This window comes from Nilaparvata lugens, unplaced genomic scaffold (assembly GCF_014356525.2).
Source record: "Nilaparvata lugens isolate BPH unplaced genomic scaffold, ASM1435652v1 scaffold1955, whole genome shotgun sequence".
NCBI lineage: Eukaryota > Metazoa > Arthropoda > Insecta > Hemiptera > Delphacidae > Nilaparvata > Nilaparvata lugens.
This window is the reverse complement of record NW_024090268.1, coordinates 1,045-66,094: the sequence shown is the minus strand read 5'-3', so window position 1 is coordinate 66,094 and position 65,050 is coordinate 1,045. Positions and strand designations below refer to the sequence as shown.

The 65,050-nt window shown below is 34.0% G+C and overlaps 2 protein-coding genes and 1 long non-coding RNA gene across 3 annotated transcripts; 1 reads left to right on the top strand and 2 right to left on the bottom strand.

Annotated features, from left to right (window-relative positions):
* Window positions 1–8,444: 8,444 nt before the first annotated feature.
* On the top strand, window positions 8,445–15,790 carry LOC120355474 (enhancer of mRNA-decapping protein 3-like). The gene is made up of 4 exons (XM_039443891.1): window positions 8,445–8,803; window positions 10,802–11,076; window positions 14,499–14,644; window positions 15,628–15,790. Exons 1-4 carry the CDS (start codon window positions 8,640–8,642, stop codon window positions 15,688–15,690), a joined length of 648 nt encoding a protein of 215 aa, XP_039299825.1. The 5' UTR covers window positions 8,445–8,639; the 3' UTR covers window positions 15,691–15,790.
* A 21,298-nt stretch (window positions 15,791–37,088) lies between these two features.
* On the bottom strand, window positions 37,089–37,386 carry LOC120355473. The gene is made up of 2 exons (XR_005573528.1): window positions 37,247–37,386; window positions 37,089–37,158 (listed from the first exon to the last, which is right to left on the bottom strand). It is a non-coding gene; the product is annotated as an uncharacterized LOC120355473 (long non-coding RNA).
* An 11,023-nt stretch (window positions 37,387–48,409) lies between these two features.
* On the bottom strand, window positions 48,410–60,487 carry LOC120355472 (sodium/potassium/calcium exchanger Nckx30C-like). Its single transcript, XM_039443890.1, has 3 exons — window positions 60,372–60,487; window positions 57,819–57,955; window positions 48,410–54,621 (listed from the first exon to the last, which is right to left on the bottom strand). The coding sequence occupies exons 1-3, from the start codon at window positions 60,420–60,422 to the stop codon at window positions 54,381–54,383; spliced, it is 429 nt and encodes a 142-aa protein (XP_039299824.1). The 5' UTR covers window positions 60,423–60,487; the 3' UTR covers window positions 48,410–54,380.
* Between the last annotated feature and the right edge of the window lie 4,563 nt (window positions 60,488–65,050).

The following is a 65,050-nucleotide window of genomic DNA, read 5'->3' as shown; positions in this document are numbered from 1 at the left end:
TCTATTGCATATTGTGGTTACTTCCTCTATTGCCGGTTCAATTATATTTGTTATTTGTGTGGTCTTCTCAGATGGGATAAGTATTATTATTTTGTGGTGTCATCCGAAAATAAGATGCATTTTTTCTCACTCTGTCGTTCCTTTGGAAAATCATTTATGTACACCAGGAAGAGTAGAGGGCCCAGTATGGATCCCTGGGGTACACCTCTGGTCACTGGGCGAAGCGAAGATTTGTAGGTAGTGGTGAAGTTGTTGTTATGGTGGTCAATCTCTACATACAGTTAGATATGACTTCAAGATGTTTAGAGCAGTGTCCATAACCTCACACAGACTTTGCAACGTTCTGCTCAAACCACACAATGTAAGTGTCAGGGACTTACCATCCTTCAACACTGAATCAACTTTATCATCCACCCGACTCAATGTATCAACAGTTGACGAAAACCGATCTGCATATTTGAGAAAAGGTAGTTTCTTTCAATCACCCTTCTACAGATTGGAGTCATTGATAATTGGTCAGCAGCTGTTAAGGCTTTAATAATCACCCTTCTCGTACACAGGAGCGGTTCTTGAGGTCTTCAGAAAGTCAAAAAGCGTATTATGACAGAAAGTAAAACCAATATGATGTATTGAATAAAATTTAGAGTGTACATTTAGAATTACAGGTTTTAGAACTTATTTAATTATGTCTCATTGTCATTTAATAGCTCACAATTAAGCCACAGTTATACTGCGCTGAGATTATTTTGCGCGTTTAAGGAACGTCTCTTATGTTGCTCGTATAGTTTATAATGTATTAAAAGACAATGCATTTGTCTAATATTAAACAAAATCTGCGCAACTTAGACGCCAGTGGGCCCATAGTTGGGGTCTTGGAGGCTGAAAAAACATTTGAACATGGAAAAACAGAAACATGGTTGTTATCCAAGTAAGAAAATAAGGGTAAAAATATATAATAATTTTTGATAAAGTTGTCCATACAGTAGGCCTACCTAAGGTATTAAAACATAAAATTGTTACCTACTAGAAAGATTACGTGGTAGAAAGCACCCTTCTACATTTAATAAAACTTGTGACCAGTATATTGAAGCGGCTTTACCTTGTCTATCTGAAGCAGTAAAATAAATTTGTCATAGATTAATAGTAATTTGAATTTGAATAGAAAATCTGATTGTAAAAATAATAAGTTGAACTATTTGAACTGAACTGCATTATATACTTACAGAATATTGATAACAATGAAGCATAGATGTTTTAAACTACGTTAATTGAGTTAGGCGAACTAATCAATGACATCAACATCTAGTTACAGGCACAGTGGCACAGTAGAAAATAATTATTGTGGCTGCTTGAGGTTATGTCTGTTTATTTTGAAAATGCAGAAACAACGAAATCGAAAAGGCATCACTGCCACCTGAATTACAATTAAGCCCAGTATCGGCGCCCGCGTGGTCTCGCCTGAAGCCAGTCTCACTCGCCACGGCGAGGCAGTCTGCGTCCACCGATTCAAAATTCCCACAAATCCCTTAGCTATGACATGACATTTACACAACATCATTACAAAGGGTAACAGGTCATTTTAACAGCGAAATAACAAAATTGGCATAGACCAGCTGCTCATTCTTATTAATGGAGAATATCACCAAAGTGAAAAAAATATAAAAAAATGTGAAGGCCAGCATGTTACATTTCAAACTCTCCTTCTACAACAAACTTTTGACGTGACAACGTCTTATAAATTGGTTTGCCGGGAGACACTTCAAGAAACTGCGTTACGTTCCCACGTTATGCGCTCACAATGAGAGCGAGTGAGAGCGCTCGTTTCGGTTCACGGTCGTTCTGGAAAGAGCACGAATAGGAGCAGTGGCGAGCAATGCCGCACCAACCCAAGGCATTCACCTGAGAGAGAGTGAAACGGAGCAGTCAACCTGCGCAGGCGACGCAAGCAATCTCCTGCGACTGCGCCACTAATTCAAAATGTCAAGTCTGAGTGTCTCTCTCCTCTTAGGTGGGCGCGGGCTAACCATGCCCGAGTGGAAGGGACGCGGCCTCTCACTCACCCTCATGTGAGTTATTATTTCATCCTTTTCCTACTAATTAATGAATATTCACATTGAAATTAGTTTACACTTAAGAGCAATGTTATAATTCGGAAAAAGGCTGAAACAGGCACTTCGTTCTAGCGTGTTTCGGACGCTATTTTCCAACCGATAATCATGAAAATGGTACCAAATTGTTCAGAAAGATTTGGACATCTGGCGCCGTACCGCCAAATTCCAATTTTCCAACTATAAAATGACTTTAAAATTCGATGAACTTGGAGAAAATTTGGCAAGTTTGACGTTCAATAGGAAAAAATTGATAAGTGATATCAAAATTTGGCGGTACGGCGCCAGATGTCCAAATCTTTCTGAACAATTTGGTACCATTTTCATGATTATCGGTTGGAAAATAGCGTCCGAAACACGCTAGAACGAAGTACCTGCAAAGAACTCTGAATCGAGAAAGCTTCAATTCCCTACTAGCCTTTCGAAAAAGTGTGGTCGAACTCACTAACACAGTCCCAACTGCTATGATGTGAGTACACACACTCACACCGGAGAACCGGAAAACTGGTTTTCGGTTGTCAAGCAATTGATTGTTTTTGGTCAATGAGATATTGCCTGTCTTCTTGTCTGCGCTATTGTGTTTTATGTTATATACTATATTCATATAATTATGCTCTATTATTCTATATGCTTATACAGTAGTTTGACATCCATATTATTATTTATTCCCATTTCATTTCAATATCACATGAATTTGTACTATATTCTATTTGTACAGCTATTTTGGAGACATGGTTCATTCTTCTCTCATCGAATTCTTTATTATCCATGTTGGGCCATGCATGGCAATTCAAATTCAACCCAGAACTTTACATGAAACTACCCGGAAAAATTTAGTTTTGGAGAGATCAAGTTTTACATGTTTTTTTCTTATACTGTAATTAGAAAACAATTAGGATTCCTAAATTCTCGAGAAAAAGTAAGTTATTGGATAATATGAATGAATGATAGTTCATGCTTCAACGAAAATTTCTGCAATAAAAAAATACTTTTAGTATACTGCAAGATTTCCAAGATAAGCCAATTCTCTGTTCACTTTTTTTTAATTACATTTACTTTCTTTGAAGTGGTAATAGGGTACAAGTATTCAATTGGAAGAAAGGTGAAATGCAGAAACTAATGTACAGTATGACACTGTACATTGTCATTGTCCAGAGTGGTAACGTTGTTGGTGGGGGGGGGGTGATTGCGCAGACTGCGTCCTTGTCATTGTAGTGAGGGGGGTTTCCAATAGGGTCAATATTGTAACGACTGACGATCTTCTTGTTTGGAATGTTTTCTGAATCGTGCAGAATCACAAATACTTTGCTTCTGAATAAAATTATGCTTATAATGAATCATAACTTTTTTGGGTTTAGGCGCCTGCTGGCGCCTGCGCGGTAGATTCTATTATATTCATAATTGACCAGAAATGAATTCGATTGTTTATAAAATAGAAAAATAGACAGTTATCAACTGTCCATTGTTCAGTTGTTTACAGGCCGTTGTACATGGTGATCTGCACTTGTTTTGGTGAATCAGGAATTAGGTACTTCTCGTAATATTTGCTACCGTATAAGCCCAGTTCTGAATCGTGCTAATACAGTCACAAGTACTTTGCTTCTGAATAAAACAACTATGCTTATGAATCATTGTAGCGTTATAATATTTAGCGTTGTTGTATGATTTGAGTTTTTGTGCCCTGTTAATTATTTATTTATTAGATTACCACAAACAATATAATGATCGGGAAAGAAAAAACAGGTTATTGCCCAAAACTTTTTCAATTTCCTAATTCAGTTTCAAATTGTGCAAATATTATACATAGGTTATGTCCATTTTAATTTTCTACACCAATCACAATCTGAGAGTATAGATTAGAATAAAACAAACAATTTTAAATTTTGATAGATTGATAGTAAAACTTTTGTAAAAACTTTAAATTCACAAAATAAAGAATAAAACCACTTAAATTTTGAGCTCGAAAATATAACGTTTAACTTAGCTATATAACAGCTGTTTCATGTTATCATGGATAATAAAAACCAATTTGATTTATTATATTATTTGAATCATTTTTGTTTGTGATTTTCCCTGATAATATACATAAATACATTGAAATATTTGATCATGTACTCCAAACAATATTATTACTGGAAAAATTAATTCCTATCTAGAATCAAAATAAATATATTTGAATCTCAAGAATGAAGGATCATGATTTATATTTGTCTATGCATGAACCATTTTATTAACAGCCTTCAGCACTACTGTATCTATATAATACTGGTCGTCAGCTCGCTTCGCTCGCCATATCCGTTTAGCCAGACATTTAGTCTGTACCCCCGACTGGATCGTCGTAACATATGATAAAAATGCTCAAATGAAAAATGCAGGCGCGAAGCAAGCCTGATGATCTCATTCTTGGACAATCCAGTCGGGGGTCCAGGGGGCGGAGCCCCTGGCTAGACGATATGGCGAGCGAAGCGAGCCTGACGGCTAGTAGTAATAATATTCCTAGGAATAGCTCTGATTGAAGTAGCAGTACCCAATCATTTTTCCGCGTTAAATCAGGACCTCCTAATAGTATTTAGGAGACTGGATAAATTGGTATTTAGGAGGTCCTGGATAAATGCATTTCAATCTTAAACTTGGTGCCATCCTAACAAAGTCAACTCAACTTAATGCCAATCTGACAAAATTTTTAATTTAGTTACCAGAACAACTCTGTGGGTAGATGACACAAGTTGATAAGTCACATTTTTGAACATATTGAGTTATGCATATGGTTGTGTTCAGAAAAATTAGATCTATAGTCTAAGATGGTATCTATATAATAAGAGAGAGTAGGGTTGTGTTTGTTCGTATCAAAACTTGTCAACTTGTGGATTGCATACCGGAAAAACGGGAATGATTTATTTTTCCAAATTTTGCACATAGATTCTAAAAATATCAATCTCGTGCACCTGGAAGCCCAAATTTAAATTTTCCTTTTAGATTTTTCAGAATTAGCCTAATGTTTAAATTTCATTAATGATACATTAGATTTCATTAAAAAATCACCAAATCATATGATCGAAATTAAAAAAGGTACATCTGTTTCTATATTGCTTTCTACCTGAAAAACATAGTTTTGAAACTTCGTTTTCCTGATGCAATGTTTAGGCCTACACGTGGCATGGATTATTAATTTTCAGCTAGAACAATTTTTGAGACAAATGCTAAATAAACGTCCACAGTTTCATCAATGCTGTATCGGCAATATGAAAACGCATGCAGTTAATATGTCTTTCAATGGAGGTGTTGTTATTTACATAAATAAATTATATTCTTCCAGTTTTATTTAATTAAAATTTCAAAATTATTCGTGCCCTGATAGAATGACTGACTCACTGTACATAGGCCTTGAATTCTTCTAGATTTCATTACGTTAAGTTTTAAGAAAGACCCTTGCGAAGCACGGGTTCCCTACTAGTAACTAAATATGTTGTATCTCTTTAAATAGCTGAGATATAACCTTGCTCAAGCCTGAAAGAGCATTTTCTTCCAAACCCCAAGTTGACAAATATTGATAAGTACATATATCTCAACACTCTTCTACCGGTTTGTATTATAATCCAATTATCAAAAGATGACAAAATTTGATAAGTGTATGTACTGGTAGGCTATTATAAAATCTGAAAATCAATAACCTCTATTGAGAACTACATAACCCATACAACTTTGCAAACAGTTCAAGTTTGTTTAACTTGATCAATACTTGTAAATAATATCAATTAATTGTTAAAAATATATTCAAATTTCTAAATAATCGATTTTTAAGATATTTCCTATACTGTTACATTGTGATTTGAAACATTTGGCAGATGGCAAAACATGATATCTCTGACATCACTAGCAAAAATCCTCAATAGTTAATTTGAATAAATGTTTTATTCCTTGATATTTTATATTCAAATAGTCAATGACCAGCTGATTATATTAGTTTAAAATGGGTAAGAAAAAATATGATAGATAATTTTTGCAGCTATGCCAAACTTTCAAAATGCTCTCCTGAAAAGTTTACAAATCATGACTATCAGCTTGTGTCATCTACCCACAGAACTGTTTCGAAGAGGTACTCTCTCTAGATTATAGTTCTATATTAACATATGGTATGGACATTTCAATTATAATTTTAAGATATTGGAATAAGAATATACATGCTAAAAGTCGAACTTTAAACCCTTAAAACCACCCTTAGAGTTAAAATATCGCCAAAAGATTTCTTAGTGCGCCTCAAAAGGGCTAACTGAACATATCTACCAAATTTGAACGTTTTTGGTCCGGTAGATTTTTAGTTCTGCGAGTGAGTGAGAGAGTAAGTCAGTCAGTGAGTGAGTGCCATTTCGCTTTTATATATATAGATAGTGCACTCATATATTAATGAACTTGTATGTCGATTTAGAAGAATTAGTCAAATGAAGTGTGTTCTTTGATAACACTGTTGAAGCAATAGAATACAATCTATAGCCAGGCTACTCAAAAGCAGATCAGTCATGTTAGAACAGCCGCAGAATGAGTAGACAATGCAGTGTATAATTATAATAATAATAATGGACTTTTCTAGGAAGAGAAGACTGATGTGAGAGTGAGTGCGCGTGTCAATTGTGATAGTGTGCTACTGAAGTAATGAACTTCTTTCTCTAGAAAGAGAAGACTGATGTGTGAGAGAGCGCATCGATTGAGAGAGAGTAGAGCTATGAAGACCAATGTTTGTGAGCCAGCATGCTTTTTGACTCCGTTCTCCATCTCATCATTTAAATTTACCTAGTACTACAGTTTTTGAACAGCCTTCCTAGACATGCCCCTTAAAGTCGTTGTCACGTAAAACTTTCGCCCGTATACCAACTTTACAGGCAACCATGCAATTTTTTAAGTTTTTTTTTTTAAACAAGCATCATTATTGACCAAGCGTAGTGAGGTCTAAGATTCAAGTCGACGGTTTGGCATTTCTCTTAAATGTTTATATGGTGCGCATTTACGGCGAAACGCGGTAATAGATTTTCATGAAATTTGACAGGTATATTCCTTTTTTAATTGCGCGTCGACGTTTATACAAGGTTTTTGGAAATTTTGCATTTCAAGGATAATATAAAAGGAAAAAGGAGCCTCGTCCATACGCAAATATTAGAGTAGAAATCAGACTATAGAATTATTCATCATAAATCAGCTGACAAGTGATTACGCAGATGTGTGGAGAAGCCAGTCTATTGCTGTATTTCAATAAGGTCTATAGTTTCAATCAGGTACTTGTGGATGAGAATACTGTGTGAGGTCTACTGTTTACAGAACTACTAGTCAATTGATAGGTAAAATAAGATAAGTGACTCTTCTGGCCCTCGACTGGTGTCAGAATTTTCAGGTTGCACCAGAATGATTGCAGGTCATCTGACATGACTTAACATCCAACCATAGTGCTTGAGCCCGCTGCAAAGTAGATCTACGCTAATTCACGAAAAGCAACCCACGCCGTGGGATGTATTGTAAACCAGTGCTAGGCTTCTCCAGACATCTGTGTAATACATGCAATGAATAATCCACTTGTCAGCTGATTGGTTATGGATAATATTCTATAGCAATATTAGCAATGGTTTACAAAACATCCCACGGGGTGGGTTGTTTTTCATGGATTAACATGGGTCTACTTTGCGGTGGGCCTAATTCTTCTATTCTGCTTGATGTTATTCTAGGGCTTTTGGTTTACATAGCCAGCATTCAAGCACTCAATCCATTGATTGCTTAAACGATAATATACTATTTAATTCTTATGATCTTACAGTAGCCTACTTCATACTTCTCATCATATTCATACCTCATAGGTACCACAGATTTGGATTGACTTTGTCTGGAAGTGGACCTGACTTGGTCCTTGTCATTTAGAAGTTTACATAATAAGTTGTCATATGTATTAAGAACTGCATCCTGAAAATCCAGTGTCTAAAATAAATCTTTAGAGAAGGGGGGTGCAAAAACATCACTTACATTCTAATTCATATTGTTAGAATGAATTCAACTATTACTTTACCGGTACAAGGATTACAGCTAATTAGCCTACAGTATTATTAGGTGAGGAAAGTATCTCAATCAATAAGGCAATACTGGTAACCATTTACTGGATGAATGTCAAATGCATAGGATGTTTGAACAAAGAATGAATTTAATAATATTATTATGGTTTGACTCACCCGCATGCCTTGACTTTTGGACACACATTGCTATATAGAGCGAGCATGCTGCACGTTTTGGGCGATGATGCCGGAAGCTTTGTATTTTGCGTTCTACTTGTACAGAGGTTTAGCAGCTGGTTCAGCATTCAGCATCATCACTTCATCAATGAAATAGAAATTGACCTGTATTAATATTGTTTCTCACTTTTGACTTAAAGCACATTATCGTGCAAATGAGAACACAAACCTTTAGCATACTTTGTAATTTGTGTGGATTTTGGAAGTGTTAATCGAGTTTAGTGAATTTTATTAACGCATTGTAGTCGTAGTAAAACTTATCAAAATGGAACAGCAGTGGATTGGATGTACAGTTTCAGTGGATTGTGGACCTTTACATGGGACTTATCAAGGCGAAGTTAATAAAATAAACAAGGAACAGCAAATCTTAATTTTAAAGAAAGCATTTCTTAACGGTGCTCCTCATCCTGACGGCAATGTTACCATAATGTAAGTAGGCTAAGTTAATTCATATTATTTCAATCTATATACTCATAAACAGAGCCATATGATATAGGTAAATATCTGAAAATTAGCATGACTTTCTAATATTTGAGCTTACAAATCACTCAGGATCCCTAGAAACTACAAATAGATACGACCAAAACATTGAATATTGCAGACCAGACTTAGGCCCAAGTTATATCTGATGTCTTAGTTTGATTGCTACAACATACAAGCATTTAGCAGCTGGACGTAAACTCAGAATCATTATTGACTGAATTCAAAATCACTAAGATTCAATTGGTCCAATTACAAAGCCCCAAGCTTTGCTGGACTGTGATACTGCCGAAAGTTTGCGAATATTGTTTGTAATTACTTGACACGATTGATCCAGATAAACCTGGCATGATCACAACATTGGAGTTTGGATACTTTCTTTTCGAATAAAAAAGGAAGGATAGGCAAATGTGAGCATGTAGGTGTCTCCAAACAAACTCATTCCAGTTCAATACAGTACCTTGTATTGTCAAGTTATTAAAAACCTTTCTAAAGATACTGAATACTTGTATTATGTGTTTACTCTCATTTCTATTACAATAAGTTATAGAAAAGTTACCTAGGAAGAAAGGATTTTAGGTCAAGTTAGGCCTACATATTCTAGCCACATGCTTGACAGGCCTTAGAAGATAATATGCATCCAATGTTTCTCTATAGCCTACTCATGTTAATCACAGACTAGAATCCCGACTTAGTTGCTCAAGCTAGACAAAGATGCTGGACTTTTGTGCTGTCCAGACACGGATTCAGCTGTAGCATGAGAACACAGATGGCAGTGGCATGAAGCTTCAGGAGCAACTACAAACAGCAGCAGATTTATCATATGACAAGATCCTGAACCGTCTAAGAGCTGAGTGTGCCTGTACAAGAGAAACCTGCTCGACTTGGAGGCAGATGACGTGCTATACTTTGAATGTCCACACTGGCTAGCACCAGCATGCAAATCACAAGGCTTTTTCATTTTTAATGACAAAGCTGTTGAAACAGTGAGTTATGTTCATGTTAGATAGATATGCAGGTGAATGCCATTATGCTTACAAATTGAAACATTACAAGTGTTGTGGGCGAAGCATAAAGTGAAGTAAGTGTAAAGTAAAGTAAGCATATAGGCCTAGGCTCGTATCACCTGACACGAACGAACGAATATAACTTGATTAAATCATATTATAATAAAACATAATAATAAACCATTTTTAAAGGTTAAAACTTTTGAAGAACCTTCAGTCAAGCCGTAGAGATAAGATAGCATAAGATGACTTTGAAATGCTCTCGACGTCAATGTTCCTCGATGTAGGCTAAGTAAGGCTAAAAACTGTTATCCGAATATCGCTATTAAAATGTTTAATATGCTACCTCCATCTGTGCGTCATTTGAGTGACAGTGAGTTTAAGAGGAGACTCAAGTCCTGACTGCGTGCCAGACCATACTACTCCTTGAATGAATTTTTTCAGGAGTCTATAGTTGACATTTAGCGGCCATCACCGTGTTTAGCCATCTATGTCATTATGTTTTATTTTTTGACGTGACATTGTTGTCAAAAACTTTTGTGTGAAATTGTATATTGACGTGATGACCTACCAGTTCATCTGGCTGGTTAATGGTCCTACAAATGAAGATTGAAGATATCCTTTAGATGACCTTAACCATGTCTTGTGTGTAAAGGTCGTTAACTCGATCAAATTATTGTTGACTACTGTCTATTATTACTGTTTTGGCCTGGTGAGAGTATAAGGACGGTTAGAGTCTACCCGTCACACAGCTTTACAAAAAATAATTACTAGGACTATCTGCTTGAGTTGACAGTGAAATATGGAACATGAACGCCCTATAGGTTTCTATAGATTGCTATAGTTTCTCTATTGTAAAGATTAGGTGAGCTCTAATATAGTTTAAACAAGTAGAATATAAAATGTTATTTAAATCTATGAATGTTGCAATCTGTTCCAGGTGGGAGATGATTAAAAACTTATCAATTCTAAAAACTGCGGAAGAAAACAAAGAAACTAAACCAGCGACTAGCAGAGTACAAGTGAGAAAGCCTGTAGCGAAGAGGATGGACAGATCGGTGAGTGAAAATATTGTTGCTTCAAGATCGATGCCTAAAAATTGCGTCATGAACCGGATGACAATGCCACAGTCCTCTTCTTCACACAATTTGGGGGAATTGGCCACCAAAGCGACGGTCCCAACTGATTTTTCAGCCTCACAAAACTCGTATCAAGGTAATCCATCAATATTTATCATATTCAAAACCAATAAGCTAAACTCTTAGAATAAATACTAATATTGTTCACTTTTAAATGCTTAAATTACGACATAGCAGTCATTCATTATTAATGCTATGTCGTAATTCAAGTACGGTATTTGAAAAGTGATCATCAACAAGGAGATCGTAATGGAAAGTGAAATCGAAGAGTAATACTATTGTGTCAAACTCGATGCTCTCGGAAAGGAAAAATCGATAAATACTTCACGAGATCAGACACGCCCAAGTATTCCAAATATTTTCATAGGAACTGTTGAGCACAGCAACAAATTAAGAGAAACTTATTAGCTAACAAAACAATTTGAGTAAGAAAGGCTGGAGTGTAGTGTACTCCAGATGGTGTATTCCATGAGTAGACTAAAAGAAGTTTCTCTCTGTGAAGATGCCAGGCTTAGGGAGAGACCATATTGAGAGACGTCTTTGAAGCGTCTTTAGAGAGACGTCTATGAGGCGTCTTTAAAGAGAGGTCTTTGAGGCGTCTTTAGAGAGACGTCTTTGAGGCGTCTTTAGAGAGACGTCTTTGAAGCGTTTTTAAACGAGTCGGCAGGGTAGGAAGCTCTTCGATTGGCTGATTGGGTTAGCGTTCGGAATCAGATGATAATCAGCCAATCGGAGAGCTTCTTGCCCTGCAAACACGTCTGAAAACGCTCAATACTGTCTCGTTTTTACTCTTGATTAACACTAGACATTTTAGGCTATGTATCAGTGTTGATTGATTGATTGAGTACTTTATGTAGATAACAAATATACTGGCTTATACACTTATATACAATAGCTTACAATACAGCAAAATTATAGATAAATTTACATAATATAGATAAGAAAAATAACTATTGAACTGTATATGATATGAAAAAGCAATTGTAATATAAAACTATAGATATTATATTGTTATGCATCTACATAAATTGGCGGAGCTTTGGACATATCAATGTCCATTCTTTGGGAAGAATATTAAAAATATCCTCCCCACTAACTCTCTACCAAATGTTGAGAGTGTGGTTATGTCGAAACGCACGGCAATGTCGAACGCCCCCTACATGGCTGGGCTTTTACCTGAGGAATAGAGTTCCACCATAGAGAAACAATAGCGTAAGTAGATATCCCATGTTATAGGGCGTTTATGTCGCAACTTTTACTGTTATCTCAAGCCGATTACTGTCGATTATTGTTGATTTTTACTGTTTTGACCGGGTGAGAGTGTATGAACGGCACAATATGAGAGACTACCAGCATCATAAAGCTTCACAGGAAAGAACTACATGGACTCGAGATAACAGTAAAAGTTGCGACATAAACGCCCTATACCATGGGATATCTACTTATGCTATTGTTTCTCTATGGTTCCACACAAGGTGGGCTTAGCTTGCTAGGCTCATTTTTGGGCGTAAATGCATTCTGAAGTCCTTTAGGGAAAAAGAATGGATAAATCAATTTATGCGCTCATTTGTAATGCAGTTGATAGTTGTGCATAGTAGAGAGCGTATACTATTTTCGTATACTATTCTGTTCACCAAACACCAATGAAGTGGAGGTGGAATCAATACGAGTTTCAGAGGTGAGATTTCATAATATTCAAATGATACATGATTCGTGAATTTAGAACTGTGATGAACATTTCCATTTGTTTGAAACTCTTTTGAACTTTTGCTTCAACCATAAAAAATATAGCTTGAGGTTTTATGCTATCTTTTCTCCCTACTTCAACCTACCAACTAATGATATCGAAATAATGATATAGCCTAGAGATAATGATATAGAAATAAATATCAAGTTTCTATGTGAATAAAATGTTGATAAATTTTCGTCTAATACTTTCAATGTCAATGCATCCTGAACGCTAGAGCACGCTGCACACAGCGACAACAGTAACTTCCACTAAGCGTCCACAAGCTGTCAGGGGAACACGGAAATGGAAATGCCATATACATTAGAGCTCCGAACATTTCAATTTCCGCGCTCCCACGACAGCTAGCGGAAGTTTAATGGACTCCAGTCTGCAATGGCTGCCCCTTGTTTCAAGGTCGGAGCCACGCAAGGTGATTTAATCTTATTACCCATCCTCAAGCAATGACCTTATGTGGGTAACACCTTGAAAAAAAAATAAGTCCACATATTATGAGTTTTTACAAACTGTCAAGATAGTGTCTCAGCTGTTTTCCATGCATGAAATCAAGCCGGTAAACAGATGTTTGCAGAACAAATAAACATATGATTCTCATTACAGCATACTCTACTGTAATGAAACCATATGTTTTCTTTACAGTCGAGTATGTTTGCCAGTTCCGAAATAGGAACAGCAAAACGGCTGTTCAGCGCTCCTCTGTTTTCCCAAATTTTTGAATAACCAGATATAGAGTTACTGCTAATGTTTTTAATGTTTATGATATTCAGGGCTACTCTTCAAGCCTTGATAGTTTACAAGTCTTTCCAGGGATTTTTCAGTCATATGAGAATAATGATGGACCTTTTGTACGGTTTTGTATAATTCTGTTGCAATAATTGATTTGCTAATATATTATGATCATGTTCATGAATGAGGTATTTGTGATGCTTATGATTGAGAAAGAAACAAAACGTTGATTAGTTACACAATACTTGTTCCAGTGATCATGGATCAGAATTTCAGTGATCACGGCTCCATTGTTGTAATGTGTTTTCATGTATACATTTGACATTTTTAACGTGTTTCAACAATGAATAAAACGTCTTCAATTCTGCTGAGTATAATTGACCGAGCGAAGTGAGGTCAAAGATTCAAGTCGACGGTTTGACATTTCTCTTAATGTTTGAATGTTTATATGTTGCGCATTTACGGCGAAACGCGGTAATAGATTTTCATGAAATTTGACAGCTATGTTCCTTTTTAAATTGCGCGTCGACGTATATACAAGGTTTTTGGAAATTTTTGCATTTCAAGGATAATATAAAAGGAAAAAGGAGCCTCCTTCATACGCCAATATTGGAGTGAAAATCAGATTAGAATTATCCATCATAAATCAGCTGTCTAGTGGACTATAGTATACTACCCGTTCAAAAACATCAAACATCTTGAAAATGTATCTTTCCATCAACGTTGTAGACAATTGCAGCCAGACCTGATAACAGCGCTCACACTCACATTCCGGGACGACACGTCACGGTACGATATAGGACAGAAAGCTCTATGTTTATTCAGGATTTTTCTAGACATTTTAAATTGATAAATTATTTATTAATTTTTGAGAAAACATGGCAACAGGTCAATGTAACTTGAGTGCGAGGTTTACTGTTCACAGAACTACTAGTAGAATAAAATTAAAGATCTTGTCCTAATTGGGAAAATAATTTAACATGACGATTGTTTAAATGGTGATTGAAATAATTGATTGTTTTCAGCCGGTACAACACCAAATAAAAAGGACCGACCTCGACAAAATAGTAGATGGGTTGATAAGAACGAAGCGTGTTTTGGCGAGCCCGTAGATAATATAATGCACAAAGAATTCGATTTCGAGAAAAATTTGGCTCTATTCAACAAAAAGGTGAGTGGAAGATGTTTTAGTGATGTGAAAAAATTGAATTGTCATAACCGAAATAGGTGTTCCAATACCGTTTTTATAATAACCATAGATAATCTGATGTCACAGTTTAAAATGTGAAATGTTCTATGACTAAGTCAATTCAATTTATTCGCAACACACAAAAGTACAATGAGGAATAAAACAACAATATAGTATAGGTAATAGAAAAATATACAGTAACAATAATAGTCCAGTCACTATATACATTGGTGTTTGCAATATGTTAGTTATGTTTTTTTTAAATATATTATTTAGATACACGAGAGAAGTCCAAAACCAATTTCTTTATGCTAGATAAAGAGTGGCCCAAAACCTCGTATTTTCTGTTCATTTTCCAGTTTTTTTCGCCAAATCCAGTACTCGGACAGAAAAAATTGCTCTCGTCTTTTTTTGGATTAAAAACTTCTGAACACCTGACAAAAAGCTCCTTGTATTGTGAAAAACATCTAATTTCTAGCTTCAACCATCATCACCAACTAAATTGTCGTCACACTGATATTTCGCACAATTATGTAAGTTAATGAGATTATTTCCTATGAGAATCACCCGTTATATGCACTTCATTACAGTATTTTCTTGAGGAGAGGCGCGCACCTCAAGGATCAAAATTTAAAACACTCATAACTTTTGACTCGGATTTTACCTCAGATTTGCTAGAGCTATGACCTTCCACTTTTGCTTTCGGAAGTGCTTAGTGAACAATCATTCTCATATTGTTTATTTTGCTGTGTGGTGCGTTCGCACCATGGGCAAAAATGTTTTTCCGGCTATCAATCTTTTCTAGTCCTCGGCCTACGGCCTCGGACTTGAAAACCGATTTCGAGCCGGAAAAGTCTCATTTTCGGCCCTAGGTGCGAAATATACTATTATAGTTCATATGATGACTTAGTAGATTGTAATTCATGTGGATCACTCATAGTTTTATTTTAATATTCTCATTTCAGGCAGTGTATGACGAAATAAATGCGCAAAAGCCAGACTTGGTAAGCAAACTGACAAGCCAGTGAATTATAGGCATAAAAAAACGAGAAGTACTTGAAGTCAAATCCCATGACTGATGGATAAATTTCTGTTCCTCTGCATGTGGCCAAAAAAGAGATGTAACTGGTGAGTAATTGTTTTATCATAGTCTTCTAAAGGTGCGTACAGACTTATGTGCCACGAGCACGCGCATTTCACTTTTCATCAGCTGATTCTATGCTTATTATATCTGTATCTGCATCTTACTAGGGGTATTCACAATGTTGGAGTTAGCTGGCTAAGTCGAGCTATTCGTTAACTCCTGCTATTTGCTAAGTCTGTGTTAACTCAATGCTATAGTGGTACGTTAGAAAAAATTAACAGACGAGATAGCTGGGGCCTGTTTCACAAAGGTACAAGTATTGTTACCAACCATGGTTACGGACAAGTACTTGTAGTTACAAGTTTACAAGTACTCACGTTTCACAAAAAATTATGATCTACAAGTTTACAATTTTGCAAGTCTACAAGTGCTCCAATAGTGAACATAACCTTTTTGGATAATAATTTATGCTTTAAAAAGGTTACTTGTACTATTGAATAATTACTTTGAAATTTTTCCAAAGCAATATAATGTTTTTTGTCCAGTCCACTTCATTGATTGCTGAATTTGTAACCTACACAGTATCTACTATGTAATATATATTATATGTACTATAGATAATGTATACTCTATATACTGTGTATATATCTATAGTACATATAACCTATGAGGTAAAACATTAATGACTGACTATTTTGGAGATTTATTAAATTTAATTTTCCAACGCATATATTTCCAAAATAGAGGACCGGGTTCAAATCCCGGCCCGGGCAAGATATTAATCTCGGGCCACTCCCGTGTTTCGGATGGACACGTTAAGCCGTCGGTCCCGGCTGCCTAAAAAGCAGTCGTTAGGTCATGTCAGAGGCCCTGAAATTGATCACCTGCGACCTGAAAACTCTGACACCAGACCAGAGCCAGCCAGGTTACTCGATATTATTATTTCCAAAATAATGAATTATAGAGGGATATAGGACATTTTTGAATATTAGAAATAATCATTGAATATTTTAAATAATTTTAACTTGTAAAACCTTTACATAGCTTCCCACTTCGGTAAAGATTTCATAGTTACGAACAAGTGATTTTTACAAAAATTGTTGGCTACAATGAAAATCTTTGTGAAACAGGCAAAATCTCTTGTTCGTAACAAGCAAATCACTTGTAAACTTGTAGAAATTCATTGTAACTACAAGTTTACAATATTTTTCTTTTGTGAAACGCTTGTAATTAGCTGTTCTCCAAAACCATGGTTGGCAACAAGACTTGTAACCTACTTGTACCTTTGAGAAACAGGCCCCAGATAGGGCAGGTTTGATTCCGCTAACTCAAGCTAACTCTGTTAAAACGGCGGCCATGTTTTTTTGGTCATATTTGGTAGCAAAAGTGAGGTTATAAACTTTGAGTTACACAAATTATCCTCTTGGAACGCTATTGCAGTTAGCTTATAGCAGTTGGTTTTAGATGGGGCGTTCACAATCCAGAGTTAGGGAATAGCACTTTAGCTGGCTAAAAAAAAAAAACAGTTGTGCTTAGTGAGAGAAGTTGTGTGTATTTTTGGGTTAAAAATTTTATAAAATAGCTTGATTAATTCAATATGAAGTGATAATTAAGTGTTATATTTAAATATAGTTTGGTGTTTTAATTTCTATAAATTCAAAATGTTTAGCTTGTATATATTTTTTGACGAAAATTGAACTTGAACGTTTTAAAGTAGAAACATAACCTATTTTTTGGACATTTAATTAATTTATCAAAATTTGGGAATGGAATAGATTTGGGCCAAGCCTGTTGTTCCTTCATAATCATATTTATGTGATTTGTGATTCTGTCCACGAATAAATAAATAAAACAACATTGTGAATATCCCTACTGTTTCTTTACAAATAAATATCTAATAAGCTTAGCATCAACTGATAAAAGAAGTCAAGTGTGTACGCACCTTAAAATGCATTTGATTGAGTTTGACGAATTTAATTCAACCTTAAATCTGTTAAGTTGCTATAAAGCAATTGAATTGCAAATTTCCATCCAAACTCAACTTGAGAATTAATGAGCTATTTTTAAATCTCCATTACCTTTTATAAAATCAGTAGATTATCATCCTCTTATCTTATTGTATTCATACTCTAATGGTTCTAAAAGTACAAAAAAACTATTTTTCAATGTTAATCACTCTATTGTGAGGTCCACTCTATAATGACAGTATTTGATTAAAATTAATGTTGCTATCCTTGTCTATCTTTCGACAAAGCAGATAGCGCTATCCTTTTCTAGCTCTGCAACGTCTCCAGATCGTTTTTCAATGTAGACATATAAGTGACAAAATATTCAATATCAATAATAAAAATTCATTATTGAATCATTAAAAATTATATTTTTATGACGAAAAAATATAATTGATTATTTTTAACATCAGCTATATTCTAGAGAAGGCAAGGCAGAGAATCGGCAACGCTGATCTCCTATCTTTTTCTCTGCCATTATAACGTGAATCTCACTATAGTATATAATTAACAATCCACTTTATAGTGAGGTCCACGTTATAATGGCAGTGAAGAAAGATAGGAGAATTTTTGCCAAGTCTCTCCATTTTGCCACTGAGTGTACACAGCTGTTACTCAATTCATCTTATTAAATCTGATCTATTAATAATTATCATTTCCTTAATTAGATAATCAATTTAATGTCAAATTAATCAAAGAATTTTTTTCCAATTTTTAATTTGATTTGAAAATTTGCTCTCATAACTAAGATCAGATTTTTTTATACAAACCTGAAATGGCGGCTAATTTAAAAAGCTGTGATACACCAATCTGAATTTCAAAACAACAGAAATTAAGTTATTTGGTAGGTATTCTATTCAAATTTCTTTTAAAAATAATAGAAAAATAGAAATCCTATTTAAAATAAGTAATTTCAATGGAAATAATTGTGAAATAACCTTTCATTATACCGGCACGAGTAGGTCTAACCTATACGTGTAGGCTAACTGAAGCATGGATGAAGTCTAGTATGGTCAGTTATCAACTTTTAAAATGTCATCTTAGGTATTTTAATTTGTGTTTCTCATACGGTAATGTCTAAAAATTATTTAATTGTTTCAGAAATACATTTTAAATCAATTATACGACTAGTGTACTCGAGTATTTCGATAGAATGAAGAAAAAAATGGCGACTGATAATGTATTGTTTACTTTTGTACAGTCACTGTCAAAAGTAAAAATAAAATATTCTGGCAAACAGACAACATTGCAAAGCTAGAGAGAGAGATAGCGCTATCTGTTTTGTTGTATGATAGAAAAGGACAGCAACAGTATTGTCAATCGTACACTGCCATTATAACATGGACCTCAATATAGTAATCAGTTAAAAACTAATTTTAATAATGTTTGATTTCCAAGTCATGTAAAGTTGTCCCTTTACTTATTTACTGTGTAAGGATTCAAGCACTTCATGAATGTGCTTGAGAATGTCAGTGCTTGATTTTATTTCTTGAAAAAAAAGTGGTTTTTTACTTTCAGACTCCGGTGTTGTTGTTCCGTGCATCACAAGTGATCTTCGACGCGCCATTTTCGATTTTTCTGAAGATTATGGCTACACATTCAAAAGACAATGCGAAATCATGGGACGTGCTCCACTGAACTGATTATACAACTTTTGGGAGGAGCGCGCAGGTAATTTCAATTTCAATAAAAAAAAATTAAGAGCACAATAATTCCACTGTAGGCTACACATATTGCAATAAAATATATATTGTATTGAAAAAATGAATATCACTGATTTTGTTTCTATTATACTCTGTAATCGACTTGACTGTAATTGACAAAATCGACTAGTTTTTAAAAACAAAAGTTCTTGGATGGCTCAGAGGTCTTATACCGGACTATCTAGAGACCTTATTCAATGTGGTTTCATAGTTAAAATACTCTGATAATGGTGGTTATGCATTGGGAAAATGAGCCGGATTTCGAAAGTGAGCATGGTTAGTGTGAATGTGTGAGTGATTGGTTGCTAATTTTCCTTTCTTTCTTTTTTTTCTATTTTTCTACTTCATAAATTAATAAATTATCAGATATTCATGCTCGCAGACGTAGAGTTTTGTACTCTCAGCAAGCAGTATTTTTCTATCCAAATTCACAAATTAGTCCGGATTTAGCATGTTCGAATTCTTGTCTGAAGTTATTGTTTAATAAATTAGACTTTTATGTACTCAATATAACTTGATACTCTAATATTGTTAAGCTCTATGATTTTTTTTCTCATAAATTGTAAATATTGTGAATTGGATTGAATAAAATTTGAATTTATCAAAGATTGTTTCGAGTAAAGGCATGAAGAAAATGTAGCATAACAAGATATCCATCCCATGGTATAGGGCGTTAGGTTACAAATTTCCACTGTTAACTCAAACCGATAGTCCTAGTAGTTCTTTTCTCGTGAAGCCATGTGACTGGTAATCTCTTATACTGTGCTGCTCTTACAATCTTACCTCAACAACACAGTAATAGTCAACAATAGTCGACAGTAATCGGCTTGAGTTGACTTGAAATTTGGAACATAAACGACCTAATATCGGGGACCGAGCTTCGCTCTGGAGTACAAAAGCATAAAAAATTATTACGAAAGAAGAAATTATAAGAAATGTATATCATACAGAAATGCTCTATCTAATCACAGTGAATTGAGATTGATTCCCAGAGGAATGCAAAAATTCCCCTCACAAAGGCCCGGTTGCACAAAAGCCGGTTAAATTTTAATCCTGATTAATTTCATGTGAACCAAATCAGAGAAGACCATTTCAAAAATAATGGATCTACTGGAATTAATTAGGTTTGAAAATAACCCGGCTTTTTTGCAACCGGCACTAAGTACCTGATTGAATGATTACCTGATGAAGATTAAGCAGGGAACGTTTCTTTTGTATGCATGCGCGAGTGAAACGGATTGCATGAAACAAGTTTCATGAAAGAGGGCGTCACGAAATGCGTTTCTCCGGTGTGCATCCCGCCTAACTCGCTCACTCACTTCCATCATCAACAGACGATGAAATAATTATCATCTGTTTTTCCAAGGATGAATAATAATCCTTTTAATGCCTTTCAACGAGTTTTCCCAGGGATGAGACCTAGTGCAATCGAATTTTTATATTATAAACCTATATGTTCTGAATTTTGTGAGAATCGTTTTCGAGATCCGGTGAAATACAAATATATAAAAATCTAAACATAAACAGAAATTGCTCGTTTAATAGTATAGGATACCATGGGATATCTTATGCAATTTTTTCTCTATGCTAATGTACTCCAGATGGCGTATTCCATAAATAGACTGAAGGTCTCACCCGGCCAAAACGGTAATAACCGATAGTAGTGGACAGCACGGTATTTAGATGAAAGCGGTAGAGGTTACGAAATGTGTGCGCAGTGGCCAGCCAGTTAGATTGCGTCATCGCCACCAACCGAGGTTTACAACATCTATTGGAAATTTATGAAACTTATTTGTTAAAAACTGATGATTGGAAATGAAATGACGTCAGCGACACCGGAAATTTAGCACAAACATGCGCGAGACACCTACCGTCTTCTTCTATTTACCGTGGTGGACAGTAATCGGCTTGAGATAACAAAAAATCGGCTTGAAATTTGGAGCATAAACGACCTATACCATGATACTATATTTAGATATCTTCTTACGCTATATTTTCTTCATGATAAATGTCAACCTCCTGAATAGTGACGTCATGCTCGCTCTTTTGGAAGGCTCTCAGTCTCGGTTTGTCTAGACCTCAGTTAAGTTCTATTTTAACCATTTCTTGACGTATTTATGAGATGAGTGTATGCATTGGTCTATCTGAAAGCAACAGGAACTTGACGAACTGAAAGCTGGACCAACCGAAGTTGCCTACACGGGCTGATTCTTGAACAACCTGGATCTTGATGAGATGGATGTCGCCCACTCTTTTCATAGATTCGTGGTATCCTAGTACATCCATCGTCATTCATAAAGCGTTTTTGATAAAACAGTAGATATGATTGGATGGTTGTGATTAAATGAAATTATCGTAATAAAACGACTAATTTGCCAATTGATTCATTATTATACAAGATTAGTGATTGCTACTCATTTCGCAAGTGTTGGAGAAAGATAATTAATTATTATCAAACGAAAATCCCATTTAAATGCTGTAAATCACCCCGAAGACTTCTGCTACTGCAAATATTGACAACAGGGTAAACAGCTAGATGGAATTCACCCTGTTGTCAATATTTGCAGTAGCAGAAGACTTCGGGGTTGATTTACAACATTTGATTGGGATTTTCGGTTGTTAATAATTATTAACTAGCATTTGAACAAATGCAACTTCCAATTTATTATTATTATATTTTTGTTGTGTGAAGCCACAAATTCTGAGCAGTGCTGAAGTGGCATACAACATGTCATTTTTAGAATGGAGTCACATGAATGCTCTAAAACACTCCTCAATGGTATAAGGACAAGCCTCTACCAGTGTCCTAATTATCTTTGATACCAATTACCTTTGATATGACAGCTGTTGTTTTAGGAGTACGTTTGAGTTTCTTTTCGCGTTTTAAAATGTTCAATTATTAATACAGTATTTTCAGTTATTAGTGATGATTTAGTGAAGTATTATTATTTAATTTGGTTTTCAACTTTCCTAAATTCTAAATTCCTAGTTTATAAATATTTTGGACTCAAAATTGGACAAAAAACGTAACGTCCAAACCTATTTTTGGACAATTTCTATCTAAATTTGGGAAAGGAACAGTTTTGGGCTTTAAGCCTGTTGTTCCTTCCCCAATCATTCATAGTTGAGAATGATTGTATCTATTAATGTCTGTCTGTCTGTAGTTTTCTGCTCGTAAGCAGGTCCTTCTATATGGCAGCAGCTCTCCACTCTCTTCTATTCTCTGCCAGTCGCTTCGTTGCATAGTAGCTCATCCCTCCTTGATGTCGTCCAACATTTGTATCTTCTTCTCCTCTTCCTCTTCTTCCCTGAATGGTCCCCTCCATGGCTGGCATCCACCAACAAGCATTGCCGTCTCATCCAATGTCCCAGCCATCTCCTCTTTCTTCCCTTTATCACATCCAGCAGACTCCTTCTTTCCCCAACCCTCCTCAACACCTCCTCGTTTGTAACTTTATCCCTCCAACTGATTCCTTCCATCCTTCTCCATATCCACATTTCCAATGCCTCAAGCCTCCTCTTATTCTCCTTTCTCAGCGTCCAAGTTTCTGCACCATACAGTGCCACACTCCAAACATAGCACTTTATTAGCCTTTTATTAATGTATAAATAAATAAATAAATATTTCCATCTGTAGAGAGATTATTATTTCTGAAGTCCATATTCGCACTGAGGAAGAAACCTATTCTAAATAATTGATAGCATTAAAACTGCATAAAAGTAGCCTATTTTTAATAATATTGATAGCATTAAAATGTGTTTTTGTTTAAATATATGAGTGTGTGATCGTATTAAATGCGTATATGTGCATGTGCATGCTTGGTTATGCATGACCAAGATTAGCGTGCAGATGAGAAATCTGGAAAGAACAATGGGAACGCTCACACTGAACGCTTGCACTTGCTGGTTGCGTTCAGTGTGGTCAGCTACATGTAAGTCACAACGAATTTCAATGACACTTTTCAAAATTATTGTTCTTCGGCTCATGCATGATTCGACGTGCATTTTGCACTTATATGCATTCAATGTGATCATACCCTTATGTTCATAAATAATGTTGTATTAGGCCGGTTGCAGACGAACCACTATCGCATGTGGGAGTTGGGAGCGACTATTTCCATAGCCACCTCTAATACAAGGCCGCGGCCTACGATATTGCAACGTCGCAGTGTAGGCCTAGAATCTAATCATGATTGGTGAAAAAGATTCTAAAAAATACCAGCTGATCTTTTTCACCAATCATGTATTAGATTCTAGGCCTACACTGCGACGTTGCAATATCGTAGGCCGCGGCCTTGTATTAGAGGTGGCTATGCTATTTCCCATCTGTGGTACCACAAACGCAGCGCATATGGAATGCATTGGCAGGCATGGCAGTGGCACTGATACTTCCACATGGCGTTGCGCGCTGTAGTGTGCGATTATTTTCCTTGCGATTGTGGTACCACTGGTTTGAGCACTACGCTTCCCCAAAGACCTTAAAGACCCACAATGCCTATGCCTTCCCAATGATAGCTCTTACTTGAAATTGAAGCCCGCCATTGGGGTATTTTAGCACGAGATATTATATCTATATATTTGTAATACTATAGATTACAAAGGCATTTGTTTGTAATAATCTTATAGGTTGCCCCCTCAATGGCCGATTTCAATTCCAAGTACGACACTAGCGCTGCATGTGAGTCTATGCATCTTCAAGGTCTTTGCACTTCCCCTAGCTTCTGTACCACAATCGCAGTCGCTGTGACTTTGAAAACAGCTGTATGATAAAAACATCTGATAAAAACACCCGAGTATGATACAAACATCTGATAAAAACACCCGAGTATGATACAAACATCTGATAAAAACACCCGAGTATGATACAAACATCTGATAAAAACACCCGAGTATGATACAAACATCTGATAAAAACACCCGAGTATGATACAAACATCTGATAAAAACACCCGAGTATGATACAAACATCTGATAAAAACACCCGAGTATGATACAAACATCTGATAAAAACACCCGAGTATGATACAAACATCTGATAAAAACACCCGAGTATGATACAAACATCTGATAAAAACACCCGAGTATGATACAAACATCTGATAAAAACACCCGAGTATGATACAACATCTGATAAAAACACCCGAGTATGATACAAACATCTGATAAAAACACCCGAGTATGATACAAACATCTGATAAAAACACCCGAGTATGATACAAACATCTGAAAACTGATGCACTAATGCGCGTTTTCTCGAATGTAGTGTGAAAGTCTCTCTGCGTTAGTAGTATTGTTCAGTGGTATGTCGGTCACACATCCCACATGCGATAGTGGTTCGTCTGCAACCGGCTTGACCTTTGATTGACCTTTTTGAACTTCAAGTCGACATATATACATGATTTTTTTTTGAAATTTTGCATCTTAAAGATAATACAAAAGCAAAAGGAGTCTCTTTCGAACGCCAAAATTACTGTAAAAATCAGACTTTGAAACTACTAGTTATTTCAAGTTTGTTGCAAGCTCACCTGAAAAGATTGATGTAGAACAGCCGACTGAGTCGGTTGACTTTCATGTCGACTAGGCCACAGTACAGAGAATCGGCTGTGAACACAACTATGTAGGCCACAAACCAAACGCAAGCGCCCACTTTTGTCAACTGCAACATTTTTACACATAAACAACATAAATTCAATATTCAAACTACCACATATTCTATAATAATAATAAAGGAAAGAACTGGATTATACACCTTTGAACAACTCAACTTGACTTGAAATTTTGCATAAAACAGCAAATTTTTATGGTGTAATGTACTACATAAGAATACATTTTATTCAACTTTTATTTGAATTTAGTTTACACAGCTTACATAATTCTTTTCAGAATTAAATTCTCTACAATTTTTATTGCGAAAAAATATTTGTTTACTGGTCATTAAAGAAAGTTATTGGGCATCAAACGTAGAAGTCTGTGTTTTTCTACTTAAATTTTTTGCATATTTCAACTTTTTTCTCAAAAACTACTCACACTACAGCTTCCAGACTAGTTTTATTCAATTTTTCAGATATTTTTCCATATGAATCCAGCATAAGTTTTTCAAAAACTAGTCCCCAAACAATTCAGCATCGGTGTATTTCACCAGAGGAACTGAATTCCGGGCGAAATCTTTCACTCTGTATAGCTCGCTAATGAAGCGTTTATGGATATATGTTTATATGAACTTTTTTTCTTATTTTTACCTCTACTATCACGTATCAAAATATTTTACCATAATTATGAATCACCCTGTATAACAACAAAATGATGAGTTAATTATCACATTTCAATCAAAACATAGACATCAATAATGATGACTGTATTGTAATAGTGGCATTATAATAATTGGTCACGTAGAAAATATTGATTTCCTAAACCAGCAATGACAGCTGAATTGCTGTAATCAACTTGGTTGAATCTCGAAAATTATAATATTTAGAATTTAGAGAATTGAAAAGTGAGAATTTAGTTTCAGCGCATGTCAAGACAATAGACGAAATTGACTGTTTCGAGCGCCATAGTGTAAGATGCAACTTGGAAAGCAGTAGGCCTACTAGGTATATTACTGTTTACTATGATGAAGAGAGTAAGCCGTGCCGTGCCGCGTCGGCTGCTTCCCCTTCCACAGCGTCAAATCGAATCGCAAATACATAACAATACACATCAATGGATTTGACATCAAATTGCCGACATTAATAATTTGGCTCATTTTTCTTTAAAATCATTTGCTTCAAAGTTAATCGGAGAAAACAAAAAAATCAAATCGAAAAACCCCTAAATTTTATCATAAATATTATTTAATCAAGGAAACTGTTTGTTTTATTGAGATGATGAATACGACTAATATTGTAGTCAATAATGTAACGAATGGAATGACATCCCAGTCAGCAGTAAGGCTTGATTCAAGGCTTGAATTAGAAGCAGCCTTCACTTGTCAATCAAGGCTGAAGTTGAATCCAGCTGGAAACGATGTTGCTTGACATTCAACTCGAAGTCCCCTTGAATTTCCATACTAGAATCGAAAGCAGCATACCCTTGTTTTTCAAGGCTAACAAACTTGGTTGGAATCGAAATTTAATATGGCATGCTATGTATTCGTTCGAATTTAGCTTTTATTGCATGGGTCAAACAAGTCTTGACTTTGCCTTGAATTTCCCTTGTCAGTCAAAGCTAACAGTTTTGATTAGAATCGATCTTGAATATGGCTCGAAAGGTATTCGTTCGATTTCAGCTTTTATTGCATGAGTCAAACAAGTCTTGACTCTGCCTTGAATAACCCTTGTCAGTTAAAGCAATACCTACTATATTACTTCAGGCCCCACAACTAATTAATGACGTCATAACATGTAGATTGATTCTTCCTAGATCGTAGTAGATTCTACTAGCTTATCAATGTAACTTTTGTTACTGTAAACTCTAAGGTTCAACTTTAAGAAATTTATATTGATTTTAAATTGGTAATCAATAATTTTGATGTAAAGTGGACTGTATTGAATAGAAAAGAAACAAGTGATATCTCTACAGAAACAAGTACATGCAATGAATATATAAAAGAACAACTCACCGAAAATCTGCAGAGTACCTAATGTAATATTTATATTATTGAGCTTACAACTCCCAGGTAAGGTATTCAGGTGTCCCCGAGGTAGGAGATGAATCAAGGATGGTGAAAAGGCAAGCTTAATTGTCATCTACTGTTGGTAAATTCGGCTTCCATCATATAACGTTGCACATATATTTCTGACGAGATATTTACAATGTCTTTAAAGACTATAGATCGGTGAACTTTCCAATCGAAAAATAATAGTTTAAAACTTTCAACTAAAGGGAGTTTGGCAAACACTCTTCCAAACGTAGGTTTATGGTGTACGATTTAACATTAACGAAAAAATAATAATTTGAAGAACGATTTTCTTCTGGGAATGATCGACGAATAATAATTATCAAATCCCGACTCGAGGCAAGCTATTACGAAGCGAGACTGAACTGAAAAGACAGCCTACCGGCTAGTGAGCGCGACGCACTCAAGTGAAAGAAATACGAACTGAACGAGGAGCGCGCGTCCAATTCAAAAACGAAAAATGAAAACTAGAGCTGGCTCCAACATCCCCCCCGGCTGAAAAGCTATTTTCAGACAAGGCTAGAGAACAAAGAAACGAAAAAACAATGAATAAACGACGAAAGAAATAAAAATAAAACAAAACGAGAATAAAACAAAAAATGCAAAAGGAAAATTATTGAGTAGGCAACGGATACAACTTTGTAGCCGGCCTTTTGAAGCGACCATTGGCGCACCGCACCATAGCCACTCGAACGACACCGTCAGCACCGGGAAATACTTCCTCAATCACCCCCAGAGGCCATTTCAACGGTGCGACATTTGGTTGATCCACTAGGACGATTGTACCAACCGTGAGAGGGGTGGAATCCTTACACCATTTCACACGGGTTTGTAATTCATGTAAGTATTCTTTGCGCCAACGACTCCAGAAAGACTGAACCATTTGATTGACTAATTCAAACCGATCCAATCGATTCATTGGACGATCTTCCACATTTAACATAGGAAGGTACTTAAGAGGTGTCAAAGTGAGAAAATGAGCCGGTGTGAGGGCGAGGGGTTCACTCGGATCCGCGCTCATTTGACATAACGGGCGTGAGTTAAGTACAGCCTCAATTTGAACTAAGACAGTGTTCAATTCTTCGTAAGTCAACAACTGGTTACCAATAACTCGAAACAGGTGTGACTTTACTGATTTTATATTCGCCTCCCAAAGACCGCCGAAGTGAGGTGAACCTGGCGGGATGAAATTCCACTCAATGCTATGATCAGCAAGTTCATTCTGGAGCAGGTTTTGATATTCCTTGGAGTTCAGCATCCGTGACAATTTTATTAGCTCATCATAGGCGCCGACGAAGTTGGTACCATTATCGGAATACATGACCTTACAAGGACCTCGTCGAGCAAGGAAACGGCGAAAAGCTGATAAGAACATTTGGGTCGATAAGTCCGAAACTAATTCAATGTGAACGGCTTTAGTTGCCATACAGACAAAAAGACAAATGTACGATTTAAATATGAAAGGATTCCGACGCCTGGCCATGGTGATTCGAATGGGTCCACCATAATCAACTCCACATTGGACGAATGGTTTAGACGACAGAGTTCTACAGGCTGGCAGATTGCCCATTTTCGGCGGTGTAAGAGTGGGACGATAGTGAAAACACTTGTTACATTTTCGTACATGACTCCTTATAAGGACACGGGCTGATAAAATCCAATATTTTTGTCTCAAAATAGACGCCAATAAATGAGGTCCAGCGTGACAGTGCTTTTCATGAAAATAATCAAAAGCGTGACCAATGGATCATTTTTCGGTAATATAATCGGATGACAGCTGTCATAATTCAACTCAGAATTTTGTAAACGTCCACCCACACGAATAATATCATGATCAAGAAAGGGTGACAGTTGTTGAAGATGAGAAGTACATTCTTTCCCAGCTTTCAATTCCAGTAATTCTTTCGAAAAATGAATTTTTTGTACGACTTTACACAAATGTTTTTCTGCCAAATCGAAATCTAATTCATGAGGTTTAGGCAATAGACGAAGTACTTTCAATATTAACACCATGATACGCAATAGACGTTGGTAGTTGGAACAACGAGCAATTAAAAGATGAATCGAATTAATAGATGAATTTTCCGACTGTACTACAGTGACAATTGAGTGAACCTTGACCTCAGGTAGACACTCTATAGGTTCCAGATCGACCTTGACGGGCCAATCACTCTCTTCTAACATTAGCCAAGAGGGGCCAGACCACCACAAATCATGATTAATTATTTCAGAAGGGGATAAACCTCTCGAAATGGGATCAGCTGGTTTGAATTTCCTGCCACGTGTAACCAGTCGTTGATAGGACAGTCTTGAATTTTCGTAACTCGATTAGCGACGAAAGATTGCCATCTAGATGGACAGCCCCTGATCCAATGTAAGACAACAGTTGAATCCGATAATGCAACAACGCGAGTCACGTGACAACGAAGGCTCAAAACAGAGACAACAACCTGTATTAATTCAGCGAGCAAGAGCGCCGCGCATAATTCAAGCCTAGGTATGGATAAAGTCTTAGATGGCGCGACTTTTGATTTAGCGCACAACAATGTGATAGTTGCAGGTTGCATATCCATTTGAGATTTTATGTAGATCACACCACCATAACCTAAAGTCGATGCATCACAGAAACCAATGACAGTAATTTTCGAATCATTCATCACTCCTAAATGACGTGGTATGAAGAGATTGGACAATAAAGGGAACTCCTTCTGACATGTCTCCCATTGAAGCGCAATAGAGGGAGGTACTGAATCGTCCCAATCAAGACCAGCATTCCATAATTGTTTAATTAAACATTTAAGAAACAAAGTTAGGGGTGACAAGAGTCCCAAAGGATCGAAAATGCGTGCTACTACCGATAAAATGTGACGTTTGGTAGGAACAGACTGATTAGGATTCACTGAAAAACAAAACGAATCACTACCAGGTTGCCATTTCAAACCTAGGACAGCCAACAAATTTCCCATCTCGAAATCTTTAGACAAGGCCGATTTTTCATCTTCCGAGAAATCATTCATCAATTCAGGTGAATTGGAACTCCATTTAGTAAGTTCGAATCCGCCTCTCTCGAACAATTCTTTAGCCTGACTACAAAGACGATTTGCTTCACCTAAAGAAGACACACTTGTCACCAAATCATCCATAAACATGTCACTCGGAATACGAGCTTTAGCATCAGGGAAATTTTCACCTTCTTCTTGAACAAGTTGATGGACAGTTCTGAGAGCTAGAAACGGTGACTCACTCAGACCAAATACGACAGTTTTTAATTCAAAAATTTGTATGGGATCATTGGACGAAAATCTCCATAACAAACGCTGAAATTTGCGACACGATTCATCGACAAGAATCTGTCTATACATCTGCTTTATATCAGCAGTTACAGCGATAGAAAATAACCGAAAATTGACTAACAGAACGAAAATATCCGTTTGCAACTTGGGGCCGATATGAAGTATATCATTCAATGATACTCCAGTAGTAGTTTTCGCGCCTGCGTCAAAGACAATACGCAAAGGCGTTGATTGACTCTGAGTTTTGATTACAGCATGATGAGGTATAAAATAACCACTTTTATCACTCTGATTTTTTATCAATTCCATGTGTCCTTGTTTGAGATAATCCAAGAGGACATCGTGATACACTAAACGCATGTTTGGATCACGTGCCAGTCGTTTCTCCAAACTGATGAGTCGACGTTCTGACATAGCATAAGAATCACCAAGACAATCAGGGGATTTTGAAAACGATAATGAGACAACGAATCTACCCGAATTTTCACGACGAACGGACGATGCAAAATCCTTCTCGCATTCCAACTCATCAGCAGTGAGTTGTTTTCCTACATCTGGAACGCTTTCCACTTCCCAAAATTTTCGAACTAACTTATCCAACGGTGATGTTAGACAAGTCATCAAACACGTTGAATTTTCTGAAGATTGAGTTAAAATAGGGGCTCTACCCATCAAAATATAACCGAAAACACTTTCCAAGGCCATCAAATAATTCGAATCAATTTCCACACGACCATTTCGGAAAATATGGGGCACTAATTCAGCTCCTATAATAGCGTCAATTTCGCTGGGAATGTGATAACTTTCATCAGCAAGTCGAAGACCAAACAAATTTGATAATTTAGAATTATCAATTTTACTAGTGGGAAGCTGTTCCATGATTTTTTCGACAACTAATGGTTCAATGGAAAATTTAACACTAGAATCGAGTCGAGATTGAAGCGTGACAAAAGTACGACCAAAAACTGATTGCGAATTTCCGCCAAAACCATTCACAATTAATTGGAAAGGAGAAATCGATAGTTGCAATTTACGACAAAGTTTACGAGTAATGAAATGACTTTGACTAGCTGAATCAACTAAAACTCTTATTTTGTGCAATCTACCTCTCTTATCAGGTACCTCGACTTGAGCAGTTGATAGTAGAACACTATACGGTGCCGACTTCGAATCGATAGAACAACAGGTAATAGTATTATTTTCTACCTTTTTCGCATCCGAATTTGATGACGAATTTGAAGCATTTCCGAAATGTAAAAGCGAATTATGCTTCTGACTACATTCCTCGCAGTTGGAAGAAGTACAATCTTTACTACGATGGGCTGGCGAGAAACATTTCAAACAGCAACCCTTCTCCTTAACAAAACGAAAACGGTCCCAAGGTGATAACTGACGAAAAAGACGACAATTGATCAATTTATGATTTGTCATCGAACATTTCAGACATTCTGATATTTTTACCGGTGATTTGGTCACTTGCGAATTCGATTGAACAACCAACACTTTGGATTTTGGTATTGGTTTCACTACTGGCTTGCATTGTTTAGACGATTCGTCATGCGGTAACGATTTAATCTGCCTTTCGATGAATGAAACAAAATCAGTATATGTGGGATCATCCTTAGTATGAACTGAAGCTTCAAATGCCTTTCGAGAAACAGGATCTAAAATTTTCAACGCTTGGAACAGAAATATTGCATCAGATACATCTTCACCTCGTAGGCGTTTTAAAGCAGTAATTGAACCACAGAACTGATCGACTATAGAAACTAAACCTGCACGAGACTCAGATTTTAGACAATTGAATTCGAAAATTTGTTTCAAGTACACATTTGAGAGTGAGCGGGGGTCATTGAACCGCTTAATTAATGCATCCCAAATAATTTCATAATTATTAGCAATAGGTGGTAGATGACGTGAAATATTAGCCGCTTCTCCAGATAGTTTGGACACCAGATATTGGACCTTTTGTTGATTTGGAATCGATTTGTTGTCATGAATCATGCATTTAAACATTTCGTAGAATACCGCCCATTTTGATTGATCTCCGTCGAACACAGGAATTTCAATTTTCGGTAAAATATTAGACGAATCCTTATTGGAAGATACAGGTTGAGCCGGGGTAGAAACACTAGGTACAACCTGACTGCGTTTTTTCAATTCACTAGCAATTGCTTCCATATGTTCGAACATTTCCATATGTGAACTACTAAATTTGGGTACAAATTCCGGGTCTTTTTCCATTTCAAGCTCCTGTATTTCCATTTCAACAGCTTCATAATCCTGAACAGTTTTAAGAGTGGAACTATAGAGAATTAGAAATTGTTTAGCACTAGCTTCTTCTTTTAAAGCCTTTTTCGACAAATCGAAAGTACGTTGAATACGATAGAAATATTGCTCAAGTTTAGCTCGTTTGAGCTTTAACTTCTTTTCACTCATGATTGGATATTGGAAAGGTCTTAATGATTTTCATTTACTAATTTTCGAATAAAATTACGAATGCAACAATGAACGATTTTCATTGATGATTCAAGCAAGCAAAATGATAATGTTAGTACAAATTGAACAGAGAAAGCTCAATAGACGAAGCAAGCTAAGCGATAACGTTATCAGCATTGCAAAGTAACGGTTCCGATCGGACAATAGAGATAAGAGTGAACCAACTTGATCGGCTCAATTCATAATGTACAAACAGGTTTGAACCCTAGCATGCACAAACGATTTACAATAAAATTGGATAAGTGCTTGCCAAATATTTGAATAAAAAATAGCCAATAAAATCCGGCCCGGAGGACCAATGTAAACTCTAAGGTTCAACTTTAAGAAATTTATATTGATTTTAAATTGGTAATCAATAATTTTGATGTAAAGTGGACTGTATTGAATAGAAAAGAAACAAGTGATATCTCTACAGAAACAAGTACATGCAATGAATATATAAAAGAACAACTCACCGAAAATCTGCAGAGTACCTAATGTAATATTTATATTATTGAGCTTACAACTCCCAGGTAAGGTATTCAGGTGTCCCCGAGGTAGGAGATGAATCAAGGATGGTGAAAAGGCAAGCTTAATTGTCATCTACTGTTGGTAAATTCGGCTTCCATCATATAACGTTGCACATATATTTCTGACGAGATATTTACAATGTCTTTAAAGACTATAGATCGGTGAACTTTCCAATCGAAAAATAATAGTTTAAAACTTTCAACTAAAGGGAGTTTGGCAAACACTCTTCCAAACGTAGGTTTATGGTGTACGATTTAACATTAACGAAAAAATAATAATTTGAAGAACGATTTTCTTCTGGGAATGATCGACGAATAATAATTATCAATTCCCGACTCGAGGCAAGCTATTACAAAGCGAGACTGGGCTGAAAAAGACAGCCTACCGGCTAGTGAGCGCGACGCACTCAAGTGAAAGAAATACGAACTGAACGAGGAGCGCGCGTCCAATTCAAAAACGAAAAATGAAAACTAGATTTTATAACTCTTATTTATAATATACGGATATATTTCGTTATATATCTATTAAATAAATGTATGTATCTTGGTTTAAGTGCTTAGCTTATACTTATATTCATTTTTTGTAAAGCTTTTTTGTATTTTGTTTTTGGCAAATAAATTCATTCATTCAATAATTCTTAAATCTTTTTATTGGAAAAATCATATATATCAATATTATCTACATTATTTTATTTGATCCGTAGCTTAAAGTGACTGCAAGTATTCCCAATGGTGATACAAGCTCGAAATAACTCATCAAAATTTCTGACGGACATTCTGAGGTAGTTAAAAAATTTATCTTCATCCCCAATCAATGATGTATATAATGGTACTAAATTCCCTTTGAAATGCTCTTTGGGCGACAATCGGGTGAACTTGATATCTACGTCTTTTAATCTATCGTTTACGAAGATAATAGGCTGCAATTAAACAATCTGTAAAGGCGTCTATTTTGTGAGTCAGAAAAAACTGTTGTATGGATGCGTATGGTCAGGATGGTACATACGCACTGACGGTCGGTCGAGCTCTGTACCGGCCTAAGGCTATGATTGGAAAGAGGAAGAAACTTCCAATAAGATTCATATCATATGTTCCTTTTTTGAAGTTTTTGAACTTTTTATAAGCACTCAAAAATTGAAAACGTACATTCACCGAGTTCAAAGCCAAATTCCAAACAGTTTGAACGCTCATAAATAGTTCAAATTCGTCTAACAAACAAATTATATGAATCTTATTGGAAATTTCTTCCTCTTTCCATTATATCCTTAGAATTAGATTTCGATGATGGTTTTGTAGCTATTGACGTTTTTCATAAATATAGAGAAATCTATTCATCTCGAAAATAAAGGTCGATATAAAAAAAACTTTACTGGATATTTTCCGTTGCAAATTTAAAGTAGAATTGTCTTTTTTCCTTGGAACTACTCGTGAATATAAATAGAAATAGAAATCCAAGTACCCTTTATCCCTTTTTAAAATTGTTTAGTCACAACATGTTTTGGATATATGATGCCATTATCAAGTGATGGGAAAATAAATAAAATGACATTAAATAAATGCTATTGCAAGCTTCTCAAGAAGTATTTATTAAAGTAATTTTATTCATTTCCCAATCACTTGATAATGGCATCATATATCCAAAACATGTGACTGAACAATTTCAAAAAGGGTACTTAGATTTATATTTTTATTTATATTAATGTAGAATCTATGGTTTTCGGCTGTTACACCTTCTGTGGGACACTGTATATTATGTGTAATTCATTCAGCACATGAGTGCTGTAGCTAGTTGTGATTATGTAGGAAAGTTTGAACGTTTTTGGATACTAGCTATCAATTATATTAAACGAGCAATTTCTGTATTTTTATATCTGGTTACTTATCTGGTTATTTATATTTATTTATATCTGGTTATTTGTGTTCAACGGATCTCGAAAACGGCTCTAACGATTTTCACGAAATTTGCAACATAGTAGGTTTATGATATTAAGATTTGATTGCACTAGGTCTCATCCTTGGGAAAACTCGCTGAACGACATTAAAAGGATAATTCATCCTTGGCTGAAACAGCTGTGGATAGTAAAAAGTGAGTGAGCGAGTATGTGAAAAATCAAAATATCGCATCCCCGAAATTAATAAGATGACATAAAGCCAGCTGTGAAATATGAACACGATCATTTTAGAGAATTGTGTTCTGTTTATCAATAAACTAGTAGTTCTGTGAACAGTAGACCTCACGCAGTATTCTCATCCACAAGTACCTGATTGAAACTATAGACCTTATGGAAATACAGCAATAGACTGGCTTCTCCACACATCTATCAATCACTTGTCGCCGATGACACAATCACGTGTCACTTGATGTAATCACTTGTCAGCCGATTTATGATGATAATTCTATAGTCTGATTTTTACTCTAATATTGGCGTATGAAGGAGGTCCTTTTCCTTTATATTATCCTTGAAATGCAAAATTTCCAAAAACCTTGTATATACGTCGACGCGAATTTAAAAAGGATCATACCTGTCAAATTTCATGGAAATCTATTATTATGCGCAACAAAAAAACATTTAAACATTCAAACATTTAACACATTAAGAGAAATGCCAAACCGTCGACTTCAATCTTAGACCTCACTTCGCTCGGTCAATAAAAATAACGAGCGAAGCTCGGTGCCCCGATATTTCCTATATAGAATGTATAACTAATTTCATTTATGTATATTCGTATTGTGATCTGTAATATAGGCCACTGAGAACTGCCATCAGGATCAGTTGACCTGTTAATATGTGTTGATACTGTATCATATGTGGATATTTCTAGTTATTAAAAATATCCTGCCGAAGGTTTCACTTGCAGTACAGTTTGTTTGTACGTATTCATTTTTGTAAATAATTGAAAGCAATTTGTTAACAGACTTGCCTACGGGAGCAGTGGACCTAGTGGTTGTGGCGTTGGCGAGCGATGCATCCTGTCAGATCGACGCCTCCATCAAGTCATGGATTGTGGAATGCAGGGCGTCGCTGCTGGCGATCGACCCGCCGGCGTCGGGCACACCGGGCGTCCCGGTCAAGTTGTCGGTCATTCCTCCTCTGCCGCTGGCTCACTGCGATGACAACGGGCGTCTCTACATGGTCAACCTGGCCATTCCAGAGAAGGTCTACTCACAGGTCGGCGTCAACTATAAGTCACCGTTCGGACCCAAGTTTGTCATTCCGCTACATAGTAACTGATGTCGTTCCGCTGCATATGAAATGATACAACAATTTTTCTACGAGTCATGCCGTTGCGTATCAACTGATACAACAGTTTTTCTACGAGTCATACCGTTGCATATTAACTGATACAAAAGTTTTTCGACGAGTCATCTTGTGTATTGAGTGATACAACAGTTTTTCTAAGAGTCAAACCGTTGCATATTAACTGATGCAACAGTTTTTCTATGATGCAGCATATGAATTGTTGTAATATTTCTGCATGTAAACTCACAGTTTTTCTAAGACACTTTTCACATTTCTCACACTTTTCACTCACACTTTTCTGTTGCATATTAACTGATACAACAGTTTATCTACGAATCATCCCGTTGCATATTATTAACTGATAGAACTGTTTTTTATGATGCAGCATATGAATTGTTGTAATATTTCTGCATGTAAACTCACAGTTTTTCTAAGAGTCAACCCGTTGCATATTAACTGATACAACACTTTTTCTATGATGCAGCATATGAACTGTTGTCATTCTGCTTCATATTAACTGATACAACAGTTTTTTTCTAAGAGTCATTACGTTGCGTATCAACTGATACAACTGTTTTTCTGAGAATCAACCCGTTGCATATTAACTGATACAACAGTTTTCCTACGATTCAGCTTAGTTTTTTTATGATGCAGCACATGAACCGTTGTATCATAAACTATGAAGCAGCATTAAAAGCTGCGTACAGACTTGAGCGCCTCGAACACACGCTCATTCCACTTTTCATCAACTGATCATATCTTTATTTGCACAGAAACAGTAAGGTACAGATATAATAAGCGCTCAAGTTTGTACGCCGCTTATACTGTTGTTATCTCGCTGGATATTAACTGACACAACAATTTTTCTATGACTCGTTGGAATCGAAAACTTACAAACTTTAACCATAGAGAGAAGATAACATAAGAAGATATCCTATGGTATAGGACGTCTGTGTTTCAAATTTCACTATTAACTCAAGCCGATAGTCTTGGTACTTCAAGCCGATAGTCCTAGTATTTATTTTTTATGAATCTTTGTTGGTAGTCCTAGTAGTTCTTCTTCGTGAAGACATGTGACGCTGGTGGTTTCACATACTGTGCCGTTCTTACACTCCCACCGGCCGAAACAGTAATAATTGACAGTTGTCAAAAGTAATCGGCTTGAGTTGGGAAATTGGCTTGAAATTTAGATGAACAACCTATACCATGGGATATCCTATGCTACATTTTCTCTATGCTGGAATAGACGACGTACAACTCTACTGGAATCGATACATCGAAACGAAAACTTGTGGCTATTACATCGTTTGAACCTTAGACCAGTTATAGAATAGACACGGCCTATCGTATATTCATATTGAAAGTCGATGAAGCCAACATCTACTGCCATATATCCAAATCGTGACGTCAGCATCAGATAGAAAACTTTTCTGTAGAGTTTGTTTACATTGTTCTCCATAGCAGATTGTGTCTATTTCAGCGGGAGTGCAGCTGGAGTTTACCATTTTTATGAATAATAATTTACATCCTTCTGAAATAGACACAATCTGAAAGTTTTCTATCCGATGATGACGTCACGATTTGGAGATATGGCAGTAGATGTTGGCTTCAGAGGCTAGACTTCCCAGCGTGTCTATTCTATAACTGGTCTAAGGTTTGAACCAACACACCAATTTGGGCAGCATTACAGATATTAACTGAACTATGAATCTCATTTTGAATTTGTCGATCAATCTTTTCTTGACTGTTCTCAATTTTCTTTCATATTCCTCTATGTTTGAGAGGTTGTACTTTTTAGCTGTTTGTCTTTGTAATAGCAACTTTCATTTTATTTATTATTATTTTATCATACAATCAAAAAACATTTATCCGATAGCAGGTTGGAATTTTGCAAAATTCAAATGATATGATATGAAATGGTAGCAACTGAAGCTGGATTTGCACACAACAGTGACAGTGATATGAATATATAATTCTAATGAGTTCTAATTGGACTGTAACCACTCAGCCCAACCAAGTAGTATGAATAATACCATTTTAACTTATGGGAATTATATTTCACTGTTAACTCTCAATGTTGTATGCGAATCCAGCTTAATTGAACACCCATAGATTTTGGACAACCGATATAAAATCGGCCTTCCAAATCGAACAGTTCACATTGTGTTTCACTATTGTGTCACTGGTGTAATACAGGCCTGAATTATTGCAATTTGCTAGACTACAGCAATAAGCTTGGCTCCTGATCGCAAGTGAAGAAGTCATATTTTTTTATTTTTCTTTAAAAATGTATTTATATATTTTTTGAAAATTTGAATTCAATCAATCCTGATCTGGGATGAAATTAGAGTATTTTAATATTGACACCAGATGCGATAACAACGTACGATAATATTTTTGAAGAGCGAATACATATGCCAAAGATGATAAAAGAAAGGAAAGGAATTAAAATTAGCCGATAGTACAGGAAGTTTATACATTATGTTTGGAATTATTGGAATCATGTTACAGTAAATTCATTCAAGATATCAACTGAGCCTATGTGATCATTAAATCGAAGAAAATATTGGAAAACTAAAGTGGATAATATTAGAGGCCAAAGATATAATATAAATACAAAACGGGGTTCACTTTCTTGTAGGTCTTAGTTGTTTGGAATGTATTGTAAACTGAGGAACTACCTGACACAATGACTGAATGTAGAATGTGATTGACTGTATTTTAAAATGGACTGTATTTTAAAATGTTACAATTTAATTTGTTCTCTTCTGACGCAGGAGAAAAGACGAAGAAGAATTCTGAATGCAATAATTAGAGCTAAATTCATGTGATATATTTTTCTATGTACTTATTTTTTATCTGTGTGCGAAATGTAATGTTATAATGGAATTATTGATGGGTATAACGCAATACTAAATTTATTTATACGTATTGATTGTTGATTCAATCGATTTCGATATTTTTGTGAATAGTTGAAATACTAGCTTTTAGTAAAATTCTCTTGTGATCATAATATTGTTTCTTGTTGCGTAAATTATCAATAGTTTTAAGAAATTTATGATTGTGTATTTATCGAGGTATGGTCAAATTTATTTATTGCGTCCAACTTCATATTTTAAACCAATGAATAGATGTTACATGAGCCCGAATGTGCCTAAATAACTATAATTCAATTTAACATTCCTCTGTTTTTTATTTGTACGCCCAATTATTATTGGAGTCTATTATGGATTGTCTATAGCCCAGACTTCACAAGGTATCATAATGATCTCAATCAAATAGAGTGCACTCATCATTGTTACAATTTTTTCCTTGTTTTATTCATTCACTCTCCAATTTTAACCATTTTTCTGTTTTTAAAAATATTACTTGTATGCATTGCTTTTAAATTTTGTTCAACTGTATTCTTGGAGAAATTAAATATGATTTATGTAGACTAATAAGAACATGATTCATGAATAATATAATATAATTATGGTTCACTATTTTATTAAAATTGGGCATATTGTACAATTCTCTTGAGATATTAATTAGACCTTCCTAGCAGATGATTTATCCAATTGAAGCTACCAATCTTTGAACTCTCTGATTTTGAATTAATTTAAGATGCGTTGAGAATTTGTGTTTCCTGTGATTCCCCTGATATTATGGTATGCTGTTGCCACATTGTTATTTCACATTATATTTGTAATTTATTATGATTTTGGTTGGATCACTAACTACTTAGGTGAATTATGTGAATGCTTTCAGTAATTTGTTTGAATTAAATCACAGATTTTGAACGTATGTAATGTCTGTTTATTGACTTTTGATCCAATAGGGAATAATTAGCCTACAGCTATTTCAATCTGAAGTTCTATTCGATTCATATCAATAAGCATGAAATGTTTTACTCATTTCTTCTGTAGTTACTGATTCAAGAAATTGGAGGTCCACTCTGTCTCTTAAATGCTATATTATCATGAAGAGAGGACCGCTCATTCCTGGTGACAACACACTACCCGGCTCACTCTTCTAGTAAATGAATTTATTTGTATTTGGAAATATACGATAGAGTTGAGTAATTTTGATGATTAGAGATATTTTTACTTTCCTTGCCCTTTTACCATAGGTAAGGAAGTATTGCTTTCCGAAAAAATTAAGGTACTCCAATTTCTAAATTCTTCTATACGTTTCAAGGTCCCCTGAGTCCAAAAAATTGGTTTTGGGTATTGGTCTGTATGTGTGTGTGTGTGTGTGTGGTGTTGTGTGTGGTATGAGTGCATGTGCGTCTGTGTACACGATATCTCAACTCCCAATTAACGGAATGACTTGAAATTGGAACTTAAGGTCCTTACATATAAGGATCCCACACGAACAATTTCGATCTAATGCAATTCAAGATGGCGGCTAAAATGGCGAAAATGTTGTCAAAAACAGGGTTTTTCACGATTTCCTCGAAAACGGCTCCAACGATTTTGATTAAAGATACACCTAAAAGCTCGATAAGCTCTATCAACTGCCACAAGTCCCATATCTGTAAAAATCCAGGAGCTCCGCCCTATCTATGCAACTTTGATTTTAGATTCCCAATTATCAGGCTTCAGATACAATTTAGACTGAAAATTCTGAGTGGAAAAGATTGAGCATGAAAACTCTACAATTAATGTTCAGTAACATTTTCACCTACAATTTTAAATAATCTCGAAATTCGAGAAAATTATTTCAAACTGTTGGCGATTGTTGATTCTATTAAATCATTCACTATGAAGAGATAACAGGCTTCGTGTGTCTCCAGCGTTATTGTCCTGTCACCAGCTGGCTCAGATCTTTGAATAGCAGACTTGAGATGCGCGGGAACACTAGAGTCAGGTGATCAATTTTCATAACGGCAAGGAAAGTTGTGTGAGTGCGCCACACCAGATTTTTTATTTTATTTATCGATTTGTGGATATAATTACAATTATATGAATATGATTGGGAATGAAGAACAGGCTTGGCTCAAAACTATTCTTATATATTATTTTTTATGCATGCTAAAACTTCAATCGTTTAATACATTCTTTATTGCCTCAAAAGGCGGGTAATTCTATTTTTTTCGCTATTCTTTTTGTTGATCCGATGTTCAAAAATATTTTGGTTTGGAAAAGCCTCTTCGCCAATGGAGTTTATTCATCTGAAAATGCATTTCTTATGTAGGCCTACTCATAGACATAAAAATCTTGACAATATTGTTATCGATGAAATTCAATGTTTGTATCTTGCCTGGTAATGTATCTTATTTATTTTTCTATCAGGAGGAATTAGCAGTTTTTAATCATGACCTAACAATAATAATTGAATAATGACATTTTATGTCTGGAGAAAGTGGAAGAAGTTTGATCGGAGAAAAGTTCCTATTATGGTATTCTGAAATAGAGATGAGTGAGGAGAGAAACAACTGAAGAAATCTAAAAAGGAGAAGAAAAAGAACTTTTATTATAATACCTCATGTACAAATGAATACAGGTATGTACCGTATAAATTTTAATCAGATATTTAATGCTCAATAGTCTATCTTCTATTACTTCTTTATGTCTTTCATAATGGTAGCAGTAATTTAATTTTATTTTCTGAATGGAAGGAGGAAAATAATACGTAGAGCGTGACAGTAATAGATTTATTATTTTCAAAATAATGAATAATTTTTTGCTGGAGCTAAGTTCTTCTACTTCAATATAAAATACCTGATTAAACGTATGAACTCCAAACTCAACTTCGGTACCTCATAATCTATTCGTTTTAATGTTATCATTCAATTTGAAATCAACTAACATTGCATGAATCTTCCAGCTTCCCACAATTCTGATACCATAGTGCTTATTTCATGAAACTTCAACAATATCACTAGTGTGTAACAGATTTAACATGTTGTTGGATTTTTGAAGAGCCTGTTGAAATTATAGTTTATTATATTCTCCAAAATATAATGTACTTGAACAACAAATCAACTAATCAAATAGACTATATTCAAACAAAAATGTCATCAACAAATTATTTACATTTAAAATCATCAACAAAATGTAAATAACCGTTTTAAAATAGCTAATCAGGCATGGCCCCATACATACTATACGGTACGATAGGTCTACTTTACGTATTGTCATATAACTAAATACAATCTGTCTTTCCAATTTAAACTTGTCATTTGAAAACAGATTAATTTTCATCGTGTATTAGTTGATCCTGTTAACTCCTAATTTATTTTTTCTATTTTGATATGAACTATACATTTGAATGCGTTGATAAAGTATCATAATAAATTATTCTCATCAATCGATTTCTCTAAAATAGTTTCATTTTACAGCTACATTTCCAACCTACAACGTTGTATACACCCCCTTATTTAAAAACTAATTTCTGCAATAGAAAATTTGAACGAAACATAGGATTAATTTTTAAGTATTCATAAGCTACTTAGGATGTATGAATACTCAGAGTTGAAGTGTATTTGTATTTCTGCGGGAAAACCTGTACAACGTATCCGATAACTTGGTAGGCTATATTTGACAAATTTGAAGTTTGATCAACTCACATCCGTGAATCATCTTTAATTCAGTGAAACATATCCAATTGCTGTATCTCTTATCAATCACAGTCAGGGGAAAGGTATGTGAGTATCGTCAGTTTTATTTAACTGAACTGTATCTCTGAAGCTTGCAGCTTGATCAGCATGTCTTCTGCTATTATAAACCAATTGATTCTAGTTAGCACACACGTCTATTTTTGGACGTTCGATTTTTGCCGTCCTTATTATATAAGTTTTGATCATAACTTGGCAATGTGCAGAGTTCTGTTCAATCTGACAAAATAATGAGAGCAAAAAATCGGACGTCCAAAAATCGATATATCTGGACGCTACTCAGCCAATCATAGCCAACCATAAGATGTGATAATACATTTTCAACTAACTTGCTGGACAATAACTAAATTATTCGAATTTGGACTGACTTTCTCGATTCTCAGGAGATATCTCTTTGCTTCAATCATGATTCTGGTGAAATTCTAACAGAGGATAAACCCTTCCATAACTGATCAAAATATTTACTGAATATTTTAATTTGATACGTGCATGAGTCGTTTGAAAGCTCAATCCAAGGATCATATCTCTGTAGCTATCCAAAAGCCACTTACAGATTTCTACATTTCAGTAGGCTATTCAGCGGCATCGAAAGTTTTGGAAAATTTATTAAAATAACACAGATTATTATTTCAACATTTTTTTTAAAACACTATCAAATCGAAATTTGAAATTAATCATTACTAAAGCATAACAATAGACTAGAACTATAAATTCAGATACGTGAGACAATTAACTTTTAAAACATTTTTTAAAATACAATCATACTTCATTTTAAGTCTAATGTTCGTTAAAGCTTTACTATGATGATAAATAGCTCATCCAACTATATTATATATTATCATCAATATTGTATATTATTATCGTATTAATTTCAAACCAAACTATATGATAGGAAAGGTTAATTAAACTTTTCTATGTTTATTTCTTGATGACAGAGCGCTCTCTGCGCAGCTCTTTTTCCATTTATACATACATCATACTTATAACTAGATGAAGCTTTCGTAATATTAAACTGTAGAAGAAGCATAGAAACACTATGGTATTCCTCCATCATTAAGATATCACAACAATAACTCAAGTAGCAAATGAGCATAGCTTACAAACACAAATATGATTCTAGTTATTGAAGTGTTCTGAAATAAATATTTTAGAAATAATATGAGTAAACAAATGCCTGGAACCATAATAATGTAATGTATGTATGAATTTATGAATAAACTCCTCTGGATGTGTCGTCCAACATCCAGAGAAATTATTATTATTATACCGTAAATAGTTTGCTGATTGCCCTCCAATTTGTTGGGCTACCTGGCATTGAGAGTATTCTGATTTGATATAAATTATTGTCTCTGGAATCTTCAATTGAAGAAACAGCTTCAAACAATTCCTGTTGTGATTATATAAGACTAATTTGATTTTTCTAAATATGTAGTCACAAAAAGCAGGGAATAGATTTAACATTTGTTCAGAGAGGAATTTAAATGAAACTTTGAATAGGAATTACGTATCCCTTTAGAATATCTGGGAAATCCTGGTGGAGAATAAGGAATTGTTACTTACAGTGAGAATAATTATACCTTACTGTAATACCGTATTCCTTCAGAATATCTAGGAATTCCTTGGTATAACAGTAAGGAATATTGTTCTTTATTGTAGGCAAACCTTCCACAGTTGAAATAATAGCACCCTGTGATATTACATTTTTCTCAACAAAAAATCGAATCTTCGATTCAATATTCAAGAATAACGATAAGACTTGGTAGCACGGCAACCATATCACCAAACAGGCCTACTGTTAAAAATTTAGTTGTGTATGTGCTGTTGACGTACGAAAAGGTTCAACAGAAAGATTACATTTTTCACGTGTAAGAAACCAATTCTCTTATTAGTCTAGTCTTCAATTTTCAAACTCCTTTACTTCAATTTCATTAAATGGAGTTTCCAGTGCTTTTTTGTTCAGGCAAACTATTCCGCTTTCAAATTCAAAGTGACTCGAAGCAAAAAATTAATCTTCTATGTAAAAAAAATGTTGCCTACTTTCTGCGTGTAAATGACAAAACTATTCGATTATGGTTATTTTGTAAGGATTCAAATATTCCTACATTGTTTTTAATAATTCAGTATTGTTTAATCTAATTGGGAGGAAGATACGTAATGATGAAGAAATACCAGATAATTTTATTGAGTATAAAGCAAACTATTAGTTTAGTGTAAGACAAACAAATATATATTTGGCTCAAACTATCATATATTAAGAGATGAATGAGAGTATCATTATGATCAGCTAGGTTGATTAATTATCTTAAAGATAAAAAGTTTCTAAGCTTCAAGTGAAGAGCAGATATACCATATTTTATTAGTATTTGAAAAAATAGCAGTACTGTATTGTAGTATGTTCGTACATTATTAGCTTACGTTTACCTACTTACAACAGTAAGGTACTATAGTAAAAGCAAAAATTTCGTCTGGTAAAAAGCTTTGCTCATCAGTTATGAAAATTCATCGAGAACTGTTACCCTACCGGATTCTGAGGAAATTCTTTCATGAGGAATGCAATCAACTCCAAAGTATCATTTCCATTATAATTTCAGACTCTGAGGAATTGTGAATATTTGGATTAATTACTTTCAATATAATAAGTAGCTTGAGATTGAAGCCCAAATAGAAGCTAGCAAGGTTTATATCAAAGTTATACCCCAAGTCGAAAAATCAACATGACAGCATTCTAAAGAAGGACATCCGATGTTTGTGGCGATATGACGTTACGATTCGTTGGTTTAATCCTCATGCTTATGAAAAAAAACAGTATAAGATTTATTACAGAAGTACCCAATCAAGGAGTATTCTTGAACTGAATCCCTTCAAGTTTATTCTCTAACTGACTAGCCGGATTGAAACACAGGAATCGGGTTGTATTATAGCATATAATTTGTGTATGGATGAATTTGTGTATATCCTCATCTATATTAAGGTCTGTAAAGATATACGCGCCGCGAACATGAGCAATTCACTTTTAATCAGTTGATGCCAAGCTTTTTATATCTGTATCTTACCGTTTCTGTAAAAATACAGATATAGTCAGCTGATTGAAAGTGAATTGCTCATGTTCGCGGCGCGTATATCTGTACGCACCTTAATGATCTCCCAACTTGTTGAATCAGGATGAATTCTTGGCTACATCAATGTTTGTTCTGGAATTCAGTTTGTTTCATTTATGAGGACTACTTTTTGCTTATTTTGAAAATGAACTTTTGCAAAATTATGAAAAAACTGTAGCTTACTTACTGACGAATCTTTTGCTCATTTGTTGTGAAATTTTGAATATTGAAAGAGGTAAATGTAGGAGAACCTATTTTTTGCAAGTTGAATGAAAACAAGTCTTCACCTAATTTATATTGAAATTTGATGAGCGAAACTTTCTCACAGGTGAAACTACTTTTTTAAATTAATTTATATATTCAACATTATTCATAACAATGATATAACAAGTTATCAACAGGTCTAGATTAAATAACTAATTTCATTCTCAAATTATATTAAAAATAATAATTCTATAGTTTATATATAGATTTAGTGTTGTAAGTTATTATCTTATTTGAGAGAAAGAAAGAAAGAAGTTTTATAATAGTAGATGAGTATAGACTTAGATTACAGTTGTGCACTTTCAATGCTCCATTTGAAAATCAAAAGTAAGGACTCTAGCCTTCATACAATCAATCACAGACGCCGCAATGTAGTACTAGCATGAATTATAAGGTTTTTACTCATTATTTACGCGTTTTCAATTGCATCAGTTGCGTTCCAGAGAACAATTCTACTATTTAGAAAGTTTAACTCTGTTTAGAAGAGAACAAGAAAATACTTCATAGGAAATGAAGCACCTCCTAACTGACATTTTAAACCAATCGACTAACTTATGATCTGTGCACCATTTGAAAATACTATTTTGAAACTAAATTAATATTCTAATAAGCAAGTTAATAGAAGATTCATTCCAAAAATTTATTACAATCTACACATTATACTATTCAGTCAATAAGTGCAACATTTGATCAAAATAAAATCACATTCATAGATAGTAAATTCACCGATCCACTTTATAGTGTTTTAGAAGCATTATAGACTATATCTAAAGAGTATCTACTTTGATAAATTATACATAACTGAATAGTAAACTTATTCAAAACATAACGATCGAGTAGTTTTTTTTTCATTAGAGGTTACAGTCTCCTAGATAAGAATTATTTTGAATGGTTTATTTTATGGAGTCATTCATGCTGTTTGGATTCTATTGCACGGTATTGAATATTGTGGCTGCTTTGTGGAAAATAATTGTTGAGTGTTTTTGAAAAGTTTTATTTTAATTAACTCAGGGACTTGTAAGTGGAAAATTGCTTAAAATATAATATTGAATTTAAGAATTGTCATTAAAATACATGGAAATCATTGTATATTGAATTTACCTATACAGTAATATATATATGCATATAATGATAGGGCAACAAAAAAATTAGAAACATACAGTGAGATATGAATTTAATAATTCAGAGGTACTCATGAGATAGCCTTTCATGAAGTCAGATATCGTCAATTAAAAATCTATTCTAAAACATGACACATATCATAATTATATTATCAATTTATAGCGTTAAGGACCAATACAACAAGAAAATTGCCAGGTTCAGAAATAAATATTTGCATACCAATGTTGTATTCTGGTAGCCTAGATGAATGATAAATATAGATCAGGGAAGAGAAACTATTTTTTCTTTGTCTGATATTGAAGCTCTTTTACATAAGAGCTATAGATATTTGATTTGTTTCTTCACTTCTAAATTATTAGGAACCAATGAGAACAATAGAAGAGATAAATTATCCTCAAACTATTAACCACAAAGCCAGCCTTTTAAACACTGTTAAATTGTATGTTTTTTTAAAGAAGAGATAATATAGAGGAAACCTTTTGAAGAGGGGAAGAGTATAAGATGACCGAGCAAATAGAGTCTGAAGAGAGAGAGAGAGAGAGAGAGAAAGAGAGAGATAACTTTTCATGATTAATTTATAATGCCACATTGGCCACGATTCGGTAAATTGTTGTAACATTCCTTACAACTTGAAATGATTAGAAGTGACTCAGCTGGCTATGTTATCATACAAATTATAGGAGAACAGATAGGCATGGTATTAAAAGATGATCGGTAATAATTCTAGGCACTTTTAGCTTTAATAAATACTGCCAATTTTTCAATTAAAGTTATTCAAACCCGTTACCATATTCAGTTTAAATCAATTCGAATGTGAGCGATAATATCAACTTAATACTTAACTTAATTAACTTAGCAATAATGTGAGTATTATTGACCAATTTAGCAGCAACTTTTATTCAATGTAGAAATGAAAAAAAATCATATTTTCATCATTACTTCAATTCAAGATTAATTTGTTCTTATTCAAATTCTCAATAAGAATAGTTCTCACTTATTAATCGACACATCCTTTATTCACTCCAATAATACATAGGCCTACTGTCTAACAAAAAGAATTTTTAAAACATTTCTTAAACACGGTAAATGACTACCTACCGTACATAATAAGTTTTTTACACCATACTTGGGAGTTATCTCATTAATATTCAACTTTTGAAGATAATAATGAGCAAGTTTTAATAGTTTCATCCTTTTACAAGAATTCGAATAAAATGCTTAGGTTGACTTGGCAACAGAACAAATCCAGTATACGAGAAATCCAGTTCTCATTGAGAATAATATTGATCACAAATCAGAGAAAAACCAGGTGCTTCCACTTTTACGAAATTGGATGAAATGTAAAGTTTTTTACTTGAGGTGTCTCGTTGTATTGTTGGATTTCATAATTACTGATATTAGAGGAATTTCAGTAGAGGGTTAAATAATGGGTGAAGAAAATATCAATTGGACTGAGAAGTTCCAACAGTAATAAAAGCTCTCAACATTGTAATATACTGAATAGTGTACCGAATTTGAATATTTAATTGAGAAATTGTTGACTAACTACTTAATACTTTGTACATCTAACTTGGTTAGCTACATAACTATACATCTTATTGATGTATGCGTTAAAAAACCAAGAATCGATTTAGGCCAACTAAAGATACAAAACATTTTGGCATCGTGGTAAATCAATTTGCTTTGTGCTAAACTTTCATTAGTTTTCACATAATATGGTAACACAGATTACTCTGAATTTGTTCTCCCAAATGTGGCAGGCTTTCTGAATATCTCAAAAATTATAACTGATACGGAAATATTTAAATCTTTGATATTCCTGAATAAATGTTTTATAGAAAAAGCATGAATTCCATTTTGAATTTAGATTTTCAGTATCTAATCTATTCTTGAAATTGATGTTGTTAAATTATGGAATATCACTTCATTATAGTCAATATTTTTAGTATTTTTATAAGTCCATCAGAATAATTAAGAGTGGATTAACTTATTCCAAATTTTGATTTCAATTGAGTTCTATAACATTCATTCCATTTTTCAAAGTCTTGTTCCGCTTGACGCCCAAATACCGCAAAGTCACGCATTCCGAATTCGGTAAATTTTGTTATAGTTTAGCTCAAGAAGAAAGAAATAGCTCAATATTTGTCTTTTTTCTTTCTCTTAAGCATTTAAATGATGAGTGTACAGTTTGAGAATAAAGAATGTTGTGCGTTTTCTATAGCACGGTTTGATTGAATATCCACTTATCTTACATTTGAGTTCAATTTTAACTGACACTTCCGAAACTATCAGAAATGTGGTATCCAGTAAATTAATCGTTTTGGATAAATGTACTATGAAGTGGCCAAATTGAACAATACTATGATAATACATCAAATTTCATTCCAACAAATATTCGAGATACTTATTGAATCGGAGGATTATAAAGAGATTATAATATGAAAAGAGTAGAAATTTTTCACTCTCATCCTAGAGCTTATCATAGCCGAATTCTCTGATTCAATACTTATTAAACTCTGTCCCTTCAAAATTTAATTTGAAATCTTTTCAGAGTTACTATTAAATATGCTGAGGACTATTCTGGTGATACGTTTATTTTTCGTCTTCAAGAAAACGTCTTCCCATTTATTTTCGTATCACATCTTATCCTCTTTAACAAGCTCTCAAAAAAGTAATAATTAATTTTGAGCATTCTGAATGAATCGCGCTCTTCATATTATGGTATACATTTTTGAAGAAGATACGGTATGTCATAAGTTGACCATGTTTCTTCTAGTCCACTAAATGAAATATGATCGATATTTGTAAAAAACTTTTTCTTGAACAGGATATCATCCAGAGAAATCTGTGTTTGAACGGCAACTCTGTATATTTAATCAATTAGGCTCAAAAATTCCACCTTATTCAACAACTAAGCTTAGCTTTAAAATTAAAATTATTAACTCCTATTTTTATAAACTAACCACTTGTCTTGTTTTATTGTTTCTGCACATTACAACCAATTTCTAAACGAACACTTTTTAATACGCACACACACACGCACACATCACACATTACGTGTTAGATTATATCTTGAAATGTGATACATTACTTGAAAGCTTTTCAATCCTGGATTGTTGAGAAATTATAATAATACACAGTTAATGTAATCAGTAATTAGTCACTTGTACACCTTCACTCGGAATTTACATTATGAATTGAAGTTCTTATTGCTTACATCTTGGCAAAATCACTTTTTATATTTCACAATAATTAACGTATGATAACGACTTGACACTACAGAATGCATGGAGAAGTGGAACTGATTACCTTCATCATTGATGACAATAATTAAAATTACTCAACCATTTCTATTTCTATAACAGACAGCTTCGTAGCTCGAAAAATTTACTCGTTAAAAAGCTAATTTCCAGTCTAAAACGCTTAAAATTAATTTTATTCTTCCCACATAAATAGAGTGGTTTTGTATTATGAATCATTATTATTACAGTATATTATTAGACTATAATTATTGTAAAAAATAATCAAGCAACACCAAATTTACAATTCAACACATTGATATGGAAGTATGTTTTAAAAGTTGTAACATTTTTTGTTTATGCGAGCAAAAATAACAACATGCCACAAAAGTTTATATTTTTTGGCGCGGATCATACAACCAGATCATTATTTATTTATTACATATGTACACTTGTACCTACCACAATCGAGTGAATATTCGCACCCTATGCTATGTCTTCTAAAATCTCTGTATTATTTGAGAAACTGTACAAATCTGGCTTCTTGTGTAGTGTAGATAGGAGTATATTTGATTTCTGACACACTAGGAGTATAGGTACTGTATACTTCAACTATGTCATTTACAGTATAATATATGAGATAACTAATTTTACAATTCCAGATTTACATTAAAGTCTTAGCTACAATTTACCTCACTTGTTTAGTAATTAAATTTCAACAATAAATTAAAAATATATTCGTGTTATAATCGATAACATTCTTATTAAATCTATACTTTTGAGAAAGGTTTATGGAGTTATTCAATAGATTAGTGATCCATCCATGTGATAATCCTCATGTCATGTTGAATATAATGCAAGCTGCTTTCTAGCATAAAATAAGGCGATCAAAAAGGCTACTCTATGGGCATTGGAACCGTTTTATAAAGATCAATAATTACAGATTTATTCTTGATCCAATTTTCAATGTGAGAAATTTTAATCAAATTATAATAATTATAATATTATACTTGTGAGTTATAATAGATAGTGCACTATAAACTCTAAATATGCAGTTGTTAGAGGATTTGAGGTAAAATAATTGAATAATAATTATTATCAGAATGAGTGTTAAGGAATGAGTCATGAATGTAGAGAAATTATTGTGATTTGAAGAAGGCAGATCACAAAAGTAAGAAATGCATTGATATTATGAGCAATATTTAAGAATGAAGAGGTCCTTTCCTGTCTCATACAATTCAATTTATTTGCAAAAACGTCTTCTAAATTTAGCTGTTTCCAACCCAAAGATTCCGCATTTTCAAGTTTTTATTTTGAACAGTTCAATGCACAGCATAATTTATTGAATACCTGAATAAACCTTACAATACCTTACTTTGAATTAATTATCTTAAGTTGTTGGAATTATTTTTCGTGTTTATCATTTCTTCACATTATTGGTAACAATATTAAAAAATGTATATTTAACAATTCAATTAATATATATTATTATTAATCTTATTTGGATTCTCATCCAGTAAATGCTTCTCCTAATTAATCAAAGTAGCCTACAGGAAAAAATCTTGAATACTGAATTGAAGAGTTATATCTTCTTCTAAAATTTATAAGTAGGCCAATTGGGAAATAAAAGTGTTATCGTCGTCTTAATTATTATATTATTATTATTGATTTCAAAAAACAATCTAATTTATATCAAATTGGTGTATAATAGAGCTTTCTCACTCCAATCTAACCCATTTAATGGTAACATTATTTATTTCACATATTTTACATTATATATTACCAACTAAATAACGTATTTACATACTTATTCGCGATGAGTGCTTATAAAGTGGAAACAATGGAACGTTAGTGGGATGATGCTCTCAAGAGGAGAACAGATTCGATCCATAACCAATAGCAACAGGCTGAAAATAACGGGGTCCGTTTCAAAGAGGTTTGATTTCGATCATGTTCCAAAGGCTGATTTTGAAAGGTTTTTCAAATGCTGATCGAGAATTAGCTTGATTTGTATTGCTCATTTTACTAGAATCGCATCTTCGACTTTGATTTAATCATTGATAACAAGTTATGTGGTAATCAAAGCTTGAGTAGCCTATATCACGTCATGATTTGAAAATAGTTTCTTTGTTGAGATCAATAATATGTCTCAATAATTGATAAAGTTAATTTTTCATTGACAATTTATATTTTATTATGAGAAGACTTCCAACTACAAAAGAAAAAAAATGGCAAAACATTTACTTACGAGGAGTTGGGTCAGATTTGTCAGGCATCTAAGGCCAAAAATTTCCAAAAACCAAAAGTTGAGAAATCAATATTATCTGTCTACGATATCCTATTTTATCTACTCAAATATCTATTATCCAAGAGAAAATAATGATGCATCAGTGTCTAAACAATTACCCTGAATACATTGCTTTTTGTCGTGAATAAAATTCAAATACTTCACTTTTACAAAAATCACATCATTGAACTGATTGGAAGGGGAAAAAAGGAAAAACTATAACACAAAATACTTTGTGTCATTTCTCTCCCCGAATCTAGATACCTTATCCAACTCCGTTGAAGTTGATACACCTTTGATTTCTTCAACAAAGTTATTAACTCTTGTTTTTTTCAACAGAGAGACAATAACATCAATAGAGTTGTATTATAAAGTGTTACCTCATGGGAAACAACATGAATTTCTATGTATCTGTTGCTTTTGAAAGTGGTTGTATATTAGAAATGGATCAATTATTAACAAATACAATATTAACTCTTCAACAAAGTTATTAACTCTTGTTTTTTTCAACAGAGAGGCAATAACATCAATAGAGTTATATTATAAAGAGTGTTACCTCATGGGAAACAACATGAATTTCTATGTATCTGTTGCTTTTAAAAGTGGTTGCATCTTAGAAATGGATCAATTATTAACAAATACAATAATAACATCAATAGCGTTATATTATAAAGTGTTACGGCATGGAAAATAACACGAATTTATATTTATCTGTTGCTTTTAAAAGTGGTTTTATTTTTGAAATGAATAAATAACCAAGTGTTATATTAGAATCTTGAGGTTTGAATGAGATGAGATGAACAAGAGCACATTCTAAGTAGTACAACATCATGGATAAACATTTCTCGTAGTGAGTATTCATAACAATAATTTTCATCATTCATAACGCTTAACTGTAGGATATGTAAAAATAGCTAAAATATATTACAGATCTAGAATTCACAATATTCTCTATTATAATTAAAACTTTTAATTACTTTATAAAAACCACTTAATAATTCCTCAATCACAGAATTATTCTAATTTATATTATTATGTATATGAGCTTTCTCAAATAAAATATAATATAATTTGTTATTGGTGTGAATGTGTGCGTGCAATCTCTAGCAGCAACCTAAAATGGACATACCAAGACTTTGTACTCGAACATGAGAGACACCGCAACAAAGACAAAGTAGAGCAGGAACATGGTGAAGCCCAGACTCTTGTTCATCTTCCAATGGAAGCAAGCAATCGACATTATAACAAAGAGGAGCATCAGGAAGAGGATGGAGATAGAGCACACCATTCCCACACTGTTCACCTCCACCGGAGTGCCGTATATCAGCCCATACAGCAACCAAGGCACTGGCAACCTACACACAAAAACACCCAACAATATATTAAATAATAAACCATATATCTATAGCATACAATAATAACAAATCTCTCTATAGTGAAGTCCACGTTATAAAAGTTTATAGAGAAGTCGATATAATAGTTTAACGAGAAGTCGATTAGAGTACTGTGCTGTGATTTGGAATCCATATCAGAATTCTTTTGTAAACTGTGTTGAACGCATACAGAATAGATACCGGTATTTATTCTAGATATATCTTAGATATTTATTTTATAAAAAACATTATATTTATTGTCCATATGATCAGTACATGCGTGATCTGAGAAGCACTTTTCAAATAATGTCTTAGACGTGACTATTTATCACTAATTTTATTATTGTGCTCCATAAAATTCTTAATTCTCAGATAGATGTTCCTAATTTTCTTTAATACATATTTCTCTGTTGCCATGGCAAAATTGTAACGTGCTATAAATTTTCGGCTCTAAATTTATTGTCTAAATTCAATATTTTCTAAATTTGGCTTAGTGGTTTTGTGTTTTGTTTCGGTTTTGTAAATGTTTGGGCTTTTTAACATCAAAATTAACTTTATTCCGAAGTGAAAAGTGTGAATTTGAAGTATTGTGCTGACTATAACCTTAGTGTCCGGTTTCCCATTAGGGAACTTTGGACTATATACGGCGAGGTGGAACTACCCTTGGGTCTCCCCACCATTCAAAGCCATACCGGTACGCTAATAATAATAAATTTCTCTGTCCCATTAAACAGACCACGTTGAAACATGTTATTTGCAATAGAAAGATCTAGAACAGTGCAACATACAAATTGTTTCCTTCAACGAACATTGCGCCTGTACAATAGTTTAAACCCGATTCTTGACCCATTTGGTGATAATTTACGCAAATTTTGTTTTAAATCTATGCAAGCTCTTCAATTTTAACTGTCACATTATTTTTCAGACCTTCAATATATCCTTCCTTTCATTTTCCCCCGTTCTTTTTTTTATCAACGTTTTCGTTTTCTTCATTAAGTTTTTTTTCAATTTTTAAAATGTAGTTCTTATTTATAATCAACTTTTTTCTAACTATCTTATCTTCTTTTAAGCAACTTTTTTCTGTTTTCTCAATCAAGTTTATCTTAATTTTTAATATCAAGTTCTTATTTCTAAAACAGTTTTTCCTCTAAGCAACTATTTTCTGTTTTCTTTATCTAGTTTTGTTTTGCTTTTTAATTTTAAGTTCTTAATAAGTATTTCTAAATCATTTGTGTCATACTTTTTGTGTAAATGAGGTTTGTTTTGGCGTTTAGGTGTAAACCTCTCCGAGTTGTACTTTTTTCATGTAATGTATTCTCAATAAATGAATATTAAATAATGGCAGTATTTGATTAACATGAAACTTTTGAAGAACATGCTCATATATTATGTAGAAACACAGAATTTAAAATATATGAAAGCTTAATTCGACCTGTTGTAACATACAGCTGTGAATCTTGGACGTCAACAAAAGAAAACAAAGAAAACTAGATGGTTAGGCGTTTTTGAAAGGAAAATCCTAAGAATGATTCATGGTCCAGTTAGAAGGAGAGGAGTGGAGGAGAAGAACCAATTCAGAGCTCGAGGCATTGATAACAGGCCGAAATATTGTAAAGTGCGCAGTGGCTTAGGTGGTTTGGACATATCTGTAAAATGAATAAGAATAGAATGCCATAATATTCAAGGAGAGACTACTTTCAAGAAGGACGAGAGGAAGGCCGAGAATAAGGTGGGAAGATGAAGTGAGAGACGATCTCCAAAAAATGTAGAGGATGGAGACAATTAACAGAGGACCGAGAAACGTGGAGAGCTGTAGTGGAGGCGGCCAAAGATCATATTGGGCTGTAGTGCTAAAAAAAAATTGATTGACATTGATGTTGCTATCCTTGTCTATCATTCGACAAAGCAGATAGCGCTATCTTTTTCCAACTCAGCAACGTTGGAATATTGTTTCTTAACAAATAACAAATTAAATGTAATTAAATATATATGCAATTTAATTAATTAACAAAACATTCAATCTCAATTATTATAAACATTTATCATTCAATCATTGAAAAATATATTATTTTCTTGACTAATAAAATATAATTGATTATTTTGAACAAAAATTAACAGTTTATATTACATCAGATACACTGGTATCAGCTAGCCTATACTTTCTAGAAGGCAGTGGCAAGGCAGAGAATCGGCAACACTCTTCTTTCTCCACTTCCATTATAACGTGGACCTCACTATAGTAACGTTACTCCATGATCATATCAATTACATTAGTCCATTTTTTATTTGTACAAAAATAGCGAACATTATATGATTATATAAATTATATTAGTCCATTTTTTATTTGTACAAAAATAGCCAACATTATATGAATTAGGTATTCATTGATTTATACAGATAACGTAAAACCAGTCTGAAAATAATATCATTATGTTTTTGAATTTGAACAAATCTCAATTCAGTTTTATTATGAATTATAGTCACTCGATTTTAAAAGTATAAGGGTCATCCAACTACCAAGAGCCATCAAGTTCTGTGGTTGATCAATATCAGTATTGATCTATGTGGTGGCGTACCGGTCGGTATCCATTCAAACATGCACGATTGTTAAGAACCTTCTTGCCAATTGCCATTCAGCTCAAAGACCTTAAAGATGCATAGACTCACATGCAGCGCTAGTGTCGTACTTGAATTGAAATCCGCCATTGAGGGGGCAACCCATAAGATTATTACATACCAATGCCACCAATGCCTTTGTGATCTATAGTATTACAAACAATAATATATATCTCGTGCTAAATACCCCAATGGCCGCCTTCAATTTCAAGTAAGAGCTATCATTGGGAAGGCATAGGCATTGTGGGTCTATAGCTCTTTAAGGTCTTTGATTCAGCTTGTCTTACACACGGACACCACTGTTGTCTCACTGGTGTCCCAATGTAGTATGGCTGCTATGGGCCTATTTTTTCCCACAACTATTGTTTTGTACTGTACCAGTACGAATTTACTTTATTTGTAGCCAGATCATAATCAGTAACAGCTACAGATCAGACCCATGATTCGGTTAATACTGGATCTACCAGTAGGTCAACCAATTTTATTAATTAAAAAACTCATAGATTGAACTTTTCATCACTTGATTAGTTTCTCTGAAGGAACTTGAATTCGTATCAACTCACCCAACAGTAACATCAAAAATGTTACTTCCAACAGAAGAAGACACGGCCATATCACCAAAGCCTTTCCTCGCGACAATGACACTGGTGATAAGATCTGGTATCGAAGTACCAGCGGCTAGAAATGTAAGTCCCATGACCTGAAACACACATTTTGTTGTTCAATCGACTACTTTCAACGTCTGGTTCAGACTCTCACCAGCAAAGAGTATCACACTTCCTTTAGCACAAAAACTCGAACAGAAACGAGGTAGGAATGAATTTGTTATGGACATAATGCTGAAAATGAACAAAATAGTACTGGTTATTCATTTATCTCTGCTGTTTCAAGATTTGTGAGAAAATGCGATTGAGAATAGTAGTCTATTTTGATCACAGTAGAGTGCTAACCAGAACAAATTCAAAGAGACTTATTAAGACTCTTATGAGCATACAGTGAAAAAAATCCCCGAAATGAAACGAGAAAGAACCCAATTTATCCCATGATCATAATGAACAAAATAGTAGTGGGATTTCATTTTATTTTGGGGAAATGAGGTTAATGTTTGTGGTATTTGGACCACAGTTTGTTATGAGTGAGATTGCAATCAAGGACATTATGATACAATTATTAATTAACGAAAATCCTAAATAAATGCTGTAAATCAACCCGAAGACTTCTGCTACTGCAAACATTGACAACAGGGTTAACAGCTAGATGGAATTTCCCAAAAGTTGATGGAATTTCCATCTAGCTGTTAACCCTGTTGTCAATGTCTACAGTAGCAGAAGTCTTTGGGGTGATTTACAGCATTTATTTAGGATTTTCGTTAATTAATAATTATAATTATAATTATTTGATTTTGTATTCAATTTTTTTAAATAAGTGCAATATTTCTAAAGTTTTTAATTTATTGTAATACATTCTGTAATTTATTTAGAGTATATAATCAACCTTCAAAATTCAAAATTTTAAATCAACATTCTTGGCCGAAAATCAAGTGACGAAGCTGTGTGTGATTACATAACCTTATCTTTTGGACAACATTAACATTTTATCAAAATTTTTGGAGAGAAATAGTACAGGCTCAGCCTAGTTTTTCCTCCAATGTCATAATTGTATTATGATTATAGTATTTTATACAATAAATGAATAAATGGATATATTATTTAGCATTTGAATAATGCATTCTCCATTTAATTCCATCTGTAAACATTATGATTCGATTGCAATGAAGGACGTTGCAATATAACTTTTTCATTCTAAGAAAAATGAAATATTATTAAGTGAGATGGATTTCATTCTTGATAATCCTAGAATGAGATAATCAACAGTATCAGCCTACGCTCTATGATCATAATGAACAGATCAGTACCATACAGAAACAATAGCATAATATACACTCTCACCCCAATAAAACAGTGAAATTCGACAATAATCAACAGTAATCGGCTTGAGATAACAGTAAAAGTTGCGACATAAACGCCCTATACCATGGGATATCTACTTACGCTATTGTTTCTCTATGTTAGTACTTATTCGACATCTGCTTCTCACGATTTTGTGGGAGAGAGGTTGTGAATGGTAGATTTATTCAGATCACAGCTATCAGTGATTTGGGTACCGTACTGTAGTAATCAATGAGGTAATATAACGATGATTTTTTAGGAAAAATGAAATTATTGAGTGACATGGATTCTATTCTTGATTCAGTATCAGTCTACTCTTCTAAAGGATTAAATAGCTTAATGTAACGAAAACACAAATAGAAGTTGTCAACAACTTTTTGTGGTATCAAAATAGTAAAATGACTGTATTTTGACGTAGCCTATTACAATTAAGTTTGTTTAACGGCAATAAAAATAGTCTTATTCTTATTTCTTATTTGTTTTCATCATGGAAAAAACCACATCACGCAAAGCTCAACTGTGATGGATAAATAAATTTTTATATTGAAAACCTTTGATACCATAATTTAACAAAATATGAAACTATTGTGAGAACTCATAATGAATTCAGGTGAATACAAACACAATGTAGAATAGAGAATAATGAAGATTGGTTACATTGCATTATAGAAAGTTCATTACTGAATAATCTGTATTTTCCAATAATTTTATAAATATTATTGAAGTCGATTGAATTAGAGAAGTCGGTTGAGGGTATTTTGTCGGTATAGGAATTTAATTTCACGTCGGGGTCACCAATATAGGAATTTAATTTGATTCCTATGTTGAAATTGATTAAATGGAACTAAATGAATGATGAATTAATTTTAATGTTCGAATGACTAAATTGAATTTTTGATAAATATGAAAATAAAACTGTTACAATTGATAAACAAAGTATGCTAGCTGAAAACATCACAGGTGGCAATCAGATGATTCGCCACAAGGGTCCTCATGTGAGTTGCAGCATAGCATTATATTTATCACTGGTTTTCGTGATAATAATATTATGTGCTAATAGTATGACTGATGATTATTGGGAAAAACTGATGATTATCAAGAAATGTTGAAGGATTATCTAATTTTATGTATCATCAGAAAAGACAAAATTGAAATTGAGGAACTTACTTCTGGAGGGATGCTGAATGTATCACCAGCCACATTGGCCCACCAGACCATGAGGTAGGAGTAGGCTGCGATCCACAGTATACTTCCTATAAATGTTATAGGAAAAACCTTTTTTCCTGTTGAAAAAAAATAAAACAATCAGAAACTGCAAGGAATATAGAAGATTCAATGAATGGAATACTGAAATCGATGAAACATTCGGATTGCTATCAAACTTCAAACATGGTATAGATTTTTGAAATTGAAATTGAAATTATCTTTATTCTTTTTAGGAAATACTAACAATACATAATATACAAAACTTGAAGAAGGTTCCTCAAATGGGCAAAGCTTGTGTGCGAGGAACGAGTTCTCTACATTTACATAATATACTTGAATATACAATGATAGATATGACAATGATACAATATAATTGAAAAACAAAACAATTTCAACCAATAATAAGCATTAAACAATAACATATTATCAGAACAAAAGAAACAGAGCAATAATAATTATTAATTACAAGATTTATTACTTACAGACTTAAAATGATAATTTTAATGGTATTAGGATACTACAAGAAATTAATCCTAAAAGAGACATCCCAGACAGACTCAAAACCCCTCAACACACCGTACACATTAAATTTCGTATAAATCCATTTGAACTTCCCTATTTCTATGTTTAATTTTTCATTTTCATTCATATTCTATATTATTTTTGATATTATTGTGAACTTGCGTTCTTATCACACCACTCGAGCTCTATCGATCAGAATAAATTGATACTATATAATTCTCCATTTCCTCACGATTCACCACACTAAGTATCCATTTGTTGACTATTTGCTTGAGATGGCTTATTTTATTATTTTCGGGATCTTTTATAAATTCTGGTAGCTTAAGGAAAAGCATATTGATTTTATAATGCGAGTATGTAGTTTATTTATTATTTATTTATTTATTAGAACAGTCACAAACACGATATTTGGAAAGAGAAACAGGCAATAATTGCCCAAAACTTCTTCAATTCCTTGATTTTGGCACATAAATAGTCCAAAGTGAGGTTAAGTTTAAAATTTCTGTTTTCACCAAAGATTAACACTCAGAGAATAGTATTCGAGATTATGACTGATGAATTTTGAATTTCGAAGGGTTGATAAGAGCCGGAAATAACACTAAACAATCCGAAAGTTTCAATAATATTTTAATATATTTAATAGTTGTGAATGTTTCAAGCAAGATTAATTAATATTGATACGAAATGTGAGTTTATCTATTATTGATTACATGTAAGTTACCGGTCTCTTTGAAATCAAAATGTTATAGAACTGGTCATATGGCTTGAGATCGTGACAAGAGCAAGAAAGGTCTGTTTTGATACCTGTCCTTGTATAAATTATATGTACTGTCTTGAAGTTATTAATTCTATATAGGCCTAGTAAATAGCATGGTATTTGATTTACCTCACTCTCATGTCAAAACGATTAGGATGTTGGTATGTAGGCTAATACCAGGGATAATAGCAACTATTTGACCAAATATTTATAGAAATTGTAGAATGTATGATTCAGACATTTCAATTTATAAATCAGTTTCTGATGAGGAGAAGAATAAAATGAAGGGTGAGAGGATATGTTGGGATGGAGGGGCGCTTCTCAAACGATAGACCCATATTTATAGACGTATCATATTATGCTTTTATAGGCATATTATAGGTTTCATAGGCCTTTATTGATAGAAGTAAATTCCGAAGTCCTGTAGGCAAACATGTCAGTGAAACGTTTCATGAGGAATATCGATTGAATTTATTTCTTTTCTGTATAGGGCTACTTTTATAGAAATAGAAAGAAAAATAAATATCTCAGTACCCTGAGATACCTGTGAATTATTTAATCACAAATGAATAATTAAATAATTATAAAGTGATTAAATAATTCATAAAGGGTACTGAGATTTTTATTTTTCTTCCTATATCGATTGACTTATACGTAGGATGAGCTTGGACATGATGAATATGTTCTGTGGTAAAATATCAATATTAAGTTTAATGAGAGATCAATTATTGATGCAGTGATCAAAAATTCTTCTGTTTCCTTGTTCCTTGTTGGATCTGCGATTTGGCTAACAAGAGATGCATAAATCAATCAAACGATTTGGTTGAACTACCCTTGGGTCTCCCCACCATTCAAAGCCATACGCTAATAATAATAATAAAATGAGATGATAAATGACAAACGCAAAGTGTGAGTTAGAAAGAGAATTCTCAGGCTGGGAGTACACAGGTTAGTCAAGACAATACTAGTCACGTTTAGTCACAATACTTCTCTTAGTTGCTTTTGAAGACATGTCTAATTGCAATGACTAACCAGTGTGAGTTGCGTCATAAGCAACAATGTGAAGTATTGTGACTAAACGTGACTAGCCTTACATTCCTTGCGCTACTAGAGTGGGTTAGCAAAGTATTGCTTCCATAAAACTATACATGTAAGCTAATTTCATGATTTCTGTACGTTTTAAGACCTCCATAGCCCAATAACTCCTCATGTTAAGTTTTAGTACACAATGTGATAAATAAATAAATAACGTGTTTTTCAACTTTCTTTCCACTTCCATCTAGCTCATTGAAGATTCAGCTGATTTTTCATTCCCATTTCTGTCCGTTACCTTGATTTTCAACAACAATATGTCAGTACACGTCTGAAAATCATCTCCGAGCGAAATGTTTCAATCCATTGAGAATGGAATCCATAGAACCATACATGTAAGCTCATTTCATGATTTCTGTACATTTTAAGATCTCCATAGCCCAATATCTCCTCATGTTGAGTTTTTGTACACAATGTGATAAATAAAATTTATTAATAAAAAATAAATAACGTGTTTTTCAACTTTCTTTCCACTTCCATCTAGCCCATTGAAGATTCAGCTGATTTTTCATTCCCATTTCTTCTGTCCGTTACCTTGATTTTCAACAACAATTATTTCAGTCCACGTCTGAAAATCATCTACGAGCGAAATGTTTCAATCCATTGAGGATGTGTGCAATATCTGGCACATGGAACTGGGTCTTACTTGTGGATTGAATTGATCCGTGGCGCTGTGTCGAAGTAGGCCGAAGCCGAATCAGCTGCTGTTTGCTCGTTGCGTGTTGCTTGATGGATGACGAAGCCAACAGTCTTGGCCAAATTGCAACGGAATTGGAATTGAATGTTCGAACGCTTATTGGTTAAACGTTGTTCCTCCAACTTTAAACTATTCTACAAGTCACAACAGAAGGTTTAACGCAAACAGTCGAAATATCCTGCCATATCACGAAGGTATTGGCCAACTAACTGTTGAACTGGTTTATCAGATCACTGTTTGTGAATTTAGTGGAGTTTGTCATACAGTTTGACGCAGTTGTAAAACTGCACTGTCGTTATTATTTGTTATATTTAAATGGTTTATTGGAAAGTTGAAGAGAGCTTGCGTTTGTTCACTCAAGATTTAATGCGTTCACGTCAAATAAAGTAGTAGCAAGTATCAGTAATACTAGGCTGTGGATTGATTCTATTCGAACATAGTAAATAAGGTATTTTTCAGTGTAGATGATTTTTTTAATGATAGTACTTGACTTCTATGTGGCTGTGACTGAAATGTTGCTTTTCAAGTTATTTGCTCAACTTTTCAATTATTATAGTACACTGTTTTTTTGATGTTTCGACTTGGCCTGCATGTTTGCCGTATTGTTTTTGGCTCAATAAATTGAAATATCGGGGAGCGAGCTTCGCTTGTTTACACTCATAAGTATAGAGAAACGCTCCAATGTAGATCGAACGTTCATGGGATTAATACTCGACATAGTCATGATATCAACATTCCTTTTGTCCGTCTGGAAAGGCTAAGGTCCAGCCATCTGATAATGGGTAGACGTTTATTTAATAAATTGCCCCTCAAGTTTAGAGACATGAGAACCATAGAGTTCAAAAAACTCTACATAAGTGGCTCTGCGCTAACCCCTTCTATTATGTTGACGAGTTTTTCCAGCTGCCTGAATCCAGCATAGACCTGTAATGCTATAAAAACCATTGAAACCATAAAGTCATAATATTTGACTAGTACTCATTATGTATGTGTTCTGATATTTTGACGTGATCTTATGCATCTATATATGTTTCATGGATCGAGAAATATATCTATCTATCTATCTCTGGAGTACAAAAGCATAAAAAATGTATTACGAAAGAAGAAATTATAATAACATTCATACAGAAATGTTCTATCTAATCACAGTAAATTGAGATTAATTCTCAAACGGAAGGAAAAAATTTCCCTCACAAAGGCCCAGTTGCACAAAAGTCGGTTAAATTTTAATCCTGATTAACTTCACGTGAACCAAATCAGAGAAGACGATTTCAAAAAGATGTATCTACTGGAATTAATCAGGATATATCCTATTATATTAAGCGATTCTGTATGTCTGTTTATATTTTTATATCTGGTCATCTTTAATATCGGGGACCGAGCTTCGCTGTGGAGTACAAAAGCATAAAAAAATATTACAAAAGAAGAGATTATAATAACATTCATAACCTTCATACAGAAATGTTCCATCTAGTCACAGTAAATTGAGATTAATTTCCCTTACAAGGGCCCAGTTGCACAAAAGCCGGTTTGAAAATAACCCGGCTTTTTTGCAACCGGCACTAAGTAACT

Excerpts from the sequence above, each read along its gene's own strand:
- LOC120355472 (XM_039443890.1), bottom strand. The coding sequence starts at position 60,422 with ATGGTCTGGTGGGCCAATGTGGCTGGTGATACATTCAGCATCCCTCCA. Across the intron at positions 57,956-60,371 it reads CATTCAGCATCCCTCCAGAA|GTCATGGGACTTACATTTCT; the intron begins GTAAGTTCCTCA and ends TGTGTGTTTCAG. Across the intron at positions 54,622-57,818 it reads ATTTTTGATGTTACTGTTGG|GTTGCCAGTGCCTTGGTTGC; the intron begins GTGAGTTGATAC and ends TTTTGTGTGTAG.
- LOC120355474 (XM_039443891.1), top strand. The coding sequence starts at position 8,640 with ATGGAACAGCAGTGGATTGGATGTACAGTTTCAGTGGATTGTGGACCT. Across the intron at positions 8,804-10,801 it reads GACGGCAATGTTACCATAAT|GTGGGAGATGATTAAAAACT; the intron begins GTAAGTAGGCTA and ends AATCTGTTCCAG. Across the intron at positions 14,645-15,627 it reads TGGCTCTATTCAACAAAAAG|GCAGTGTATGACGAAATAAA; the intron begins GTGAGTGGAAGA and ends TTCTCATTTCAG.